The 67441-nt window shown below is 37.3% G+C and overlaps 2 protein-coding genes across 4 annotated transcripts; both read right to left on the reverse strand.

Moving 5' to 3' along the window:
* Positions 1 to 20414: 20414 nt before the first annotated feature.
* On the reverse strand, positions 20415 to 21728 carry LOC119784260. The gene is made up of 2 exons (XM_038286229.1): positions 21389 to 21728; positions 20415 to 20980 (listed from the first exon to the last, which is right to left on the reverse strand). The coding sequence occupies exons 1-2, from the start codon at positions 21598 to 21600 to the stop codon at positions 20578 to 20580; spliced, it is 615 nt and encodes a 204-aa protein (XP_038142157.1). The 5' UTR covers positions 21601 to 21728; the 3' UTR covers positions 20415 to 20577.
* A 388-nt stretch (positions 21729 to 22116) lies between these two features.
* ppm1aa (protein phosphatase, Mg2+/Mn2+ dependent, 1Aa) lies at positions 22117 to 56550 on the reverse strand. Of its 3 annotated transcripts, none has more exons than XM_038286225.1 (6): positions 56177 to 56550; positions 53384 to 54237; positions 53178 to 53295; positions 51536 to 51647; positions 51398 to 51455; positions 22117 to 22844 (listed from the first exon to the last, which is right to left on the reverse strand). In XM_038286225.1, the coding sequence occupies exons 2-6, from the start codon at positions 54218 to 54220 to the stop codon at positions 22809 to 22811; spliced, it is 1161 nt and encodes a 386-aa protein (XP_038142153.1). In that variant the 5' UTR covers positions 54221 to 54237; positions 56177 to 56550; the 3' UTR covers positions 22117 to 22808. The 3 variants fall into 3 exon arrangements, with proteins under 3 accessions (XP_038142153.1, XP_038142154.1, XP_038142156.1); XM_038286226.1 differs by lacking the exon at positions 56177 to 56550 and adding an exon at positions 55814 to 56015; XM_038286228.1 differs by lacking the exon at positions 22117 to 22844 and adding an exon at positions 33671 to 34204 and having other exon boundaries at positions 56177 to 56548.
* Between the last annotated feature and the right edge of the window lie 10891 nt (positions 56551 to 67441).

Below are 67441 nucleotides of genomic sequence, written 5' to 3' on the forward strand. Positions count from 1 at the left end.
CCACAAGACTTTCAGTACATTTTCTGTGGACTGATGAGACAAAAGTGGAACTTTTTAGACCGTGTGAATCCCTTGATATCCGGTTTAAAATGTACACAATATTTCAGAAGAAAATTATAATGACAGGTTTGATAGAAGTCTGATGGTGTGGGGCATATTTGCTGCTTCTGAACTTGAAAGACTCTTTGTAAGTCAAGAGGGAAAATATCCAACCATCATGTTTAGGTTATGGTAGATAGACACCTGTGAACGGCGTAATGTTTGGAACCAAATCTCGGTCTTCCATTAAGCTTGAAGTTTCTGGATCATTCATTCATCATTCATCTGGATCATTGTCATCAAGATCATAATTGTCTTTTTAATGTTGCTTTGATTATGCAGCAAAAGTTAAAGGATATGAATAAAAAAATTCATTTTACATAAATCTGAGTGCAGTCATTTCCTGGTGCCTTACTTTAGGATTTACAGTCTTGATACAAAATAAATAATTGTATTTACAGTATACACTAGCTCAGCTAAATAGTAAAATCTCAGCAGCTTTTGCATGCACTCTATTTTCTCTTTTTGTACGTTATTGGGTTGCAGACAGTTTACAGCGTCCCCCTATGCAGTGTTTCAAAAGCTTTCAGAAACACTGACTGTCATGACCTTGTGCTAAATAATACAGCTTTACAGAGAGCAAGGGAATTTTCCTCAGAGCACAGGTGTGCTCCAATAGTCTCATAAGCCCACGGGCAGCACAAAGAAAGAAAGATGCTTCCTTGGTGAAAAGGAATGGGGAGGCACAAAAGTGCAGACGGGGATCAACAATAGCTCCTTCGTTTGGGAGGATTTGGCTTTGACCTTCAGGAGCAGCTTCAACTACCGAGGAGGAAATCAAAAATCCTGATGACCCTGAATCCCTCGGCACCTCTGCAGGCTTTGAATGAATATGTGATGTTTGAAAAATATGGAATACATTTTTAGACAAGAAGATAGACAAAAAGTGTACCGGTGAGGCCTTTCTAGCATTGCCAGTAGCAGCAGCTACACTCACTTCCCTTTATGCATTCAAATCTGTGATTACAAAAGAGCTGTAAACATATGAAATAAAAATAACAAATGGCATGACATGACGGAGACTCTGTATTAAATTGCAGGGAAAGACTATGCGTTCAATGGCTTTGTATGAATCCTGCCCTGGTCAAACACCTCTGTCTGCACCTCCATCTCCTTACAGTTTCAAACACACACCTCCAATGAACTCGCACAAAAGCAACGCGTCCGGCTTCAAACCATTTGCAAAAGAGAAAGGCGAATATAGTTTTAGATTTCTCAGATCTAGTGGTTGGTTGTTCATACCCCCTTTTGACCCAATGCCGACCTTGGCATCTGCCCATATGAAAAAAAGCAAAACACCAGCTGTGTTAAAGAATCTTATAAAATGTAAACCAGGAGGTCCAGGAGAATCTGTGCAACTAATCTCTGGGCTTTACTCCCTTCACCTTCTTAATCCGGTTCATTGCAGGGGTCATTCCGGCTGCTTGGTGGGGATGCAAGGTAAGTGTTTAACCAGACTGCTTATTTAGTCAGTCAGTTAGTCGATCAGGAGCACCTACTGACAGAGGAGAAGAGCTGCAGAAAGTGATTGCTTAGGACTATTAAATGAATCCAAAAAGAAAAAAAAATGCGCTCAGATGTACTATATTGGTATTTTACATCGGGATAACAGATTATAGCTTATATATATCGAAGCCCAAATAATACAGTCTCAAAGGGCAAGTCTCCCATGCAGCAATGCCGTATGGAGAGCTGCAGGCCATCAAAAATCCTGCCTGTCCTTGTGTGTCACTTACCAGCCACAGGAAAAGATTTTTTCCCATAATTTTGCTGATAGCACAAAGTGTCTCCATGAGGCTAATGCTTTGTGTCAGATTCTATACAAACTTGCACATTAGAACAAGTGAATCCACCTTTACTTTTTCCCCATAAAAGGGATTTTTTTTCTTCCTGCCATAACACTTAACAGCAGTGAGATTTTTAAAGCATCAATGCAGCGGAAAATCTGATAACTGAGTTCTTAGCGGGTGCTGGAGGTGTAGCTCAGAAATCCTTCAGGATTCTTCCCGTTTTTGTCTATTTTCTCCTCGTTTTATTATCAACACTTCAGCAATGAAGAGTGCAGGGGAGGTGAATTGATGAGAAGAGCGACAGAGGGAGGGTTACAAGGAAGAAAAACAACAATAACAGACAAGGAGTGCCAGGCTCAGAAAACTGGCATGCTGCAGTTGTATGTCAGTCACCTAGCAACAAGTTCCCCCCCCCCCCCCCTCGTCCCTCCACCAAATCACTTACCCCCTGCTTTCCCCATCTCCTGCTGAGCTCTCTAATTCAACAAATCTGCTCCAAATGTATGGCTGCGCCTCCAACAAAACACATTCTGCACCGGGGGCTGAGGATGTGGGCCTCTGCTGAACACGGCACTCAGCTGCCCATTGACCAGCGGGGCCTTTCTCTGCACACACTAAAGAGCGGGGGACAAAGACCCTGAAAGCAGGGGCAGCTCCACAGAGAAAACATTTGCTTGTAATTGTGTTTGACTGCATAATGAAAATGATGTTCTTTTTTAATTTGGGCTTGTTAAGGCCACACTATTTTCCTCTGGTCACCTGACTATTGTAAAGAAGCAGCCCCTCACTTGGCCTGCAGGCCATGGAGGGGGGGAAATATTGAAAATGCTCCAAAGACCTCCCCACTCTTTACTTTAACCCCTCTTGTGTTTCAAGTGTTCTCTGGTAAAAAACATAAATATGTGGACTCTGTTCATTACAGGATGGGAGAGTATGCTGGATACAACGCCCCCCCCACCTTTTTTTTTTTTTTTTACCAGAAAAAGATAATGACAGCACACACACACTCAACACACACACTGATATGCACAAATGGGAGCTCAGCCACGCTCACCCGGAGCTGTGAAGCATTGAGAAGGTTAGCATTCCTGCTCCTTCTTCAGTGAAACAGGCCATTAGTGAAAGCATTGGGCTCCCACCCAAAACACAGCTTCAATAGGCACATTCACATCCAGTTATTATTTTTGCACTTTTTAGCCCCCAATTTCCTGTTTTATCAGCGCGTGTTTATCCACACATTTCACTTGGCAAAGGTCGCATCCTGCTGGTGAATCTTTAATCCTGAAAGGCTGCACTGTGACATATTTAAGGCTTCTACAGAAAGAAACTAGGTTATCTTTGCTTTTTCTCATGTCGCTCTCCTGTAATATTCTAAATCCTGTTACATCTGATTCATGTCAGAAACTGATGCACCTATGATCCCCCCCCCCCCCCCCCCCCCCCCCCCCCCCCCGGTTTCCATTAATCTCTCTTATGGACATCTATTCAGTGATTTAATTGGTTTAAGTTGGACTCCCGTTTTAAAAGTCATCCCCTGAAAATCCTTCAACAAAGCGCAAGTCGTCTGAGAGGTCACAGGTAAGAAGTAAAAGCTCTGACCTCTGTGTGCTGATATTTAAGTTTGTGTGTCTGTGTCCAGGAGGCCTGAAAGCAAAGGTTAACTCCTGCAACCCTGATGGTGAACTGCAGCCTTTATATCCAACCACGACACCTTTTCTCTTCTTTTCTTTTTCTCTTTCTTTCAGGTGAAAAGACATCAGAGTCATTGGTTGTAACAGCTCAAGGTAAATCTTACAGCAGTCGCAGAACTGAGAGAAATATTTCGATTGAGGGAAATCAGGTATTACCTACCAATTGTTCACCTGCCTTTTACTGCTGCCCTGATCGTCATCCTGAACAAACTCAATCATGCTGCACATTTCATTAAAACATTTCCACCTCTCTAGTTTAAAAAGACAGTAACTCCATTACGTTGACTTTTCTTCTTTTTTTTTCTTTTTTACTGTTGTATGTTTGAAATACACTCCAAGGTAATCAAGTCTATGATGATGGATTAAACATATTTAGTGCAGCAAAATCATAACATACACAGGATGATTTATCAAAAGAGTAAAATGAAATAGTTTTCAGTTGTGCAGAACTGAATGAATGGACTTTAGCATTAAGTGTCCATAAATGTTTCAAGTTATAAACGGTATTTTGTTTTAATGATACATTCTGCAGTAATTTAGATCTATTTCAGAGCTCGTGTAAACCATTAAGTCCATTTGAATATTCTGTATTTTTACACAGGCATGAAACAATCTTTTATTGGGCCTGATCTGTACCTTTACTTTAACAGATTTTTAATCAATCAGAATATTACTGAGGTTAAGTCATTTCAAAAAGTCGGCACCCTAAATTAAATTTATCCTACAGATTAATTACAAAGAGACTTGTGTGTTAAAGCCTTTATGTCGGTTTTTAGTGAATATTGAAAACACATTTAGATTTTTATGTAATTTATGTATGCTTATTAAAATAATGATATTTGTGATATTTGCAGAGGATACCTTTAATTTAATGTCTTGAGGTGTGAAAAAGTCTCACAAAAAGTCACATTCTGTTACTGCAGCAGTAGAGTTATCAGTAAATCCTCCTCTATGTGGATGGGTTGATTCTCCTTGAGCTTTTTAAGAAAGGAATCCGGCTGGTTTTAACAGTTTAATTATTACTCTGATTTTAGATTTAGATGGCTTTATTCAACTGGCTATTATTTTGTTGTGTACTGACTAATAAAGATTGACATGCAGCTACTTTATTTGAATGTTGTGATGTCTTTCCCATTTTCAAGAGTGGCCAAAATAAACCAGCCTGCATCTTCTTGTGCCACACTTCACTTATACTTATTGTTAAATGTCTTCCAGCAGGGAAATATGTTGATTTGAAATGAAGGTAAACTAAATTTTTGGGTTTTTATGAATCTTTAACAGTGGGTAAGACAAGTGAAGAGCACGTTCTGTGTTAACTTACAAACTAATGGCAATAAATATATTAAAAAACTAAAATGTTTTGAGACAGCTGTCAAATTTAGTACTTTAAAAAACATTAACCATGGTTTTGGTTTTATTAATTAAATGTTTGTTTTTTTTCAGATAAGAATAAAATCTATGAAGCACTTTTTGCTGCAGAAGTTTTTGTTGTATGGACTGTGTCTTGTGAAAACAGAAGTGAATGTTCGATCCAATCCAGTTCATTTAGTGCCAAACCGTAAATGTCCCCTCCAAGCACTTTACAAAACAAATAAAAAACATATACAAACAATTTAAATACAGAAATATAAAGTCAGCTCACTTTAACCACAGATTGATAAAAATAGATTAAAATTATATAACATTTGAGTCAAGTTTAGTTTATTATGTAAATTGTTAAAAAATGCTTTCCATTGTAAATAAAATTCTGTGATTGCATTATTTCGCAGATTTTTCAGATATCCAACCTACTAAGCATTAAGCTATGTTTTTCATTGGAGTTATATTTTAATATTTTACACAATATAGAATACAAAAACAAAACAATGTTAAAAGCAAAAAGTTCGAAAAAAAAAACTTATGTAAGATGGTATGAAAACTGCCACTGTTTTTATTTGCTATTGTTTATAAAAACAATAGCAAATAAATAGGAAGTAGAGACACATAGTATACTAACAATAAATAAAGATTAAATAAAAATGTATTATATACAATTAATCATTTAAGTAAAAAATAAAAGGAACAACATTACTTTTTTTTTTATTTGATATTAAAGCATTTTAAAGTAATTTTTTCAAACATGGACAAAGAGACAGAAGATAAAAGGTTAAACTGGTTCCAAAGAAAAACTACGATACCTGAGGGAAAACTGAAAGTAAGATGTTCTAAACAATAGTAGATGGGGATGTTTTTGTCTGTTCAGTTAGGAAATGATGAACTAAAGAATAGTTTACAAAAATATTAAATTATTATCAAATCCTAAGGCAAATCTATTTTTAAGTGTAAGTTATTTATTCAGTCTTTTAAGTTTAGAAAAGTAAAAACTCCTCTAAATGTCAGAATGGATCAATGTTTTTTTCAGAATCAAAATCAGCTTTTTTGGCCAAGTCTCTACACACAAGTAAGGTAACTAACTTCGTTTTTTGCTTGTTTTTTTAACACTTTCCTCTTAAAGTAAATAAAAAAAAATATATATATTATATATATATAAATATATATATATATATATATATATTTTTTTTTTTTTTTTCATTTTAAAGTATTGCTAATCTTTATCGAGTAAAACTTCTGGCTAGTCTAATAACAGCAATTTATTTTGCTAAATAAAGAGCAAATATTTTTAAACTAAATGTCTATGGGGAAAACTATTTTAAACAAAAACTGCAAGACAAAAGCTTAAAGTTTATTATTAAGGGTGACTTCTTGTTTGTACAAAAGCTTATGTTATTTCATATCTGCTGATCTAGTTGGAGGTCAACTGTAAACTGAAATACAGTTAATAGTGTTTATTGTTAATGGAAGTACTTGACCCTGTCCTAATATTTACACTTGTCCAACTGTGAGCACTGGATTTTTGAAGTTTTATGCTGAAAAACTTCATTAGGAGAATTGTCTCTTGTTCCATAATGTTTAATTGTGGAATTGTATTGTTCATGAGTATTTTTATTAGTATTATTATTTAAGTCTTTAAAATGTAAGAAATTGCATAAAGCTTTATATTTATATCTGTCTGAAAACATGACTTTTACATTTCAAACCAGATGTGGAGGATTTTTGCGAATTTTTGAAAAGACCCGCCCTTTCCGCTTAAAAAAAATGCACATGCATGACTCTGTACCCGCTCCCGAGAGGGAACGCCTATTCAACTGGTGCGACAGCGTGCACAAGACCATTTTTCCTCGTGCACGCTCTCTCTATAAGTTGCTGTTTGCATCACTCATACAACCAAGCAACACGCTTGGTTAAATCTGCATATGGTTGGCAGAGAAGTGGTGATTCTGTTAAAAACATTCAATTCTTAAAACAGAAATCAAATCTTCAAACAGAAATCAAAAGTGACATAAATAAAATAAAATAAACCACCATTTTGGTAGTTTTTGGTCAAAAACTAACCAAAATAGGTCTAATTTGTCGGATAGAGTTGCCTCACATCAATTGACCCACACTCAGCTACAACAGAGTGCTGAATAACCAAGAAATTAATATATATCCAAATGTTTATGAACAGTTTATTAGTAGTTTGTCAGATAAATAGATTTGCTTTGAAAACAGGATATAATAATTAAAATAATTACAACAGGACAATATATAATTCAGGATTTTATAATAATATTAAGCATTACTGTGTTTTTAGTAGCATCTACTCCACCAGATAAAAATCTTAGGTACTATTTTTTAGCTGAAGTTGCCAGTAGCTGTATAATGTCCTGCAGCATGTAAAAGGATAACTAATTATTATCATAATAATTTATAGCTTTGTATGTTTAGGCTTGTTACTTTATTCTCTTAATCATTTCCAGACCAAAGTTAAACACACATTAAAATACATTTTGACTCATGTATCCTGTAGCTTAACGAAGTGGACTAATGCATTTACTCTCAAATGATGTACGAATACATAGGTGAAACAAAACTTAGAAAAATATATCAGTAAAATTCTCAATCATAAGAAATGTGCTGCTCATTTAGTTAAAATTAAGATCAGATAACAGTATCCCCCTGTAAATGTATTATATTTAGTTTAAAACTTAAGTTATAGAGCATCTTTACACCTGTGGCGATTTGTTTTATTGAAGGTGTTACAGTTGCAAACAGCAGTAAAGCTACATGTTAGAAATTATGAATTTTTATATCTATTCCTATTATCTTTGTGATTTAAAAAACAACAGGAAGTGTTGTGGTTTATTTGGCAGTGGATCTGGTTAATAAGACATCTGTCTTCTTGAATGACACGTTCTCTCATCTTTTTGATTTTAAACTGTAGACAACAGAAACCAGCCTTGGGCTAACCAGAAGTCAAAGATGACAAACTTTTTAAACTTAAATAAAAAAAAAAAATGAAAATAAACGTCTGTATTTGTTATTGTATAACAAATGTGCACATTTGGACACTTACCAGCTGTCAGTATGAAATTATGCTACTGAAAGAATGGGGACATTTATCTATTTAAGTCATACATAAGGGTCTGGGGGGGTAATGTTTGTATTTCTTTTGCAAACTTTACCATTAAATATGCAAAAAGCTGTATTTTAAGTAAAAACGCAGATGTTCTGTATGTGATTTTACTATTATTGACAGCTGATTGGATAAATCAGAAAAACTGTCTTTGCAGTAGATGATTTTGTTGCAAAAGCTAAAATATTTTTCACCTTGCAAAAAAACAAATGAATGAGTCAACGTGTCATATCACACCTGATGTAACAGAAGGTAATGGATTACTAATTCAATGGTTTGTTGTTTTTATGTGTTTTATAGGATTTGTCAGGGGCACACAAGTGATTTTGATAAAATCACTAAATAAATGTATTAAAAAATAGGCTAGAGTCTTAAACACTTTTAGAAAAACAGTAGATTGCTGCAGGGACAGATATATTTCATGCATCTGCATGAATTTTGATTTATTATATTTACAGAACAGAAGCGTAAAAAGTGCTCAGACCAGGGATTTACTTTTTTCTTACTTTGAGCATTCTGATATCTTTCTTGAATGTTGTGCACACTTGTTTTTATTTGTGATGCTTTAATAAAAACATGTGCAGTTTTTCTCCTTTTGTATCACCATGGCTAAATAACCTTGGCTATTGTTGGTCAGAACAAAAGCAGGCAGCCTGAAGACGGACTGATCAGTGCATGCTGCATTTTCCAGCCCTAACCATGAAGGGAATGATTTCATGTCTCATGATGAGATACATTTCCTACTGAAAAACAAACCTCAGCTGTCATCCCAGGTTGTTCTGAAATGTTGTAAAGGACTGAAAGTGTGATGTGGGGAGTTACGGATTGAAGTAACGCCGGATGGTGTCAGACTGGAGAGGCTGGAGGGTCTGCGGTGACACTCTTCCCTCTAAAGATTAACAACTTTCAGCACCACATCAATAAGGCTGTTCCACATGTTTTGAAGTGTCAACAAGTGGGGATGATTGCTTGTGTGGCCACTTTTTAAAAACTTTTTTCGATACTTTGGGGAATGGGGGAAGCTTTCATCGTAAGAACCTCTTAACTTTGACACCAATAAAGCAGATTAAGTCTTTGAGAAGAGAAGAAAAACAACTTCCTGCTGTGACCACTTTTGTTAAGGTCACAGCAAGGTGTGACCCTGATAACTTTCCAAAACTCTGAGACAGAAACGTGATCCAAGCTTAGATGTACACACTTAATTCAGTTTTACAAGAAATTAAACTCTCTAAAATCCAAAGATAGTTAAATCAGCAGAAGATTAATGCCTATCACTCTTTTACAGCCACCACACCTGTAAATATGCTTTGAATAGGAGGATTTAGAGCTTCAGAATCAAATAAGCCCAATGCCCATAAAATGATTTCAAAGGTGGAGTTATATCTGAAACAGCTTCTGTGATATTTTATATTTTTTTTATATAATTCTACATAAATGTCTCTTAAAAAAGAGGCCATGTAACCAATACATGTTTCTAACAAACAACGATAATGGGAATTAAAGTGTAAGTGGTAATAAAAAAAGTGGCCTTCTGAAGAAAAATAGATTAGCACACAATCACTAAGAAATAAAAATAATATCTGAAAAATAAAAAAATTTTATGATAAAAAAAAAAAAAATGGGCAGAACTTTTTGAATCTATTTCCAGTTTTTAAATTTGATAAAAAAGGGAAAATTCTGGATCTATCTTAAGTTTGTTGTTTATCAGCTAACCAACCTAAAGGCTAAGAGGTTAAAAGGTCACAGCAGCTAATCTAAGAGCCCATAAAGTGCGTTCAATTCTGAAGTCTTACCTTCATGTGACGTTCAGGTTCATCCAACTTCTTCAACCTTCTCCTCCCCCTCTGTGTTTCCCCTCTTTCCTTCTCCTTGTTGTGTGTTTTCATGATAATTAGCAGCAGTTGAACTGTGAGCCATAAATCAAGAAGTGCATAGTGTATTAATGAGTAGGACCACCCAGGGGAACTATTTTCCCTGCACTTTCCTCGCACACAATGCGTGGCTACTTGAGTGCGCCGCAGTCTGAAAACCGTGAATGAACATTCACAAGAGCAGCGCTCCCCTGCTGCCGCGTTTCCACCCGGCTAATGGCCCCAATAAGGACCGATTAAGCATTTATTCTGGAAAATGTTGAAGCAGCATGGACAAAAACAGATCATTGTGTTCAAACATGTTTGGGTCTCAACAATGAAGCTGTTGTAGAAAAAGTTAAAGGTTCATCCGGAGGAGAAGACGTTTGCATACCCTGATGTTAATCCTCACGCCAGATGTTTGCAAACCCTCCCAATAAAACGGAGAACCTTCTTTCATCACTGCTTAGCGCTAAATTAGACTAAAGCTTCTAGTTTTGGGTGATATTGGTTAACAAAAAATATTTCTTTTTTAAATAATGTCAGGATACTCATTTTGTAGGGGCTATATCTTATTTCTCTCTCTAAACGTTTTACATTTTAATTCTCTACCTATAATATAAAGGGAAAAAACTGATACACTATACTGTCAAAAGTAATCGGTCACAAAAGCAATTCAGTTAATTCCTAAATTAGTCCTGACTTCTACCCTTTAGAACACTTTTTAATATGAATGAGAGAGCAGTTGAAATTCAAGTTTTCTAATGTTACTATCAACCCACCCCTAGGTTCGGGGACAATGTTTACAGAATAGTTAAAGATTATATTGCTGATGGATTTATCAGCATATTGGACTCTATAGATAAAGAAAAGGATGTTGTTAAAGTTTAGCTACATGTAAAAGTAGACAGAGAAAAGCTTTTGGGAGAATCAAGCATTTAAACATGCTCCTTACTTGTGCAGCATCATGGGGGAAAAAAAACAATCAAGATATCAGGAGGAGATTTATAGACAATTAAAAGTCAGGTTCATCTTTGGTCGATATGGCAGAAGATGCTTTCATCTGATGAAACAATTATTATTAAAGAGAAAGACCAGACATCATGCTGTTCTGAAGAGAGTAAGATTCCCAGAGATAAATATTCATTTGGTGCAAATCCAGAACAGAAGCAAAAGATCTTAGAAGGATGCTAATTTAAGATGGTGAACAAGTCAGGTACAGACACTGGCTGAAAAGCCACTCAGAAAGGAAGAAGCAATTCTTCCAAAATCAATATAAAAGCCAGATCGCAGATTACCCTTAGTGGTAAACATTTGACCATCATCTTTAAAGACATGTGCTGTGGTTTGATAGAACTAAGATCAAAGTGTTTGTCCTTAAAAGCATTTTAACATTTGGCGGAGGGAGAAGGATGGAAGCTTGCAACCCTGAGAACAAATCAGGCTATGGGACTGTTTAGCTGCAAGAGGAATGTATCATGATAAAAGAACACCATGCAGAAATGTTTCAGCAACACCTCAAGATATCAGCTAGGAATTTAAAGCTTGGACAGATATTGATCTTCCAAAGGGAAAATGATCGGCAGCAAACCAACAGCTTAATTACAAAATGGCTTAAGGATGAATCAGTTGGGGTTTTGGAGCAGCCATCATTAAGTCCTGATCTCAGTAGAAATAAAGAACATTTGACAGAGCTACTTCTGTTAGGAGAAGTTGGAGAAATTTCAGCAAATTTCAGAAAAAGTTTGAAACAGTTTTTTTTTTTTATTAATACTCTCCTAACTCACCAAATATATAAAACAAAGTAAGTTAAATTCAATATCAGACACTTGGCGAAGAAAACAAATTATGCATCTATTACACAGTGCATTTGCATTGCTGGTGTTAGTTTTTGTACACCTTTTAGTTAGCAACATTTAACCCTGGAGGTAATTTGGAATATAACAGGAAAATAACAGTCCGCCTTTCAAAGGAAGCTAAACTTGCAGGTGAATTTTGCTAACTTAAATAGCACAGCTCTCGATTAAAAAAGTAAAAATCAAAATCTCTCCTAAAATCCTTTTATACATTCCATCCCAAAATGTCTTGCTATAAATAAATGTTTTCTCTCCATTAAAGCAGACCCTCTGCAGTGAAAGTAGGGCTATAATTGTCTTCCATTATGAAACCTCACAAAGCTAGACCATTGGCTACTAAAATACCAAGGTTAATCTTGATTAAATGTCTTCCCAGGGCACAAAAAGCATGTTTTACATAAAACATCCTTCAGGGGGGATTGAAGCGTGATGTTAAAGAGATATATAAAATATTGCTGATGGCAAGGCCAAGCATCCCAACTCTCAAATGAAAGGTATCAAAGAGATTCAAGAAAAAACCATTACAAATCAACACGCTGCTAATAAGCCCGCCTGCTCTATTATCTCCTCTCAATTCCAGTCACACCAGGAAGACAAAGCTGCAAGTTTAATTTTTCCTTAAAGTACATTTTAAGATTCCACGTGAATACTTACCGGTGCATATGCAGCACTTTTGCATTTTCCCCTTTGTGAGGCATGCTCATTGTAAAAGGCAAGTTGAGCTTTCTTTAAGAAGCATCTTACAATAGGCAGAGTGCTGTTTAGAAAAGTCAAAATGGACCTGCTGTCTGCAAAAAGGTGAATGTCAAACAGAAATGAATTCACACTGGTCTTATTCTCAAAGCTGACTTTAAGCTTTGCTAATAATTCCTAGGTGGTTAAATAGGCTTTTTGAAGGGCAGAGATGTCCAATTAATTGAGCTGTAGAAATGCTTGCGCACAACCAGCTGTGTCTCTATCCTCTTTCCTCTGCAGGCCAAAGGAAATCCTCCTGCAGGTTGAATACCCGCTGCCTCCAACTTTTGTTCTCTTACATTTACCCCACACTCCAAATGCAGCATCCTTCTGCTGAGAGGGAAAAAAAATATATTTCCTCCAACACCTGTTGATGAATTGTGTTTGTGTACAAGCTACAGACTGGGCAATAACGCCAGTCTTTATTCAGCTGCACAAGCGAAAAGAAACAGTGGTTTCCTTCACATTGGCCACACTGAATGGGGAGCCTCTTTTCACAAGAACAGCAAAGAGGCTTGAGGCAGAATTAGCGTAATCGTCACTTCCAAACAAAATAATTCCCATTTTAAGGAAGAAAAGTCACAGGATGTTTTAATGACTGCTGCTCCAAAAGGAAAAGAAAAGGGATGGATTGGGCTTCCTGGGAAGTGCCTGGGTGTTGGTGAAAAAAAAAGATTAACCCCACTGAGTGTACAAACTGCCTATAAATGATAGGTTTTAGAATGGAGTAAAAATGCAACCATGACAAACAATCTAAATTTTTTTTTTTTTTTTCACTAAAAAACAAACAAACCTGTCAGAAGCTATCTTGCTAAATAAAGTGTAATAAAAGTGTACACTCATAGAAAATAATAGCCCTCTTCAGTACTTACTCTTCTTAAGTTTACACCCATGATTAAGTTGTGATCTCAAATTTTTTTCCTTTGAGATAAAAGAAACATTTGTGTGATATTTACTTGTTCACATCCAACTGCTAAAATCAGAATTTTTAAACAGATAATCAAAGGGATCAAAGTGCAAACACACATCAGTGATAATTTAGGAAAAAAAAAAATGGTCCAAATAACAAACAATAAAAAACTTGAACCAGTAAAGTGTCTGACAGTAACCCTGAGGAAGCTGAGAATTCTATCAAGTACTGATTGTTTTCAACATTTAAAAATAAAGGGTCTGAGCAAATGCTGGTGCATATTTCTTTAAAACAGTGTTTTTCTTTAACTCGAAGTGGTAGGAATAAGAACAGTTCAACAGTTCATGTTCTCAACTGCTGAAAAGTTATCATAGTTCCCTCCTGTATCTGCATATCATAATTGTCAAACACAAACATGAAAGGAGAATATATGTGCATTAATGAATACCCCCCACACTCACACCCCTTCTTGTTTTGTGACTAATGACATTTCACTGACTTGCATTCATTTTATATGGCCTAACCCAGACTCTTACCCTAACCCCATCTCAAAAAACAGAACTTTATTATATAGGAACCAGGATTTTGGTCCCCATAAGGACATAGGTCCCCATGACATGACTTTGTAAAAATATTAACACAAACACACACAAAAAAAAAACTATGTATCGAGATCAAGCTGGAAGTAGTTCAACACCATGAGAACAAGAACAGGAGGACATTAATCTGTTCATACAGAGCTGGGTTATAGAACAGTTTCTGGTCTTGCAGAATGTATGCAAAGGAGCAATGTGAAAAAATGTACAACAAAATGAATCAAATTTAGACTTAGACAAACTTTATTGTCATTTTTTACACAAAGAGTTTATACAAAACAAATTTTCGTTTTGTGCAGCTCTCATGACATTTCCATTTTTTAAAGTGAAGCAGTGATCAAATGTAAACATTGGGACAAAAAAAACAAAAACACGGTGCAAAAAAATTCACTGATACTTTTTCACTCAGGGTAAACAAGCGGTCCTCTACATCCACAATGTCTTGATCAGGTTCCTCCTCCTTTTTAACATAAAGGTACAGTCAGGTGCAGTGTGTAACCACTGTTTACTTCCTGGTTACTGAGTCAATCATATGAGAGTTCACAGGTTTGACAAACAGAAAGCAGTTTTTATTATTCCATATTGGCACAAGGGCAGCAGCTGGTAATGATGGAAGTCAGCAAAGAGAATCAGAACAAAAAGTCTCTAAAATCTGTTACTTACTTGAAAGATGGAGTAGGCTGAGGAACCAAACTGAAAATTATTAATCTGAACTCCAGCATGTATGTTTGGCAAAGAAACTTCTCTGTACATCACTTTAAAAGATAAGCCCACAGCAAAACACGGCAGTGGCAGCATCATGCATGGGATCACCTGTCTTTCAATAGCATTGTTTTTCATTGAAATTGCTCAACTAGTTTATTCCATTTCAACATTAAGGTTTGGTGTAGTCTTGGATCCAGGACTACTTTAAGCAGAATATCTCCGAGGTCACATGAAGAGGAATGTGGAGAAACTGTAACAGTCAGAGATTTTGAGATGATAGATATAATTCATATGTTTATATCTAAAATGAACATCTTTACTTTGCTCATGTTGAAACAATGAAAAACTCAATAATTTTTTTAAATATAACATAAAATAAAATAATTACACTGTGAGAAACTGAAGTACACTTTTTGTTGCTGTTTCTATTTAACAGCTTCCTCTCTGCTGAGGCTGATGATGATGAATGCTTTTTCCTGTAAACGAAACAATTAAATGGACAACAACAAGTAACACCTTAACAAATCTTTGGCAGGAGTTGTAAAAGGACAATGTCTTAAAGTGCATTGTAGGATTTGTTACGCAGATGACTTACTTATCTCTGTCTCTTTTTCTGCAGCGTGTTCAGGCTAAAGGATTCCCTGTCGGATTGAGAACACTTTAAAAGAGTCCATTAATTGATTGGAGGGTAGTGGAGGAGCAAACTTTATACATTAGAGTTAAATACTGTTGACTTAGATTTCAAAATTAAACGTTATTTTATGCCAGATAGCATTATTAGCTAAAGTCATTAATGTTTTAGTGATTTTGTAGCTGCTTCCTAGTGCATATGTAATTTCTAGCCCTGTTTCATGGTAGGTTTTTTTAATTTAAGGGTTTAGTTGGTTACAAAAGGCTACCAGATTAATTCAGCTGCTGATACTGGGTTCTTTTCCTGTTTTGCACCTCTTCAAAGTTGTTAAATAAACTCCAGGTTATTTTGCACGTTACTCTGCCTGAGTAACGTGCAAAATAACCTCTACTTAATTTAGCTGCCTTAAAGCCCTTCTAACAATCACTACTAAGATTGTTTTTCAGTTTAATTAAACATGGTGAAAAATAACATTAAAGGTACAGTGGAGGATTTTAATTTTCAAAGACTTGCCCTCTCCACTTAAAAAAAAAAAAAATCACATGCACAACCCTGTACCTACTCCCGAGAGAGAACGCCTATCAAACGGGTGCAAGAGCGTGCACAAGCCCATTTCTCCTCATGCACGCTCTGTTTAAAAGGTGCTGTTCTCATAGCTAATACAAGCTTACTGTGCCTGAACATCCGCCCTAACCAGGGGACTATATAGTGGACCTTATAGCAAACTCAGTTAACTTACCGTTCAGACAGATGATCACTGGTCTTTGGTCCCCATTGGTCATGTAACTCTGCCTCCACCACCGGTGCCTGCGCCATGTTTGTTATTAGTCGCCTCTGTCGGGAAGCGACAGCCTATGGCAAAAGCGGGCCACTGTGATGGCAAATCCCATAATGCTTTGTGATGAGAGTCTCCGAGAAAAGCATTCAGGGATATATCTGCCTCTTCTGAGGCCTCTCTTTTCTTCTCATACACTTTGTAGACACATTTTCTTTTACAAACAATTTTCAAAGAACTGCAATGAGAAAGGTGAGCTTCAATGACTGTCTGAAACCGTAGCTCACCACAGATATACGCCTGAAAGTGCGTTTGCCCAGTTAAAGATAGCTAATGGGACGAGCACCTAGGACGGCCATATGTAAACATATAGAATGATTGATAGTTAGGAGGACCACTTATTTTGATCATCCACCTGGAAAAAAACATCCTCCACTATACCTTTAAAGGCAGTAAATAATACACTTGCACATTTTTTCCTTACTCTCATACCTTTATTTCAAAACAGTCTTGTGTTTTAATGTGGGTACCGACACCAGTAAGATGAACCACTGTTAAAATAATTACTTTAAAACCACACTTAGTATTTGTTCACGCTGTGAATGTCTCATTGTTTATCCCTCTGACAAGATCAACTTTCCTCCCAAGCAAAAGTAATTTTACTCTGAGAAACTTTATTTTTATGTGAAAGGAAAACACATTTATAACAGCTCTCCAAAGAAAATAGATTTGTTTGATTTTTTTTTCACTCCATAAATATCAGCTTTACACTCTGTCTCTGTCAGTTCCAATAATAGATCATTGTCCCACATGGTTGAAAAGAAATCCAAAATGTTGAAAAGAAATCCATGTGCAAGGTGAGACTACAACTCTGATGTAACTTCACTATTCACACACACTTCATACCTGTGTGTGCAGTAATCTGACAAAACCAACCATGCAGTTCTGTTATGTTTAGAAGTTTTATTCTCATGGTGTGGGCTGCAGTTTAACCCTGTTATCAGCCCACAATTCTAGTTAGTTCAGCAAATGAAAAGAATTTTTCAATTTCTTTCCATCAAATATTTCAATTTACAGTATGGCCTTACATTATGATCATGTTTTTCATGCAGCAAAGTGCTGTTTTTCAATTTAGGTCCTAAGGTTGACTCACAAACAGGCTTAACTTGGACTTGGAGTCACAAATTCTTCTGATACGTGTGTGATTTTATTAGAGAACTGTGTTTATACTGCAAGCTTAAGATACTAACATCAAAAAATGCAGAAGTACAATGCAGAATAACTTTTTTTTGTTTACAAAGTGTGGCAAACTAATATTCTTAAACTATTGTTAATCGTGACAGTAAATGACAAAGCATTAAATGATAATGATTGTTGCGTGAAGTCAGGAAACGGACACAGCAGCAGATAATTACACAGGTTTTAACCACTTATTACCACATGTGGTTAAATGCTTGAAGCTTTTATTGTTGGAAACAAATATCACACAAAAAAAGGTCAGTTGTTTCGGCACAAGAGTTGATCCCATTAGTCCCTTTGGGGACAGGGGTGTGGTCTTGAGATGCACAGTACAGTACAGAGTTAAATCATGAGCTGTTGATCTGGTTAGACACAAAGTTGTTGAAAAGACCAGAAAAAACAAGCCCCTTTGGTCTTCATGGATGAGAAAAACTCTCACAGGTCTGAAAGGCACCAAAGAATCATAGGATGGACCAAGACAAACTTCAACTCGACCTTTCTTGTTTTAAACCTCCCAGCAGTAGACACATTTTAAGACTGACCTGAGGTCTTCTTATGTTTATAACGTCTAATGATTTAATGTAACAGAGGGAACAATTATGCTCTAAAAGCTGGAGATGGCTGGAAAAAATAAAAGTGCTGCTTTGCAGAATGTTACTACTGTTACTACAGATCTTAGCCTTTTAAAATATACAAAGCTTTCAGCCTGTAGGGTTCTAGTTAAACCCAGGAGGAATATCCCTACAATTGAAACCAGATATTTTTTTTAAGATTCATTGCTTTTATGTTTTTTTCTCTGTTTTAAGTTGGCCACCATCACCAAAATATTTTTCTATTTAAAAAATGACAGAATAATCACAGGGCTGCGTAGTCGTTCAGACAAATTTCCTTTGTGTATTAAGCAAACTGTTAAGTTTACTTAATTTTGGAGTTGGATTATGGAAGTTGGATCAAATAGTTTGTGTAAGCTCTCACGAGTTTCCCACACAAGTCTCCACTTTTTGCCATTTTTTCCAGAGAGAACCAGTTGAACCAAGTCAAATAGGTAGGCCTTGCTCAAAAACAAATTTAGCTCCTCCCATAAATTTATGTGGCAATAACATTTTTAAATCATTGCCATTACTCGGTGGCACAGTGGGTAGCAAGGCTGCCTGCTGTAAGAAGGTTCCAGGTTCCATTCCTGGCCCGGGGTCTTTCTACATGGAGTTTGCATGTTCTCCCTGTGCATGTGTGGGTTCTCTCTGGGTACTCTGGCTTCCTCCCACATTAAAAACATGACTCTTTGGTCAGTTGGCTTCTCTAAATTCTCCTTAGGTGTGAGTGTGTGTCTGAAAATGTGTTTGTTCGGTTCCTTTCTCTGTTGCCCTGCTATAGACTGACGACCTGTCCAGGGTGGATGGATTTTAAAAGATTGTGATTCCATGATGATTACTTATGAGTCCTTCCAGAACAGTTTGATTTCTGGACATTCCCATGCTGTTCATACTACCATCTAACAGTTTGAACACATGGAAATGGAAGCTTTAGACATCTGGAAATGATACAAAAGGGTGACCTAGATTTGTGGAGGTCCACATTTCTCTTCCTAATACCTCAGCCAATTTCTTTAGTGTGTTTAGTGTTTTACATGATTTCAAAAAACTGTTTAATATCAACTCTGACCCTAGAGTTAGCTTACAAATCTAAATAAAGTCATATAAAGTAATATATTCTGTCATTTAGCAAATAGAAACCTTTGATCTGATTAGTGTCAGCCAGTTTAAGAAAAGTTGTGTTTTACACTGCTAATATAAATATTTGGTTTCATTAAGCTAACAAGAAACAACACTGACAACAGAAACATCAAAAATAAAGACAGAGCTTCAACATAGGCGATATCTTTAAAAACCACCAGGTTCCTCTATATTAAATACTTCAAATACATTTTTGATTATTGCGATTTAAATTTGGGTTAAGATAAAGGAAGATAATTTATTGCACATATTTAACTTTCTTTCTCTGTAAATATCATAGGTAAACAGATCACCTGCTGCTGTCTGAGCCTGCAGGCCCCTTTGTAATCTGTGAAAAACTTTTAAACTCTGCTTTGCAGAAAGGGCTCCTGTTTGTTGACCAGAGCTGGTCAGAACGGGGATTTTTAACCAAGCGTCCTCATATATCTCTGCGTGTGTTTCCTCAGTAATTTAGGCCTTTTTCAGGCTTTAATGATGTAAAACGGCTGTGCCAATTTACACTGGGAGCTCCTCTTTTCTTAAACTCCTCTTTCAGAATTCTTTTGAACTCATTTTTTTAGCTTAAAATATTTAAACTCTGAAGCTGTTTCTCCAGAAAAGCAAAAACAGTACATCAACAATACATAAAGGGAAAATTTTAGCAGCTATTTTACCCCATCAGATGTATAGGGTGATAAAAGCAACATACAGCAGATGGGGCAAAATCATTGTTAGAGCCTGGTGTTTACACACTCTCCTCATGAGCATTATCATCATTTATTTTTTTATTAAAATCCTTAAGAAACAGAATGAAAATTATGTGTTTTTTGTGCACAAGTTTGAATTTAAAGAGAATTTTCTCTAATCCACAAAGAGTCAAAACTGGTCAACTGGTTGTTCCAGAGTTAGAAATGGATGAGTTTGGTTCTCTGTGCTTTTTGTCTCTGTGTTGGTTGGTTGGTTGGTTGGTTGGTTGGTTGGTTGGTTGGTTAGATGGATGGATGGATGGATGGTGGATGGATGGATGGATGGATGGATGGATGGATGGGTAGGTGTATAGCTAAAGGGTTACCTTTCCATCATTGCAATCCATCAGTTCCAACAGGTCTACCAGGTCTTTAACCCTTTTAGGCCTGTCACTCAAAAGTCCGCCTGGCATTTTTTTACTTGTTTAAAGTAAAAAGTAGGAAGAAAAAGTCCTGTGGCCAAGTGCTTCAGCACATTTTTCCAGAATCATTTAGAGCTTTCAATAAATGCATTATTTTACATTATTCTTGATACTAAACCACTATTAAAACTGTTTGATATCAAGAAAAAACAAAAATCGAAATTAGATTTTGGAGATTTTATGCAAATAAAACACTGCATTTGAACATGAAGTACAGATTTTGCATCACAAATTGACAATTTCAACACTATAGAACATATTTACAATATTTTTTTCATTCTCAATTATTTTTACAAATAAGAAACAGACTAACAATTAAAACTATTTACAGGCGATTTTCCCCTCTCTGCATTTCAGTCCAGGAGAACTTCCTCCCTTTCTCCAGGTTCCTGGCTGCCCCCTTGTTTGTAAAATCACAAACTAATGTGAGGACTTCATTGTCAAAAAAGTACTCAAAAATTTCGCCTGGTTGTGGATTTCCTACATTTAGAGGGGGTTGAACACCAGGGATTCTTTTGGGGAAGAACCTTAGGGGTTGAAAGCCTTTCTCATCAGGCTCTTCATGGGTCTTCCACCTTGGATGATGTGGGGAACGGCTGCGGTGCCTCATACTCCCAGCATGGACCCCAGCAGACCCTCCAGAAGGACCTCCAGCAGACCCTCCAGAAGGAATTCTGTCTCTTCTACTTCGCCCCCTTGGAGCCAGCTGCTCTTCATCAGAAAATGTTCTAAAAACAGTAAATATACAAGTTTGTCACAGCAATGACAGCTTTTATTTATAGTAGTAAATAAATAAAGTTGGTCTCAAATCCACACTAAGCAATAAAAAAAGTCATAGTAAGCTACACATGAATACATGAAGAGTGTGGTGCTGTACTTAGGAGTGTCATATATAGTGAGCAAAAGTGCACTTTTACACAAAGTACATATTGATGAATATTATAATAACTTATACTCTTTTTTTTATTATTTATTTTTTATACTCTCTAAACTATTCCAAAAACAAAATAAAATAGAAAATAAAACTATAAATACATCCAATTATTTGTACCAAGTAAAAGCTATTATCCATGAAGTAACAAGCCCCATTCATTCAGAAATAAAATTCAAAAAGTTATTCAATGATGAAACATTACCTTTCTTCAGAAGAAAAAACTGGATCTCCTTTTTCAAACACAAAACCATCCAGGAATCTCCTCGGTCTCTTTTTATCTCTTGAAGGACGTTTGTTACTCCTATTATCATACGCTTCACTCTGGCTCTCCGCTCTGTCGCTCATCTTTTCCTCCTCACTCTGCACTCTTCGTCCGTGAAGCAGAGGGAGACACAGACTAGCATTCGCGGGCATCCTGGAGCGGCGGGAAGTCAATTACCGTAATAACACTATGCAGGTCTGAAAGTGCAATTTATTTTCTTTCAAAGACAGTTTGAATTTTTCTGATAGCGCAAACCGTTGCAGAGTTACGGTAAGTTGAAGTTGGCTTGTGAAATGCGTCGCGGGCGACACGTTAGGTTTCAAAGGGTTAAAAATCAAAGACGTCTCAGATCATTACATTACTGCCACCATGTGTAACAGTGTGCTAATCTTTTTACTAAACTAGTGTCAATTAAACTCCAGATCCAATCATCTTGGGGGCTAAATTGGGGCCATAAAGTTTATTAAGAAAAAAAATGAACCTGAAAAATGATGGACCCCCCCCCCTCCCAAAAAGAAATCTAAAATAAAAAAAAGGTTTTGAAACTGAAAGAGAGTTTTGCAATAAAAAAATAAAACAATTTGAAGCTAACAAAAACAGAGCTGCGAAAATGAAAAAAATTTATGAAAACTTAAATCTCAAAAATACTTTCAATCTCTTTTTTACAGTTTTTTTTTTTTTTTTTTTTTTTGCAGTTGCAGATTGCAATTTTTCAGATTCAAACTTCTGACCCTGTTTTGGCATGGTGGGGGGGCGAACTGCAGATCATGACTGACAGCACAACAACATGGCCAAACAGCATGATACCCAGCTGTTGCTTTCAGGCATCATTGGAACTGAAATCATCTCTAACACATCACTGATACTCTATACTGTATGTATGTGATTGCTTACGAAAGATAACATGATTCATCTTACTTTTTTTTTTTAGGTAAAATCACTTCTACAAAAGAATGGTCTGAGCAGTTGAATTAACAAAGGAGCCAAATATATTTTTTTTAGCACTAAGCAGGGCTTAATGCCTATTTTATGTTAATAAAAATTGTCATTTCAAAACATTTTTTGAGGTTTTTTTAGGGTTGTTTTTGTCTCACATTAAATTGCGTTTGATCATAAACATCTGGTATTAGAGATTCATTAATAAGGCAATGACGATTTTAACCTTGTGTGGATTGAAATTCAACAGTAATTCAAACTTGCATCTAACTCTTAAATGTAAAGTCATAATCAATCAAAGAAGACCAAAAGAAATTAAACATTCCTGCCCAATGAGGAGTGTGTGGAAAGTTCTGACCAGGGATATATGTAGTTTTCGTAAAGCAACAAATGCTCGTTTGATATTTTGTCATTAGCTTCTGGTTTAGCTGAAACCACGGAAGAAGAGGATGCCAGGGTCCTGGGGGGGAAAGAGCAGGATGAAGATGAGGTGAAGTGCATAGAGAAAGATGCAGTGAAGGTGAAGTCATGCAGGAGGTCTGACTCTATCACAGAAGGGCTGCATGCAGTGGGGCTCAGATTGCATGCAGAAGAAATGAGCAGGATCAGTATGGACTAAAGAATAAAACCATGAGAAGGTTTAAGGGAAAGCAGTAGTGGATTTAGGAGCAACAGAGTCCATATCACAGCAGACTCATGGGACGCATACATGTTAGAAAAGGTTGTGAAGGAAAAATCATAAGAATGTATAATAACCTTAAAACAGAAATATCTAAAAACAATTATGGATTGACAGAGGACAGCAGTGAAAGTTAAGAGAAAGGCTCACAGGTTCATTCAAAAGTATCTGAATACATAAAATGAACACTTGAAAGAGTTTTACAGGTATTTATTACGGTTAATAAGCAATGTAATTACGAAACAAACCATTAATGTGATAAAACATTCAGGATTTGTTTACAGTAAATATACAGGAATGCTCTGATGGTTTTATGGAATTATTATGATGAAAACTATATCGGTTTTACACTGCCTCTCAGTGTTCCTTAGCATGAATCCCAGACTTGTTTTTTTTCTGGATGGAGTTTGTATGTTCTCAATGTGCATTTATAAATTCTCTCTAAAGTCTGCAAATTTTAATATAGGCCACAAAAATACCAAAAAGGTGAATGAGAGTTCCTCTCTTGTGCATGGTTTGTGTTTCTGTGATGGACAGGTAACCCATCCACTGTGACCTCCTCTCTGTGTGTTTCTGGAGAATCCTTCACTTTATGAAGCTCTGCAGAAAGCTTGGACAAATACTGACAACTCAAATTCAATCTTTTATTTAAGTTTTTACAAAGGAATAGAGAAAATGTACTGAAAGGCACAAAACCCATAAAGATTGAACAAAAAGTTTGAATAGGGCATTTTGTTTGTGTACATAAAGCTGTTATGTAACTGGATTATGGTGGCTTCCCCTGAACAATGTCAGAAACACATCAGAAATAATTTCTTGTTAGCTACTGTATAAACATAGCTGTAAATGAGATATATTATAATTTTGCATTAAAAGGGAACCGTAATATATAAGAAACCTTCAAAAATTTAATTTGTTTCAGTTATTCAATTCAAAAGAATGAGACCCAGATAATACCATAGATTCATTACACAGAGATTAATTCTAGTTCAAAACTAATAGAATCGGATCATTTACATCAAAGGGCACTGAATGACACGCATTTAAAAACAGATTAATGATCCAAACATCTCAGGGTCATAAGCAGTGCCTGCTTTTATAACAGCAGGAATATCAACAGCATAATAAAGGTTATTTCAGCTCAATACAGAGTCATAGTGAAGGCCTTTTCTATAGCTTTGATGAAAGTAGTGAAATGTGGACAATCGTCACACAGAGATAGTCAGACGTCCTCCACAAGGAGAGTAAGCAACAAAAGGTCATCGCTAAAGAAGCGGGCTCTTCATAAAGGGATGTTGCAGAGCATATTAATGGGAAGTTGACTGAAAAGGAAAAAAAACATCGGTAGAAGTTACACATTCATCGGGGATAACCGCCGTTTTACGAGGATCCATTCAACTTGAGGGGGAGATTTGAGGCCTTTGAAAGAGCTTTTTAAAAATCGACAGGACTTTCCTGGAAAATAAAGGTTAAATAAAAATATGAACCAAAAACAAACATCTTACTGGGCTAAGAAAAAAAAACGAGCTAACCCTCATTTCAAAATTCCTTTTATTCACACAAATTGTATTGTATAACTATTTAATACCCATGTAATAACCTGTTTCTTTATATTTGACACCCAGTGCAATATATATCCATCCATATAAATACCCATTTAAACACCCTGTGCAATAAACCTGTATAACAATCCTGCTATAAAAAAAAAAAAAAGTATATATGTCATGTATGTCACTGTATATACTGTATATATCCCATGTACCTTTTCCATCCTTGGCCCCTTTCTTATTCCCTTTTTGACTATTTGAGCTGATGTAACGAGTACATTTCTCTACTGTGAGATCTATAAAGTCAATAAACCAATCAAATCCGGGTGTTAATGTTCAGGAAAGAGTGGAGCAGAAACAATTCAGAGATATTTGGGATCCATCTCTGTGACCAGCCATGATTTGGGAAGCTGGTGCTGGTCCAAAGTCAGTACAGCCATTTTAGAGGAAAGTTTTGAGTATTGAAGTTAACCCTATTCTGACAAGCTCGGAGATGCTAATTTTATTTCATAGCTATTGATGCAACCTGGGAACCCTTAAAACCTCAGCAGACCCGACTGCCTCCACGCCACGCTGATAGAATTCATGCAACTGAATAAGGACTGCAGATGCAGAAACATATCACAGTATGTTAAATACCATTTAAATTATATATTTTAATTGAGTTACTGAGGGTCATTTATTTTTTAAAGGCATTCTGTTAATGGAAAGGATAAAAAAATCTAACCTGAGCAGTGTAACGTGAGCATTTAAAGGTTTTTCTTTATAATTTTCCTTCTCCAAAGTGCAAACAACTAGAGTTATTCTGAGCCTTTCTTCTCTCCTTCCACACAATGAAATATGAAGGGAGAGAAAAAGAGGTGGGTATAGTGGGCAGCTGTCAACAACTTCCACAGCTTCCCGCCACAGCTGATCAATCAGCCCCTTATCTGAACCTCAGCAGGGCTGACCCGCTGGCTACAACTGACATTAATCCTAAATCTTTGAGTCAGTGCAGACGAATGACGGGATGCAGGGTGGTTGGTGTGACTGAATGCCGATGCAGGCTCTAACAAGCGAAGGTGCTGATGCTAATGAGCAAATCTGTGGCCCTTTAACGAGCTTGCATCATTTAATGTCCTAATTTACAATGAGCTGTGTCTCATGGGTGCAGGATAATGAGCTGGACAGGGATTCCCAGGGCAGCAGCTTGTGTAACCCATCTCATGCCAGGGAGGGGCACAGATGCAGCCAGTGTTAGAGGCAGCAGCACAGAGGGCAGGAGGGACTTGTTTCATATCTGTGGGAAGGGAGGAAGGGGTTGGCGAGGTGGGTGCATGTCAACCCTGCTTGATATGATTGTTTGTACACAGCAATCACTGAATCGCTGTGTTCAAGTGAGAAAAGCTTGTGTTCTCTGTGACAAACTGACCTCAGGCAACAAGAGCACTCAGACAAAGAGGAAATGGAGAAGGGGAGCATGGTGAGCGAGTCAGGGGATGAGAATCATTACAATCTGACCTGGATTTGAGGATTTTTTAAAAAGCACAGCTTAAAGAAAAAACTGCTTGACTTTTCTAAACTTGATTCCGAATTAAATATTCTATCTATAGACTATCATACTGTTAAGCCCTGAAGAACAGGATCGCTCTCCTGATGCACTCTGAGGCAAATTAACGAAAGGGAAGCTCAGTGACCTCAGTGTTGAGACCATGCACCCTGAGTGCACCAACGTGCCCTGCCACCCCCACCTCTTACTGCTGCGTCTGCACGGCTGCATTAGTCAGGCTCAGATGGGTTGTTTTTTTTGTTTTTTTTTCCTGGCATGAGCAGCCGAGCATGATATGCGCTCAACAAAGGCAGGCAGATGATGAGCCGGCTCCATTCAGCGATGGCCTCTGCCGGAGCGGCCTCTTGTCTGATGTGCAGGAACATGAGGGCAGCAGCAGGAGTCATTACGAGTGCACAGGTGGCCGTGGACCTAATGAGTCAGATTCAGCTGAAGTTCTGACGTGCAGAGGCTTCAAAGGGTGATACAAAAGCTTTAAAAAGGTTTATTTCAGGTGCAAGTTAATACAATTATTCTGTTACATTCAAAACTCTACAAAGAAATTATGAAAGAGGAGTGCAGAGGAGGGTAACAGACACCAGATCAGGTTCAACCTGGACTCCTTTATCATCTGTGCTGAAGCAAAGTTTTATTTCTCCCACTCAGCATCAAATATTTTCATAATCTGTGTGTTTTACTTCTTAAATTATTTATATAAATCAACACCGCTGATACACATGTACTACGTCTTTCACTGAAGCTATGCCACCAAATCTTACTGACAGAAGAAAACAAATGTATTCACCGCACAAACTCAGGGTCTAAAAATAACCAACGCCAATCAATTTATCACAGGAAGCACAACAATTTAAATTACACATGATCTATTAAGTGCCTGCTACTGAGCACCGTTTGAGCATTTGACCTTCTGGCACGGCTCATGACATTATGTTGACATTTAGATTCCTCCCCCCCTTCCTAGTGGCCGCAGACTACCCTGACCATTCCTGGGCTCGCGCCACTTCCCTGCTCTCACCACAGCTCACCAGCAGGGAGGTCACGGAGCCATGCAGTGCTGTGAAAGCTTTGACCCTCTCACACATTTCTTCACATTTTTTCACAAAAAATAAAAATAAAAAAATCGTATCAAACAATAAGAATACATTTTTAAAGTCTTTTAAAATGATGATTTAATTTTTTAAAGGTGGGGGGGCAACCTATACCGTTACTAAAATGTGTAAGTAAATTGAAATAAGTCTTTTGTCGTGGAATCTTGGCCCATTTACCCCTGCAGAATTGCTTAATTTAACATTGCCAAAGAACTTCGCACTTATTTTCCTGAAATGCTGTACTTTACTAAAATCTCGGGGATAGTTTAAATGTTTTTTGTTTGGCAAAATGGTATGACTCGTATTTGGTGAACATTGGCTCTGGCCACCATTTTTATTGAATCATGAACTCTGACCTTTGAGGAAAGTCGGCTCTGCAGATGCTTTAAATGTTCAGGATTCTTTTGAGACGTCTTCATGGTAGCTCAACAATTCCTGGGAAGGTTCTACACCGTTTTCTCCATTTGTTTGCTAGAATTTCAAATCATTTTTTTTTTTCTTTTTTTGTTGGATCAAGGTATTATATGCTGATTTCGGGAGACCTTTAAACCTTCATATTGTCAGACGAGAGATTAATTCTACAGGTGTGGTAATAATTAAACTCAACCCAGCAGTTCATCAGATATGCAGGACTTAACGTTTTTACTCAGAACCCAGCATGCTTTGAGCTTTTCAAACAAGTAAAAAAATAATAAACAGCTTTTTGTTTTTACTCTGGCTATCATTGTATGATATAAAAGTTTTTGATTATCTAAAGAATTATAACAGTTATAAAAATAAAAGACAGAAAGCAGCTAAGTCCAAAGAACAAAGCCAAAGAGGACTATTTTCATTCATAAACCAATAGCTACTAAAATAATATTCAAAATGAATTCTTAATTATGCACTTAATTTACTTAAAAATTGGATAAATTATCCAGTAGCAGTTCAAGTAAGAAGTTACTGCAATGGAAGAACTGCTGGAATCCTTTAACGTCTGAGTGATAAAATAATGTATTTGGTTCTCTTAATACTAAAACTTATCTTCTTCCACATAAGAACAATAAACAAAAAGTTCACACTCATACAACTGTAAAAAAACAAACTAATTCTGATGCCAATGTCCTGCTTCTAATCCCCTATTCATACATTCACAGCTGCAGTAATATAATGCAGCTTTGTCTGTAAAACTCATTCACCTACCACAATCTAAGAAAGTCTTGCTTTAACAAAAGCGAGATAAAAAGTCATGAAAAATGAGAGGTACAAGATGACAACCCATTTATTTAGTAATACATTCTGCAAACTAGAAATTTTATTCAAACTTTAATGGCTGAAAAAAATGAAAGAAAGGAAGGAAAAGAAGAAGAAAACTTAAGGAGCAGGGAGAAAAATGCATCTATTCACAAGCAAGGAATGCAATTTGTTCAATCGACAACACAAATAATACAATTTAGTTCAGGGAACAAAGCTTTTTTAAACATTTTTCTGTCATTCCTTTGGAGCTAGAACATAATACAAAATATACAGTTATTGAACTTTGTAAAATCACTCACAGAGGCCTCTGAGAAGCATTTGAATCAACACTGACAATATTTAACTACAGCACTCTAAAGCTATTCTTCTATGTGATCATAAATAGAGCAGGTACATTAATGGATGTATGTATGCACACCTTGAATGCTTACGAGGTTACCATGTTCAAACACTTGCATTCAGTAAATGTATGACATCATTTGCATTGGAAATAAAACAAGCTTCTGACCAGGATCAGATGTGGTGACACGGCTAAAACGTTGTACCTTGTGACAGCCAGGACAGATTCAGTACCTCATAAGAAGAAAGTTCCCAATCTGTAAGCAGCAGTATTCATCCTCATAGTGTTTTCTTTTTTTTTGTTGATTTTTTTTTAAATCTATTTTTTGGTGGGGAGAGGACAACAACTTTAGGGGGTGAAGGGGGTGGGGGCAACATGAAATTGGGTAAGGCAAATCGGTGAGCTTATTCATGGGCTGAAAAAGATCAGCGAAGTGAGGCTCGGGTCACCCAGCAAGAGGACGAAAAAAACCACCACTGCTAAGGGTCACACAGTAAACGCCACAAAACAGGTACATCAATATGTACATGAGGGCGCGAGCATTTAAAATCTCTCTAGAGTTTGCTAGGTAGTCCTCCATACAATAATATACAGGATGCATTCCAGGCAACCGAAGGTAACTCTGTAAATAGCTTTATAATCCTTTTTATACAATACCAAAATAAGATAATTAGACAGATGATCAGTGCATATGACTACTGTTAGTCACACACCAATCAGCAACAATGATGAACATCTATCAAAGCCGGGATCTCTGGGTCAAACTCCGGGTCCGGACATTTCGGTGGATGTTGCTTTGGCACACTGCAGCAGACGGTTATCCCAGCTGCAGAAAGACGGCCCGGTAGGGGTGCTTAGAAGAGTTTGACACCAAAAGAAACCCCCAAGCGTGGAAAGCATCTCAGATTCTCATAATAATTACAGGACCCAAAAGGATCCTCTTGAGGCGCAAGGGTCCGCTCCGGCAGAACGAGGGGCCCACATCGTTGTGGCTGATCGGTGTGTTTTTCCCCTCAATCGCCCCTTAACTTAAAACTCCCCACACAATTATATACTTGACTTAAAGAAAGCATCACACAGGTAAGCAGGTATTAAACTCAGGTGAGTATTGGAAAGGCTTCTCAGAGGGGCAGCTTTTAGGATTAAAACAAAAAGGTTGAAGGAGCTTCCTATTTTTCTATTAGAACAAGAATAACCAAACCCTGATCATGGCAATAACCTGACTGAAAGGAAAATAAATCTACAAAAAGCTCTCTTTAAAAACCCAAGACTACCAGAAAGGTTATGAGGTATTTCAGTTCATTGGAAACTATGAACTGTAATGCTTGCTATCATTTTCTGTTCATTTTAAAAGAATGGGCAGCAAAAGAATGAATTGGGATTTTAACAATCTTCACAGCTACTTTAACTGTCAAATTTAATTCAAAGAAAATGCTGGATATAACCCTAGGTTTGATTTTTGTAAATCACACATGCAAACACATTTGTTCCTTATTAGAAAATAACTGAATGATAAAGAAATCATTGATACCTACCAGGTCTGAAACAAGCAGCCAGCAGAGATTAGACAGGAGACATCTACTGCACTTAAATACTAGCCATGGAAAGCTAATTTAAGGGCTGCTTAAACAAAAACAACAAAAAAAGAGCTTTTATATACAATAAAATTCTCTTTGCTCAAACACAGTGAAGAAATCAAACTATTTTACAGAATGTAGGTACATTTCTTTACAATTGTGAGGGTATGAATTTAAAGACACAGCAGTTCAACTGTTTGTACTGGAGAATTTACTGCTTTGACTCGGTTACAAATTCTCTGAATTTCACTTGTAGTTTATTAGCCAATAGAAGGTACTCTGTGGTGCTTTCACTGGGTTAACATTCAAAATTTCTGAGTAATGCGTTTCACTTAAGAGACCATCAGATTCTACATAGACTTCTTAAAATGTTGTTTTTTCACTCTTTTCTCAGGTTATATGGTACGGAAGAGGATTAGGGCCACTGGTAAAAAATGTAATAAAAATGTTAACTGATATTTACGGTATTTTCACCACCGTAAATTTTATTTCAGTTTAATATGGAAAGTCAGAATTCTGAGATTACAGTCAGAATTCTGAGTTTAAAGTCACAAGTCTGAGAAAATAGTCACAAGTCTGAGATTAAAGTCAGAATTCCGAGATTAAAGTCAAATTTCTGAGATTAAAGACAGAATTCTGAGAAAAAATAATTCTGAGATTAAAGTCAGAATTCTGCGATTAAAGTCTGAATTCTGAGAAAAAAAGTCAGAATTCTGAGATTAAAAGTCGGAATTCTGAGATTAAAGTCAGAATTCTAAAAAAAAAAAAGTCAGAATTCTGAGAAAAAATAATTCTAAAATTAAAGTCAGAATTCTGAGATTAAAGACGGAATTCTGAGAAAAAAGTAGGAATTCTGAGATTAAAGTCGGAATTCTGAGATTAAAGTCAGAATTCTAAAAAAAAGTCAGAATTCTGAGAAAAAATAATTCTGAGATTAAAGTCAGAATTCTGAGATTAAAGACGGAATTCTGAGAAAAAAGTCAGAATTCTGAGATTAAAGACGGAATTCTGAGAAAAAAGTCAGAATTCTGAGATTAAAGACGGAATTCTGAGAAAAAAGTCAGAATTCTGAGAAAAAAGTCAGAATTCTGAGATTAAAGACGGAATTCTGAGAAAAAAGTCAGAATTCTGAGAAAAAAGTCAGAATTCTGAGATTAAAGTCGGAATTCTGAGATTAAAGTCGGAATTCTGAGAAAAAAATCCGAATTCTGAGATTAAAGTCAGAATTCTGACTTTTTTCCCCATTTTAAACTGAAATACAATCTAAAAATCAGTTAACTTTTTTATTTTTTCAGTGGCCCTAATCCTCTTCCGTAATATGGTGCTGCAGTCACACAGAACTGATTCTTATCCAAAGCAGCGCCCCCTGCAGTCACCTTAAGTAATACCAACCAATTCATCCGCCGCACAACTAACTTTTTAACACCATAAACAACCAAAAACACCAGAGTACCTTATAAGGCCAACCAACAAAAAACTTACATTTACAATCTTAAAATGGGGTTTATTATATACTGCAGGGATCAGCTATTGTGTCTCTCACATTTTTGCCAAATCAAAAGTTTCTTTGGCATTTTTGTTTTTGCCACAAAAGCACATCAGAAAGCAGCTTTCAAAAAAGGAAAAAAAAAAAAATCACACTACACGTATCTTTTGAGATTTACCAACCCACCACAAATAGAAATGCGGCAAAGTAGTTAAGATTGTCTTTTTTTTGTTGATAAATTAAGAACTATAAATTTAGTAAATTATTACTCTGTTTTACATCATTGAAAATTTTTACATAATGATCAGATGGAAAGTGGTTTGCTTATACATATTGGCTGAATAGCACAACAACAAAAAAAAAAAAGGAAAATTGAACGAAATGATTTATTCCTCAAAAAAAAATTTTTAAAATTAAGCCAGAAATGTTATATACATACAAAATTTCCAGAACAATGCAAGACTAACAAAACTAGCAGAAAACAAATCTAAAATGAAAGCATTTCTCCTCAGGAAATACATCTAATGTGTTTGTTAAATACATGTTTAGTCAGTGATTTATTTATTCTCTGGGTGTGTATGTGTGTATGCATATATATATATATATTTATATATAGATACACACACAAATATATAAACACGCACACACACAAACATAAGCCCACATATATAACAGACAACAGCAGCAAACCCTCTGCTGTGCGTGATGGTGGAGCAGAGGACAGGTTTAAGTGACGCAAACAACTTTTGCAACAAGCGTATTTGTTCTTGGTTCACATGTCAACATAAAGACCAGAAGAAATAGTCTGCGTGTTAGAGAAATGGTTATTTTTCTTTTTTTTTTTACAGCATCAATCCTAGGAAATCAGTGCTTAAAACAGGTTAGTTCAAATTATCTGATAAGGAAACTAAAATGCCTTTTTCAACCACATACAAAAAAAAAGAACATTCCTATGGAAAAAATAAATTGGCATAGGCTGTAATAAAGATGAACATTTTGATTTAATAAAATCATATGGCACCTACAGGGGTCCACTTGAATGTTTAGAAATTAGCTTTTCTAGATATGACAATATATAGATTCTAAATAAGTCGACGCCTGAACAGCCCCAATCGCTGTACACACAAATTGAACAAGTCAACGAGTCAATTCAGGTTAATTTAGTTCATTAGGTTCTGACAGATTAATAGCATCTACGTAGCTTTTTTCTTATTCAAAGCTGCTTTGAGTTAGAGGTGAACCCTTAAAGTTGGGGTGTGGGGTCAGCATGATGGGGGGGGGGGGAAGAGAGAAAAAAAGTCCCTTAGTCAGATAAGTTTCCTGAACTACCTGAACCCAGAAAGATCCACCTTTCTACTGACTCACATACACACGCCTGCAGGCATCTTTTCACAAAGGCAAACATCTCAACATGGGACCATTCAGTAAATGCATTTTAAGAACCGACGAAAAAAAGATTTTTCCCACTTCATTCTGTCAAACTGCCATTATTATTATTATTATTAGAGTGTGTACACTTATGAACAAAAAAAAGCAGACTGCAATAAAAACTGATGAGGATTTAAACTGATATAGAGAGCTTACTGTGCTGTCAATTATACGATTTACCCGTTTCTTAAGAGCATAGACTAACTGAAAAGGAAAAAAACAAAACAAAAGAATGTTGCAAAGAAAAAGATAAAGCAGGGACATTGTGCCTGGCGGACGCTGCGCTAATATTCACTGAATAAACATTTGTCTTAGTTTCAGAAGAGCAGAAAAAGGCAGATAGTGCATAAAAGTTCTCTTTTCTTCCCCATTTCTTTCATTTTTTTTTTTTTTTAACTTAAAATCAAGCTGCATTAAATACAGGCCGTTTGTACAGGACAATTGCACTTCACAAAAACAGAAATATACAAACACACAAGGAAATGTGAATCAAATTAATTACAGCAAAAGAAATAAAATCTTACTCTTCAGGCGGATTATTTAACAAAAAAAAAACTTGTGGACTCACTTGCTGTGGATTAGTTTAGAGAAGAATAATAAGGAGAGTGAACATAAAAGGGAGACAAGACGGTGGGGATCCTGAACTCCAGAGTGGACTGGTGCTGCACTATTCCAGGTTTGTGTGCATGCAACTCCTTCCTCCCGCTCCTCCTCCTCCTCCTCCTCCTCCTCCTCCCATGTATTCCCTTCTTAGAAACCAAAAGCTCAGAGTGACGGAGAGACAGACTGCTGAGCTGCTGTGGGTCTTGAGAGGATGGTGGTTTGTAAACTCTATGTTGTGTTAGTGGTAGGAGGGTGTGTTACCACATGTCGTCTGTAGATGCCGAGTCCTTGACAAGAGAGGAGAGGAAGGAAAAACCCTTCAGACTTTGGCTGTACATCCACTGGATCTCCATCAGGAGCTGTACATGTTTCAGTAGCTAAAAAGGATTCTGATGTGTAGCAAAACCCTTGTAAAAGTCGCACTAACATGTTTCCCTAACGTTTCAATCTTTTTCCAGAATAATGCATATAATCTAGCTAAGAGGGAGATTAAAATAAAACAATAGAACGTTCCAGGTTGTGTTTTTGTAAAACATCTCAGTTGATAACAGGTTTTATCTTGACATATTTCTATGAAAGGCTCATTTGATGGTTTTTTTTACAACATTTGTAGGGTTTTTTCTACCATGTAGTACAGGGACGTGGCTAGACCTATTTTAGGGTGGCTGAAGTCATCCCTTCGTTGGTATTAGCCACCCCATAATTATTTTGCGATTTTTATTGTTATTTTTTTATTTATTGATTTTTTTTCCATATAACCCCAAACAATTGCAGTAAAGCACTGAAAACGAGCCACCAAGAAGGCAAGTTAATCTGAAGATAAGTTCCTGTTAGTTTATTTACAAACACAATTATTTATACAATTATTAATATCGTTAGGATATTCATTTCCTTCATTGGCTCCGCGTCCAGCGTCACGTCACGTGGTACACGGCCATCAACTGGACCATAGCAGCTGTGCAGTGCAGCAACAGCGCGCCCTTTGAATCTCCACACAGTCATCGAGCTTGATTAGGAAAGTTATGGTTGCGTGCAGATACATACGGTGAGTTTGCCATTTGATGTCAGCGGTTTACATTTTCTTCACTTTACCTGGAGTGAGGAAAGAGACAATATAGGCCTAATAGCTTGTCTGATTCAGTAGGAATTACGTTACCATGGTGAACAAAGTCAGTGGTGTGGGAAAACACGATGTTGTTGTAGCCTACTAGCATCATTATAATAGTTTTGTCACAGGAGCAGTGATGGGCAGTAGCGCCGCTACATGTAGCGAAGCTATTAGTTTAACTACATTTTCAAGTAGCTTGACCGTAGCGTCGCTGCTTTATTTATCAAGTAACTTTCCTGTAGCGACGTTATTGTTTTGATCAAGTAGCGACGTAGCGTCCACAAACGCTACAAAATCCAGGGCAAAACTAAGAAATGAAACCAGGTTTTCTATTTCTAAACAACAATCAGCCACAAAACTACTGTAAATAGCAGTTTCAGCTGACGCTTTATAAGTGGCGTAGTAGCACAGGCACACTCCGTAGGGTTAAACAAGCGCACCTTTTCCGAGGCTGTCGTTCTATTGGCTGGAAAGGTTGCTAGGCAACGATCCAACTGCAGTCTGAGAGAGAGCAAAACAAATCCGCAAGCAGAGCGTAACTGAGACCCGTGCAGAGCGGAGATGGAGGCAAGCGAGAGGAAAAAATATCTGTGATAATATAGAAAATATCTGTTTAAATCTGAGAGAAGAAACAAAGATTTTTGAGAGAAGAGAAAATATTTGAGAGAGAGCGCATGTTTTGAGTGTGAGCATTATAAGTTTTGAGTGCAAGAAGATGAAATTATTTTCTCTAATTGAAGTTATGTGCTCTTGCATTATGGCAGGATAATTCTCCCATATCTACAGGTGCTGGTCATAAAATTAGAATATCATGAAAAAGTAGATTGATTTCAGTAATTCCATTTAAAAAGTGAAACTTGTATATTATATTCATACATTACATACAAACTCATATATTTCAGATGTTTATTTTGTTTAATTTTGATGATTACAAATGACAACAAATGAAAATCTCAAATTCATCATATCAGAAAATTAGAATATTACTGAAGACCAATAAAAACAAAGGATTTATAGAAATGTTGGCCAACTGAAAAGTATGAACATGAAAAGTATGAGCATGTACAGCACTCAGTATTTAGTTGGGCCTCCTTTGGCCTGTATTACTGCAGCAATGCGGCGTGGCATGGAGTCGATCAGTCTGTGGCACTGCTCAGGTGTTATGATAGCCCAGGTTGCTCTAATAGTGGCTTTTAGCTCTTCTGAATTGTTGGGTCTGGTGTATTGCATCTTCTTCTTCACAATACCCCATAGATTTTCTATGGGGTTAAGGTCAGGAGAGTTTGCTGGCCAATTAAGAACAGGGATACCATGGTCCTTCAACCAGGTACTGGTAGCTTTGGCACTGTGTGCAGGTGCCAAGTCCTGTTGGAAAATGAAATCTGCATCTCCAAAAAGTTGGTCAGCTGCAGGAAGCATGAAGTGCTCTAAAACTTCCTGGTATGTGGCTGCGTTGACCCTGGACCTCAGAAAACACAATGGACCAACACCAGCAGATGACATGGCACCCCAAACCATCACTGACTGTGGAAACTTTACACTGGACTTCAAGCAACGTGGATGAAGTGCCTCTCTTCTTTTCCTCCAGACTCTGGGACCTTGATTTCCAAAGGAATGCAAAATTTACTTTCATCAGAGAACATGACTTTGGACCACTCACCAGCAGTCCAGTCCTATTTCTCTTTAGCCCAGGCAAGACGATTCTGACGCTGTCTGTGGTTCAAGAGTGGCTTGACACAAGGAATGCGACAGCAGAAACCCATGTCTTTCATACGTCTGTGTGTGGTGGTTCTTGAAGCACTCACTCCAGCTGCAGTCCACTCTTTGTGAATCTCCCCCACATTTTTGAATGGGTTTTGTTTCACAATCCTCTCCAGGGTGCGGTTATCTCTCTTGCTTGTACACTTTTTTCGACCACATCTTTTCCTTCCCTTCGCCTCTCTATTAATGTGCTTGGACACTGAGCTCTGTGAACAGCCAGCCTCTTTAGCGATGACCTTTTGTGTCTTGCCCTCCTTGTGCAAGGTGTCGATGGTCGTCTTTTGGACAACTGTCAAGTCAGCAGTCTTCCCCATGATTGTGTAGCCTATAGAACTAGACTGAAAGACCATTTAAAGGCTTTTGCAGGTGGTTTGAGTTAATTAGCTGATTAGAGTGTGGCACCAGGGGCCATCAATTTTGAACCTTTTCACAATATTCTAATTTTCTGATATGATGAATTTGAGATTTTCATTTGTTATCATTTGTAATCATCAAAATTAAACAAAATAAACATCTGAAATATATGAGTTTGTATGTAATGTATGAATATAATATACAAGTTTCACTTTTTAAATGGAATTACTGAAATCAATCTACTTTTTCATGATATTCTAATTTTATGACCAGCACCTGTATGTGCCACCAGTCTGATAGGGCGACACTGTGTGATATGGTAGTGCTTCCTTGGGTTGACTATAGTTCTAAGTTGTACGTTTCATATACTGTTGATTTTGTGTTTTCATTAATACATTGTACTTAAAAATACTTCCTTTATTTGCATTAAAACTTTGTCAGACTGATGTGAAAAAGTCTCAAGGATATCCTTCTTTGCAATGATGCTATTGCCTATTTCCTACTGTCCATTTATGCAACTTGTATTTTGTGGTTAAACTTTAGATTAAGCAGAAATCTATCAAAGATAATGCTGCATTTATTGTTAAGTTCCTCACATATATGTGTTTCTCTCTGTGCCAGGTGTAGAGAAAGACATGCCAAAGTCCAGGTCACACACACACACCAAGCACACACACAGAAACAGGGTTATTGCAAAGCAGACAGGGGTTCCTGACAGGTTGTGGGTGCAGGGGAGATGGGGAAAGATGAATGGCCAGGTTAAGGGTTTATGAAGATGTTGGGAGTCTGTTGGTTAGACAACTGTCTTCTGTAGAAGGTTTCCATTATGATGAGTGGCGAACCACTTGCCTTCTTCCATTTATGCAGTAATGCATGGCACCTACCATTTACTCTTTGTAATTTAGCACATTTTAACTGGTGTAGTTTAGTTGGTGAAGTAGCATTAGTGAGGGAAGTGTTTCCCAGGTATGTTGCTCTTAAAATAATGAATTTATAGACAGCGCCTTAGAAAGTGCACTGAAAAAATTTCGGCGCGCGCTAAGCGCGCGCAATATCTTACCTAGGGGCTAAGCCACCCATGTCTCTCAAACCTAGTGACGGCCCTGATGTAGTAAATTGCAGCTGAGTTGATCCTATGCAGGGTGTTTTTTTTTTTTCAAACAAGTTTTATATACTTCAATAATTCACTTCCCTCCTTAGAGAAGACGCGCTTCAAAATGGTAAAACTCTATGCAAGTATAAAAGTCTGTCTAAATTACAACAGCAGACAGTGGACTGGGCTCTCAACTCAATACTAATCACGTCAGACATAATCTTTATCATCGATCATATAACACTACTGCTTCTGAACTCATCTATATTCTGACTCATTTTTATGTGTAGCAGAAAAGATTTCTGAAATAGCTGAGAATTTCAAGCGAAGACAAAACAGAATGGAGAGAAATCATGGATGTTTAAACAATTAGAACAAACTATGGGTTTAACTAGGAAAGCAAGGTGGTGGGGTAAGTTAAACAACAAAGAGCAGGGTTGCTAAGAAAGAGTTCCCCGCAAGGAACACAGAAAGAAGGTTACCTATTTAAACAAAGGAACCAGACAAGATTAGCAGGTTAGACAGATGGAACAGGATTCAGACAAAAGAGTAACCCAGAAGATAGGAACTAAAAAAGAAAAAAGATCTCACGAAAAATCTGATAACAAAACAAGTGCAAAAACAATACTGTTGCTTTCCAGTAGGATTGATAAGAGTACTCTGATTTCATTTACTTTAGGAACCAAGAGAAATCCAAGAAAATATCAGAGAAATTACTTATTAGTAGAAGATGAGAGAATGGATCAAAATCTAGCCAATAATAGATCAGGTTTAAATTATTTTCCTCAAATTCTTAACTCAATTTTACGATTTAACTCACTTTCACCGAGAGTTGCACCAATCACTTATCCTGAGTTTATGTCTAGCCAATTTTCCCCTCCTCAGCTGTTACTTGTGATCAGCTATTTAATCACAGCAAATCTCAGAGCACCACAAGGTGTTGACACAACTTTAACTACTTTCTATCATACATGTACAGGTAAGGACTCCAGCAGAAAATTGCTGCATCAATAAGAACAGAAAAGTTTTGGGTTTGTTTTGCATTTGGATCAAGGCACAATTTAAAAATATATTATGTTTAGAGATGAATACCTCAACCAAACTTGTGTCCAATTCCAAGTAGTTATTAGAAAATGAATTTGTTAACAAAGCAAATTATTGGTTATAAAAGCATAAGATCCCACCATGTTTGGACAGGAAATTAAAAATGTTTTATCTTGGCTTTAATCCAACCATGCAGTAAATAATCCCCCCTAAATTGGTCATTTTTTCCACCTATGTGCAACAGAGTTGATTTTCTTCCACTGCATGAAAAGTGGGATTTTCATCAATATGCGGCACTGTAGATTGTCGTGGAACTTCAGGTTAGCGGCAGTTTACGACAATTTGCAGGCTTCGCCGAAAACTCCCGTAAATTGTCAGAAATTGACGTGGACTCTCTTAGGCAGTGTTCCCCCCATGCCTCCCCCCCATGGAATTCTAGGGGAGGCTTTAACATGTAAATGAACATGCTGTGAGCTATACAAATGCAAACCAGGGTTGCAGGGGGGGTTTTACCCCAAGTGACATCTTTCTGAGTAAGAAATTCTCTGATACAAAGAGATCAGGCTTAGTATAGCCTCTTCCATTTTAGCTTGAATTGATTTATTTAATTAAAGTATAGAGACCAAAACAGATCTTTAGCTGACAGAGCAATACATTTAGAGCAGTAATTATAAAAAAAAAATTTGCATTTAAGATAAAAAATAAAATGTTGTCTGTCAATATGCTCAATTCACAATTACTTAAGTGGAAAAGTTTCAAGAAATTAGTCTGAGATGATTTACTTTATAACATGGCGCATTATCCTGTTGGAAGTAGCCATGAGAAGATTGGTACACTGTGGTCATAAGGTCCGGCCAGGTCAAGATCCGCAATTGCAATCGCACCAAACAGGAAAAAGAACATCGACAAATTCCGGTTCGTCAAATTAAAATATAGCAGCAACAGATCGGTGACTAGAAATTATAGCACAATTCTTATATATATATATATATATATATATATATTAGGGCTGCAACAACGAATCGATAAAATCGATAAAAATCGAATTTTAAAAGCGTTGGCAACGAATTTCATCATCGATTAGTTGTGTCGCGCGATTATTGCGTCATCCGCCGCGCCGTCATCACTGCCTCTTGACTGAAAGAGGAAGAAAAAAAAATACGGCAGAGCGAGTCAGCGCCGCAGGTGCAGTGTTGCCAACTCCGCGACTTTTCAGACCCCTCCAGCGACTATTTTTCAAAAAAGCGACTAGCGACAAATCTGGCGACTTTTTTCGGTGTCACTGGCGGCTTTTGGAGACTCTTACGTGAAAGCATGCATGTTCCTACTCTGCCGTGGGGCGCCTCCCCCACCCCAACCGCGTTTTCCCGCAGGAGTCCCTCTCAGTCAGAGCCTCAGCGTCCAGACTGCAAATGAAGCGCGCATGCACCGGGATTGACGGCGCAAATTGATCACAATAATTAAAATAGCCTGCGCTTTGTAAAGCGAAAAAAGTGATAACATGCAACTTTTTTCAAAAGAAATTAACATGGCACGGAACCACCATGTTTGTTTGGTTTTAAAGTGGGGAAACGTAACGTTAGTTTCTCAGGTAGCTCATCTGATGCTTTCCTTACCGTGTTAGTAGGTTACAGACAGTGATAAGGTTGGCTACTTATTTTACTTTTAATTTCATTTGAATTAGCTTAAGCAGCGTTTATATTTACTTTATAAATAAATTAACTTGCAAATTATGAGGGCAAGACTTTTAAAGTTTAAATCTTCTGGCAAAGATAAAGTAAAGATGATCCTGCAATTTATAGAAGTAAAGCAGAATAAAATCCAGCAAGATCAGTAATATGTCAATTAATTATATGCCACATTCCCATGTAAATATCTGTCTTTGGAGGATGTGTTTTTTAGCACCCCTAGTTCTCTCATTTTTATTCCAAATACAATTTATAATTTGAATCACAGGGCTATTTTTATCTCTATGGTTCAGTATTTTCTCAAGTAGCAACTTTAACTGCTGTACTTTCCTGTCTTAAAAGGCAGAACTCTTCTAGTCTAAAAAAAACTCATTTGTTGAAATGGGGGGGGCCTATTGTTTGAACCCCTTAGAGGCTTTTAAAAACAAAAATGTCTTTTTTTGCGCTTTATGAAACAAAGTACCCTATATTTTGTGGATGTACAGCTACATTTCTCATGTAAGTTTGCGTAGTTTTAACACAAACATTTATTTTTCATATTGCACCAGTACAGTTAATGAGCAACCTGTACTTGTGTGCTTGTTTGTTCTGTCTAAAATGTTTATTTTGGAATAAAGAGGTTAATATAAAAAATATTTTTTGTCCGATTCATCGATTAATCGAAAAAATAATCGTCCGATTCATCGATTTTTAAAATAATCGTTAGTTGCAGCCCTAATATATATATATATATATATATAAAAAAACTAACACCGTTTATTTAAATGATTGGATCCAAACTATTGGTTATTCACCAACGAGGAAGCAGATTTCTCATCTCCATCAAAATATTTATTTTATACCGAGGGACTTAAACTTTAATCAAATCCATTCAAAAGAAACTTCTTATTACAGGAATGAAAAGAGATGCTGAGTTTGGAAGTAGTGAACAAGTTCATTAAAAAAAAAGCAGTTTTGAATTATCCTTATCCCCGTTACAAAAATCTACATATATATTTGGGCAGAAACTGAACATATGCTGGATGATGGTGGGATTTTTTTAATATGTCATATTAAATTAAGCACTCACAGGGTTCATACAGGAATGAGTGACTCTAATTTAATGCTATTTTAATGCTATTTGAAATGATTTTAATGCCATCATCAAGAACCATGTACACAAGTTATTAGTGTACATGAAATATGAAGGAGCTGCAAGCAGAGTTCCATGACTCCTGTATGTATGTAAACACACACACACACACACATATATACGTATATATATATCCTCTAGCTTTTTCTCCGCCTGGAGCGATATAATATATCTGACGAAATTGTTTTTATAAGCATTTTTTATTAAAGAATTATAAATACTTCGATAAACATATTTAAATAATTTTAGTGCCAATTAAGGCCTTGATAAAAAAAAAAAAAAAAGAATGATTTTTAAATTATTTTTATTGATCCGCGGACACCCTGGTTCATCTCGCGCATGCTCCCTACGATCTCCAAGAAACTCAGAACGGCGGTGTGCAGCCACAGTGGAGGATGTATGCTTTGCTTTGTGCAGCGGTCTGGAGCTTCTGGATTTCGGGGTAAAACTCCTCTTGGACGCGATGGCGACTCTGCATCGAACAAGACGAACTCAAAGAAGAGATGCTAGCGGTAAATATATGTTCGATTACTGCCTGCTAAGCTAAAAGCAGCCTAGCCTAAGCTACCGGCTAATAGCGGCTAATAGTAGCCTTGCTAGAACAAGCTTTATTAAAGTGTATTTTTTGTGATTTACAGGAAGCAGTACGCCGTCTTCACAACTCGGAGACTAATTGCAGGCGCTATGAACCGGAGCAAGGGTAAGATTTAAAGAATATGCTTTCATTCTGCGGTAAAAGGCAATGGATACGGATGGATATCGATCATAGCTTTTACATTTTGTTTTCACAGACCTCCCATCTCGGCAAGTCCAGATTTGCACGATGTTGACAAAGACGACATTGTGTGTAAGTGACTTGTTTTAATGTTTTCTCCTTCCTTGTTACTGTGACTTGCGTTTGATTTTTTATTTATACCACTCTCATTTAATTGTTTTCCAGCTGCCTGTAAGACGTATTTTCAGACGGTACGCAGGAGCTTCAGATATACGCAGCCAGCCACACGCTGCGTGCGGAGGCTATCTGCTCGGAGTCGGGCCAGAAGAAAGAGGGTAAGACTTTATTTGGTGACTATTTTTCAGGTGCATTAATAGATGTGTTGTGTCCATACGCAGTGCGCTGATTCATTGTTTTTTTTTTCAGCTGCTGAAAGCGAGGCAGAGTGTGCTAGCAGATGAGGAAGTGGAACTCTGGAAGTCCGCCTTCCTCGGCGGTGTCTCTGGATGGATTGTACGGTCGCCGCCATTTCGTAGGCCGGATCTCACTGAACTCTGTGTTAAGCTGCAGTCCCGGTTAGAAGCGATGCCGAAGTACAGGGCCACGCACACTAGGCGTCTGCACATCGGACCTGCCTCGGAGGGAATGCTGCCAGTTACCTCCAACCCCGAGGAAGCAAACGGACCGTTCACGGAGTTTTAATTTTTAGAAACGCATGTGTTTGGATACGCGTTGTATATAGTTGTGTTTCAATAAAGCTCTTTCTTTGCATAAACAGCTTCCTGGCAAATCTTCATTTCCTGTATAAATTCATTCATGTCCTTGATGGTAGCATAATAATTGTGTAGTAGTGTAGGATAACATAAATACACACCATATGAATGAATAAATATATGAATGAATAAATATATGAATGAATAAATATATATATATATGAATAAATATATATATATGTAAATTTATATGTAAATATATATATATATGCCAACCAATCACGAGCGACTTTACTTGTTTAAAAAGAAGTGGTTCCGTCCAATACTCAGTAAGAAAATTAAAGCCTGGCGTGGCCACGTGTGGTTTTGCTGCCAATCAGGAGCGATTTTACTTGTTTGAGAATAGTGGTTTCAGCCAATACTGAGAAGGTTATTCAAGCCAAACTTGGCCAGCCGCGCGGGTTTGCTGTATTCATATGCTAATTAGGGCCATTAGTACAGCTGATCGCTCTCCACATACGTCACGGTACGTTTCCGACAATTTGTGGCACGACAAACGCGGACAAGCACGGGTTGCAAATTGTCGGAAACTGACGAAAATCAGGCAGATCTGCGGGAGTTTACGGGGACGAAAATCTCACTTTTCATGCAGTGTTCATTGTTCAGTTCTGATTTTCAAAGGCCAACTGATTATAAAGTTGTTTTTTTTCATTGTTATTTTTAACACAGCAAAGCATTACCCACTTTTTTGGTCCATAAGCATCAATCAGCAGCCGGTAACTTGACTGACTTTTTCGAGCTTAATAAACATTAGAGAAAGGTTCTAGATATTTGGTTTCATTTATCAATGAAAAACATGTTTAAATTCCTTAATTTTTTTTGGTGGATTCAAAGCTACAATATATATTGAACATTTTTATACTCCAGTGTCCTGAGAGAAAAAGCTAGATCCCTTAGCCGTGCAAAAAGATATAACCCAAAAATAAATATAAATAACCTGACCCAATCAATTTCTTTTTATCTACGCATGTCACCTAAGCAGCAAATCTTTCACATGCTATAAAATATCATCAAATAGGCCTGGATGGTAAACTGAATATATACCGTTACTGTCATTCACTACGATAACGGCGACAATTTTCCCATGTCAGTAAAAGAAATAAGCGTAATTTGGCTGTTTTGCCTGTGGCTGGTATTTCCTTCCCCTTTAAGACACTGAATCAGGTTTGTAATCACATCACTCAACTGATCCAGTCAGAGGCGAGAATGGTGGATGAGCCCAGTGAAGAAGCGTCTAACACAGCTGTAAACAAAATTTCATCAGTTAATCTTGTGGATCCAAGCTAGAGAAGAGATTAAGCTGAGCGCGCAGAGAAGAAGGAGCTCGTTGTGAGAGTTGAACACGCAGCAGCCCGGTTTTGAGTGAGGTGTGCGAGTTTAAATGATGCACATTGTTCTCGCTGCTACCAAAATTATGCCACAGATGTTTAGCAAAAGAACACGAAATGCAAAGTTTCTCTGAAAACTGTCGGGACTGCCCAAAGTAACACATCCAACGTCTTCCACCGCCTACAGCACAACCACCCTGTCCAGGGTTTTCCCCGCCTCTAACACATAGACTGCCGGAGACAGGCACTGGTCCAACCGCGACCCTGACAAGGACCACGAGGGAGAAGATGGATGGATGGAATGCGATTTATTAAATAAATTTATTATAAATAGATCAGTTGCATTTCTTGCGTATGCCTTTACTTTTGATAGAGGAGCAAGAGCATTCTTTCGTTATTGAGGTAAAAGTGTCCAATTTAATGTTATACTGATTTGAGGTCATATCGCCCCGCCCTAGATTCAAGTACCACACAGTCTGTGCTAGGACCCCAACTTTTTACTTTTTATAAACTCCAATGAGGTAGTAGCTTAAACACCACATTATAGCTGTCCATACCTTGAAAGAACAAATGTCTCATCATCGGGATTTGCTCCGTGATCAGAGGAAATGTTACTTGGCGCAGAACAGTGGTGAAAATTGGAAGTTCAGTTTAATATAATACAACTCTGTGAATAGTTCAATCTGAGATGAATGAAAATAGTTGTTTTAATGGTTATTGAGTCAGATATGTGGCGGTAATGTTTGGTTTATCTAAAGGTTTTAATCTGTTACTGTGTAAATGAGTTTGGCTGTAATTTAAGGACAGATTCTAATAGATCTGCAGAGTGGGAACTATAAATCTGATAGGAGTTTAATTTTTTTATTGTTGTTTTGCACAATATGCTTAACTAAGTGTTTTTTGTTGTTGAATATTAGAGATTTTGCAGATATATTTTGTAGATACATTGTTTAGATTTACTTATATATTTCTAACCCTTTTATAGAATAGAAAATCCCTTCATTGTCCCACAATGGGCAAATTTACAGCAGCAGAAAGATTATTGAAAATGGTCAAACAAATGTGGACCTTAGAAAAATGTATAAGAATAACATAATAGGGAAGAGTTCAAATATAAAAAATAAAATTCTGTAAAGTGTTTTAACAATATAAAACTGGAGAATTAATAACCAATATGCAGCCAAGGACATTTTTACAGTAATGGATATTTGAAAAAAGCAGCAACATCAGAGATGTGCAAAATGACAGCAGCAGGTTAATCCGTGTATCATTCGTTCTTTCTATTTTCAATTGTCAATCAAATAACAAAAAATAAAAAATTGACTGGTTATTTTGTTATTTGTTTTTTATGGTTAAACCAAAAACGAAAAAAGGATTTGTTTTTCATATATCAATTCTAAGCTCAGATCAAGAATACGAAATGGAAAAACGGACAGCAACGCAGAATTTGTTTTTAATATTTAATCGGTACAGTTTACGTGACCCGGAAATAGCTCTTTGCGCAGCAGTTGGGGTAATGAAGTGGCTACCATGGCGACGCTAGAACCACACACTATGTTGATCGAGAAGCTGTTTGTTGTTGCTAGTTAAAAGTACAGTGCACAGAAAAGTTTCAAGAAAAAAGTTATACCTGGAAAATCCTGCAAATTTTCTCCGTTGTCATGTCCTCCTCAAGAGTCACACGCTTGGATCCTCGAAATAAAACGTAACTGTCCATGGCTGATAGGTCCGACTGCCTTATCTGGTGCAGTTTGATCGAACGTGGTGGGAGTAAGCCAATTGTTTTTTTAGCTAACGCTCCACCAAACTTCCGGGTCATGTAAACTGTACCGATTAAATATTAAAATCAAATTCTGCGTTGCTGTCCGTTTTTCCATTTCGTATTCTTGATCTGAGCTTAGAATTGAAATATGAAAAACCAATCCTTTTTTCGTTTTTGGTTTAACGATAAAAAACAAAAAACAAAATAACCAGTCAATTTTTTATTTTTTGTTTTTTGATTGGCAATTGAAAATAGAAAGAACGAATGATACACGGATTCAGGTTATTTAACTGACTAAGGTTTCTATCATTACATTTGATTTTATTTGTTCCTGCTACCAGTGGTTGGAATCTTTATTCCACTCTGGATTCTTGTGAGTGTAGTCTTTGTTCACTTTAACTTTTTAAAAATAAATAAATAAATAGTTTTGAAAACCTTGGTATTCATTCTTTTCCTGCTTTGTGTGTCAACATTCACGGTTGCTAAGCAACAGAGCATACGGCGGTAAAACCCGCCGAAGGGTGGACCTGTTCGGATTTATAGCCAAAACTCTTCCGGCCTCCTTATTTTCAAGGACTTCGAAGGATCCAGTCTAGGTAGACCGCGTCCTTGGTTTTCGAACAGAGCCTCTGATTAAGAACAGGGCTGCCTGCACTGACGCGGCTCAGGGATTACGTCACACGAAGCGTCGTGCGCAGTGAAATCAGGACATTTCCTCACTTTCTAAAAAAAACCCGGGACGCCCGGGACAGGACGTGAAATACGGATATGTTCCGGGACATACGGACGTTCGGTCACCCTAACCAATACGGCGGAATAGACATTTACAGTTTTTGTGATTTAAAACAATTTATTTGTAGCTCCTTAAAGGTATAGTGGATGATTTTGGCAACCTTTTGAAAAGAACATTCTCCAAAAAAACAAAACAAAAAACATATGCATAACCCTGTACCCGCTCCCGAGAGGGAATGCCTATTAAACGCGTGTTTTATTTCCTACGTCAGACTCGCCACCTGTAAGTGAAAATGGGGATGAGCACATAGGATGGCCTTAGGTAAACATATCACCGGAATAATTGACAATTAGGAGGACCACTTATTTTGATGATCCACCCGGAAAAACAACATCTTCTATTATTACGTAAAAGTTTTTACCACCACTTCACTATCTAAAACCTTTTTAAGCTGCATAAAACAATTTCTCTCGCAAGATATATGAACATATTTCCTAATTTCATAGTACTAAAATAATTAGCCGATCTTTATTGCAGTAATAAATGCCAGTGATTCTTTACAGTATGAATTTTGATTATAGAGATATTGTCATAATACATAGTCCCACTGCTCATTTTACTCTTACGACCTCACCCAATAATTTACTGGCTCTGGATTATGTGTGAATAAAGCCAGAATATATTTACTTGGTAAAACTGACCCGTTAAATTGAACAGGTCATGACCCAGTGTCATACCCACTACTTTACCAGAGCCGTTATAGTGTAAACCAAGCCACTACATTACTGGGCACTGGTTTTTGTGTTAATGCGAAAAGTTTGTAGTGATGCATTAGCTAACAACAGTCCTCTTGTTGCACGTTAACCTCCCCAACAATAGGACCATTGATAAACAGGCTTGCTTTACTAAGAAAGCAGGCAGGTTTTTAATGATGGCTGGAAACAAGTCGGACCTGGAACAAAAAAAACTTTCCACGCAGAGAGTCAAGTACGACTCACTGCAGGGTCATGCTCTAGTGTTCGTTTAGATCTTCCTGTACTACAACATTTAATTTTTTTTTGGCAGTCACTTCTCTGACTAAAATGCTCAGAAATCACTTTCTTCATTAGTTATCATAATGCTACAAACAAGTGTTAAGAACCATCAGTCCAAAACCATTGTTTGCTTTAACTAATCAGCTGTTTAGCAGATGTTAATTTCCAGCAAAAAAATTCTTCTTTAGAGGTTTGCTTGATCAGTTAAAGCTATATTCCTTGCATTACTGCCACCTGCAGGTGATATTAGGTTAATCTATTCCACTAGCCTAGTAAACTAGCCCCCCACCAGAGGCCAAAATCATTTTTGCCTGGGAGTGGTCTAGCCTCGATCAATGCCCCAGGCCCTAGAACTGGTGGGCCAATCACAACGCAGAGATGTGTTTTGAATTTTTAGATACGTTTTACCGACAGGCTGTTTGTTTACACTCCCTCACCAGCTTTCTGTCGCGCTTACACAGTCAGTCGCACTCATTGGTCAGAGCGTTGGCCAAAAGGCACAGGCATGGTTTGAAAAACAACGGGTTCTTCTCATTAACAATCTTCTGATGTCTCATTTATGGGGCCTTACTAAATTACACATTTAATCTCACATTTAGTCAGGTATATCAGACTACTAATCCACTGTTGCTGGGTTAAGCGATAAAAGCGCTCACCTGTTAATGGGACCAATTTGTATGTATAAATGGTTCAGTTGGTGCTCAACCTGGGAATGTGGTCTCAGGAAATTATTGGGACTTATGTGGGGGCACTAATGTTAGATTAGAAGAGCTTGAAAATATAGCAACATAAATAAACTAAATATTTATTTCTATATAATTCAGGAAGTACCAAAATTCAATAGATAAGCTCTCAAACTAACAACATTATGTCTATGGTTGCAGTTACTGTGGCTACCAGAAATAACATAAGGAACTTAACAACCCAAACATAATGAAAGAAAAAAAAGTAAATGATCTAGTAACTGTTAAGGCCTCTGGTTAAAATTTCACTTGACCACTAAAGGACTAACAATACAGAGTGGAAAAAAGAAAATCTCAATGAATACATGGAGCTTATATGAATAGATCACCACCTTTAAACATGACTGAGGGTTCTGCTATTTTAAATAAACCAAACTGAAGCACAGCTGCATTACCAAGGACATGTCAAAAGACTAAATATCAGACTCGGGGTACTTTTGGTGTGTTACATCCTGGAAGAATTGGCTTAAGACAGATGACAAAAACCAAGCACATTAACAGCATTCAGAGCTGCTGCCTTAGAGAAATGAAACATGGACACAACACATCTTTCTACCTCTCAGATGCGACTTCCTGCTCTCCTGTTTAATCTCAACCTGAATATATTTATCTGACTTTGATCGCCTAGGAAGGGGAAGGCCAGTATAATCATCAACATTAATCATAAGGTCGGCCTAGAAGAATAACACTCTTCTGTAATAGTGTAACGGATCTGAAAATAGGAAAGGTCAAACCATTTTTAAACCTTTCTTTACAAATCGTTTTATTTCGGGGATCAAAAACTACTAAATCAAAGGTTTAAACAGTGAACTGAAGAGAATGTTAGATTTTTATGAGACATTTGATAGGAATCCACTAAACATTCAGGGGCACAAAAAATTAAATATGGGTCTTAACTAATACCTTTAAAAATATTAGACAAATATTTATAGAAAGCTTATGTTATGCTATAAACTCAATGGAAATATGCAACCCATAACATCTGGTTTGACAAATATTTAACAAACATGACTTTCATTGATTAACCCATCTAAAAACATAACAATGCCACTCACTCCAGTGGTGTGAAGCTACAGATCTAGATACAGAGGTAAGATGGGTTCCTTCACTAGACTGAGTTGGACAAAAACAAAAAGAGAGTTTTTTTATTTCTACATTTCTGGCCGAGAAACACCATGTTCCACAGTGTCTCATTAAAGCTCCATCATGATGGAGATTTACGGTGCCATAGAAAAGTATTAAACCCTGGACATTCCTGGCATTTTATGTAACAGATCAACAAAAAGTAGCTTTCGAATTGAAGGATGGGGATATGGTTTCCAAGGGTTTCTAAAAACTAATTTGAATGCAACTACAGCTGAAGTTATTTTGTAGTAGGTCTATCATCCCAGTATTAATCTAGAGCCCGAAATGTTTATGCCTCTTTCCAGAGGAACTCCAGATCATTTAGACTGAGCGGAGAGCATCAGTGTACAGTATTTCCTTTTGTTGGAACCACCTAACAAACAAATTTAGTTCTGGAGAATTTGACAGTGTCATTTTAACACATTGATGCTTTGATCTAATTTCCTTCCATCACTGGCTGCATGTTTAAGCTTAATGTCCTGCTGGAAGGAGAACCTCCATCACAGTCTAAGGTATATTGCAGTCTCTAATAAGGTTTGCTGAACTACATTGAGCTCCATCCATGTTCTAAACATAAAAGTCTACCTCATCCCCATGTTTAACCATAGAGATTATGTATTCAGTGAATTATTTCTTCCTCCTGGATTTTTAAGTTCAACTTAGGTCCCTCTGAGACCAGAAAAAAAAAATAGGACTAATACTGAGAACAAAATGGGAAAGCTCTAAAATATCTTAATTTAGTCATCCAAGTAAAAGGGGCTGAAAACATATTTTCCTCCTTCGCATCCATGCACTATAACTGTGCTGATCTATTACATAAAATCTCAGTAAAACACATAAAAGTTTGTGGTTGTAACATGAAAAAGCTGAATGGCTATGAATACTTTTTTAGGGCACTGCAGATCATCTTGTTGATGCAGCGTCAATCCATAATCACCAAGCTAATGACTCGCTGTGTAAAATAAAAACAACAAAAACTGCATCTTTGTAGATATGAGGGCAAACAGCTAATAAGCTGATCACACAACAACAACCATGCAATAATTTAATAAAGCAGAAAGACTAGCATAAACTGCTGGATACTTACGGTGTCATCGCTTCGGTACGGGTTAAGTTTGTTGTACACTGCTTCAATAACACTTCGTCTGAAGGGATAAGATTGAAAGAAATAGTTTAACAACAGTAACTAATTTTCAGCTAATAACTAACAGTAGCTATCACTTACTTGCTGGCCAACTCTCCACCAGGAGGGAGGTTTGGAATGCTCTCAGATGCTAACGTCCGCATAACATGGACCAACTCTGGGACGCCTTCATCTCCCTGCTTTTTGATTATCTCTGTTAGCAGAGCAAATTTAAATTTGGTTTTAAAACACAATGAAAGAAAATTAAAACACTGAAAATGTCTTATGTCTATCTCAAAAAAAAAAGAAAGAAAAAGATCTGAAATAACAATTGTCCGACTATGACGGCAGTTTTTTACGCTCAAAACCAATTCATCCAAAGAAGTATTTGGTGTACAGTAAACCTTGAAGCGAAGTGAGTTTTTGCCCATTGCTTATCAATAGATCACAGATCATAAAGGTGCAATGGTGCATCCAAGACATTTGCCCTTTCCGTTTTCCCCAATGCCCCTAGATTCCATTCCTTGAGAGCAGGTGTCCTGTAACCGTCACATACATCTTGGCTTCAACACACCCGACTGAATTCATCAGCAGAGCTCCATAGAGCTCATCCTCATGCTATTAAAGCACCTTAGACATTCAATTGTGTGAGGCAATGAAAACATTTAAGTTACATGATACTGAACCATGAGGGATTTGACTTTGAGACCACTTTTACTCTGCAGCATTACATTATTCATTTATGAGACATGTTTTCTTTGTCTTTTTTTGTGTACTGTGAACATACTGTAAATATTTATTAGACTACCCAGCGCAAGGAGAATCCAAGGAAGTTTGTGTGCAACCATCCATTTGTGCAGCAGCATTCAAACATGTGGCTTAACATTAATTAAACACACTATCTTTCAGCTACCTTGGACTCTTGCAATGGGATTATACCATGCCATTACACCATGCAGCCAAAATAAACCCACCAGACTCGGGATGAGAGCCTCGTCTCTATCACCGAATTAGGGATGAAACAATAATTTGGATTAATCATGATTAATTGATTATTGAAACTGTCGCTAAATAATTTGGAAATCTATAAATCGTTAATGGGAGTATAAAGACTCTAAAACATACTTTTAGTTGACAAAGTAAACCCATTTAGAGCAATTGTTATACCATTTTACATTTAGGAGAAATAATATCCAATAATAGCCCATTATGCTCTATCCAGAATTTCTTAATTTAAAAAGTTTTAGTTTAACCTTGTTTAAAGTCTGCAGGAAAATCTTTGGTGTTTAATAATTGATTAATTGAAAACAAATAATTGACAGATTGATCAATTAGCAAGATGATTATTAGTCGCAGCCTTGCACCAAATTAGAAGAGCAGAGATTTCAGTCAAACTGCTCCAACTATATATAAAAAAACTTTTTATACAGCAAAGATGACTGTGGAGGTCAATTAATTTGTTTCTGGTATTCTCCAAACTAATTTCTATTCCAAAAAAGCAAGTTTTGTTTGTATGAATATAACAGACACTTTCCCAAACATGTAGTCAAGTCTAGACTTAAATGTTCTCTTTGCGTGTAAATGGAGCTGTATCCTCCCAAACACACAGTCTTGGTGTCCACATCTGTCAGATCTTCCTCCACATTAGGGTCAAATCTCTTGAGAGCTTCCTAAAACTCTCTTGTCATAGTCAGACTGGTAGGTCTGACGAAAATGCTTTCAAGTTTTCAAAAATGTTTTGTACCTTCTACTCTGGCTTCCAGATATTTGTCCAGCTCAGCCTCACGTTTCACAGCTTCTGGAGATACCTTTGGGGCCCCAGGAAAGCAGATTAAAACAACACTCATATTGTCCCGGCTTCCCTGTGGAAAGATAAAAAAGCAGTGTAAATCAAGTATAAACCAAGCAGTATATTAACATGTCGGTGCAAGTTTGGTGAACACGTCATACCTTGTACAAGCAAGTGTCAACAATTTCATTGCTGACTCTTTCGAGATCATCTGTAACCTCCAGCCTTGACCTCACAAAGTCACAGAGTTCCTCATTGGCCATGACATCCCAGATGCCATCACAGGCAAGTATAATAAATTCATCTTGACCCTCGTTTCTTTCTATTGCATACACCTCAGGCTCTGGCGAAACCAGCTGCTCCGTTGGGCCTTTTCCATGGACACACTTGTAATCAAAGTCACCCAGGGCTCTGGACACAGCAAGAGAGCCATTAACTCGCTGGATCATGACTGAGCCACCGGCATTCTGGATCCTTTCCTTCTCCAAGGGGTTGCTGGGTTTGTGATCCTGTGTAAAGAAGTGAACAGCTCCTCCCCTGCTGAGGAGACCCCGCGAGTCTCCACAGTTGATGAAGTAGATATGGCTTGGAGAGATCATTACCCCTACTGCAGTGGATCCGCTGCGGTCTACACCATGCTTCTTCTCCGAGATGGTTCGCATGTGTTCATCGATCTCCAAGAATCCTGTGCGGATCCCATTCTTCACACCGTCCACATTGTTGGACTCCATAATAGCATTCTTGAAGTCTGGGTTGCTAGTGATGTGTTCCAAGAGGTGCTCGCAGCAGTACTTAGCCACCTGAGAGCCAGCATGCCCATCATAAACGGCAAAGAACGACCAGGGGTCGAGACCATGAGGCAGACCAATGACTGCTGTGTGTGCATCTTCCATCTCAACCCGCCAACCCTGCATGCTGCTCAGCCCATACCTCAGGTTGTTACCCTCACCATGGGAATTGTATTTTTCCATCTTTGGTTTGTCCAGAAATGCCCCCATTGTGTCCCTCTAATAACCTGAAAAACAAATTAAGTATAAAATTATGTGAATTTTTAGTGGTTGTATAATAAAACTGTTGAAAAGCATCAACTACAACATCGTCCCAAACTTTCTCAGACATGTGGTTTATGTGTCCACACACTTGACAACATGGGCACTATAGCAACACAACCATAAAATACATGTCTGCATAAGAACATCTAGACTGGTTGTTCAAATGTCTTACAATACCTTTTAATCATTTGGCTAATCCAAAATCAAACAAAGAAAATATCCAAGGAGCCATAAAATAAAAAAAAAACATAGTTTATCCTAAAGCCCGGCTTTAACTAGGCAACCTGGTATCCTTACAATGGCCCATATGTTTTTGTTGCTCAACCATCACGCTACAGTTAAAGCAATGCTAACCCTTACTGCAGCCAGGATATGGCCTGGATAATGTAAGATACAACTGCTTGCTAGCAGAAAATGTTTTAGCCTATGATTTTGAATTGAAAATAAATAGCAAACAAGCAAATGCTTTTTAGATTGATTTCTGACCTAAAAAAAATCTGTTAAAAACATTGCTATATTTTATTACCTTGTAACTTTGGGTGGTCAAGCTAGAAGATTCACATCACCATTAAAAGAAATACAGAAAATATCAGTAAGCATGTTGCTATCAGTAAATTTGGGATTGCAATCTATATATTAGTGATAGTACCATTTATTGTGTAAAAAAGGGCTTTTATTTGGATTTAAGTTCTGAGAATTTCCAGACAGAATAATAGACATACCCATGGCCTAAACTCTTGGTACAATTTTCTAAATCTATATCAATACATTACTAGATTAAGTGCATTATATATCCTATTAAATCTAAGTGTTTTCCCAAAAAAACATATCCAATTTATTTTGAAAAAATATATAAATAATTACCCAATCATGCAGAGGATATCAGATTCATTCAGTTACATTAATTCTAATTCGATCATAGTCTTAAAGTCCAGTCATAATCAGTTTGTAATGCAAACTAGTGAAAAGTTATCTAGGGAAACCAGGTTGATTGCATTGACTTGAGGTAACCTCCACTCCTGTGCAAGCATGTTATGACAGCAGACAGTCAATTGTCTAAACATAAAACTCTAGAAACCTTTGTTGACATGCTTATTATTAGTTATCATTCTTGGAAAGACAATCCCTTGTTCAAACTTTAAAAACAATATAAAAAAAAACTTTACATGTAAAAACATTATAGTGTCACTATCAGGAAAAATGATAATTAGGGTAATAGATAATTTGATTTAAAGCAAATAACACGTCAACAATCCGCTCTGTGGCAGCAGATTAGCATCTTAAGTGTTGAATTCAGGGCCCTGCTCAGTCTAAATATAGTAGAGATGTGAACACAGTTTGTCTACTTATTAGGATGGCTGCAGTTGTCGATTATCTTAAAAATCACAAAGAAAAAGTATTCACGCTAAAAGATCAATTTAAAAGCAGGAAATAACCCGTCCATTAAGCACTCCATCAAGTATTTATCCAGCGTTCATCTACTTCATTTAAAACATACATGGTTTCAACCCTAAGGCTAAAGTTAGCTACTTGACTGACCAGTTTGTTGGTAACCACTGTAACGAATAACCTGTTCAAATCCCACAGTTCCGCTCGCGCTGGTATGAATTTGCTTCCCATATACTAGTCCAGTTTAATCAGGTTCTGTTAGGCCGATGGATGAAGGGTTAGCCAAGGATCAGATAAACAGACAGCTCCGTCAGTTCGCGGCCCTTGACCCTTGTCCCTCTCAACTAACTCCGTCAGGCCTTTCCAACCATGTTGTGCTAACGTAACGTTGAAGCAAACAGAGCCGCCGAAGCTGGCCTCGCTAATCTAACGTCGAGACGCTAATTTAGCACGAAATGCTAACTGTCGGGATATCCTGCACTACGTGACGATCACAGAGAAGATCTCACTTACCAAACAACCAAAATATCAGATGACAGGAACACAATGTGCAATAGGGACCAAGTGCCCGCAGTTACCACAAGAAGGTGTTCAACGACGAAATGTGAGGGTTAGCGCTGGCTAAGCTAACTAGCCTACAGCTAGCACTTAACTGTCGTCACTCAACACTTAGTGCATAAACTCTGGAACTGTACTCCCTCTTTACGCGCTCCCGTTTTACATTACATTATCTCAGTTGGTGAGCAAAAGAATAAGCTCGGCTCTTGTGTTTCTGAGGGGGAGGATCTGTGTACGGGCCAAGCCAGGGAGGGAAGCTGAACCGTCTGCCCCAGCCTCTCCACTTGACAGCTTGACAGTTTCCTAGCTAGCGTTAGCTTGTGATACGCCACAGGGAAAAGACCCGGATGTTCCAGACTGCGTCTATTCGAAAACATGACATCATCATTACTGCTCTGCTGCAACACATGTGCATTATAGAGCGTTACACAACATCAAATCAAGATTAAGATGTCACAGTAATATGTGTCGGTGGTGTGATGATAATAATGGTGTGAAACTCAAAATAGAATAATGTTAATATTTAGACTGCATGTTGGTTTTACAAGCCTATTATAGCCCTAATAATGACAAGGAGTTCAATCTGTTTTTTTCAGTCATTTCAATCTAAAAAAGGCTACTTTATGAAATTTTCATAGAAATTACATAAAAAACGTTGGAAAATAATTATTATGTCATGCTCCAAATGAGGAAGACTGTAAAGAGGCGCAGCCAGAAAATCCTAATAGGGGTGATCAGTCAATAACCAATGTACACTGAGGGGTGGCCGAAAGGCACCAGAGCCTCAGGGTCAATCTACAACAAGCACAACAACCATATTTTCTAAATAAAGACAAACTATACTTTCCTGCAGCCTTTATATAGATGCATATATTTAAACATCTATGCTGTGTAAATAAAAGGTATAGTGAACAAAATTCTTTCAGGTTTGAGTTCTGGGGCGAACATACACTATATTGCCAAAAGTATTTGCTCACCTGCCTTGACTCACATATGAGCTTAAGTGACATCCCGTTCCTAATCCATAGGGTTCAATATGACGTCGGTCCACCCTTTGCAGCTAGAACAGCTTCAACTCTTCTGGGAAGGCTGTCCACAAGGTTTAGGAGTGTGTTTATGGGAATTTTTGACCATTCTTCCAGAAGCGCATTTGTGAGGTCGCACACTGATGTTGGACGAGAAGGCCTGGCTCTCAGTCTCCGCTCTAATTCATCCCAAAGGTGTTCTATCGGGTTGAGGTCAGGACTCTGTGCAGGCCAGTCAAGTTCATCCACACCAGACTCTGTCATCCATGTCTTTATGGACCTTGCTTTGTGCACTGGTGCACAGTCATGTTGGAAGAGGAAGGGGCCAGCTCCAAACTGTTCCCACAAAGTTGGGAGCATGGAATTGTCCAAAATGTCTTGGTATGCTGAAGCATTCAGAGTTCCTTTCACTGGAACTAAGGGGCCAAGCCCAGCTCCTGAAAAACAACCTCACACCATAATCCCCCCTCCACCAAACTTTACACTTGGCACAATGCAGTCAGACAAGTACCGTTCTCCTGGCAACCGCCAAACCCAGACCCGTCCATCAGATTGCCAGATGGAGAAGCGCGATTCGTCACTCCAGAGAACGCGTCTCCACTGCTCTAGAGTCCAGTGGCGGCGTGCTTTACACCACCGCATCCGACGCTTTGCATTGCACTTGGTGATGTATGGCTTGGATGCAGCTGCTCGCCCATGGAAACCCATTCCATGAAGCTCTCTGCGCACTGTTCTTGAGCTACATGAAGTTTGGAGGTCTGTAGTGATTGACTCTGCAGAAAGTTGGCGACCTCTTCGCACTATGCGCGTCAGCATCCGCTGACCCCGCTCCGTCAGTTTACGTGGCCTACCACTTCGTGGCTGAGTTGCTGTCGTTCCCAAACACTTCCATTTTCTTATAATACAGCTGACAGTTGACTGTGGAATATTTAGGAGCGAGGAAATTTCACGACTGGATTTGTTGCACAGGTGGCATCCTATCACAGTTCCACGCTGGAATTCACTGAGCTCCTGAGAGCGACCCATTCTTTCACAAATGTTTGTAAAAACAGTCTGCATGCCTAGGTGCTTGAATTTATACACCTGTGGCCATGGAAGTGATTGGAACACCTGATTCCAATAATTTGGATGGGTGAGCAAATACTTTTGGCAATATAGTGTATTTCACATTGTTATTACCTACCTTTATCAATAATCACTCTGCAAAAATAAAATAAAAAATGATATAAATTCACTAATATCAACATCTAATGAATTTTTATGTTATTATTAAAGTAGTTATCTATCTATGATTTCACTGAAGACTCCTAGATGACTTGCAGAGGCACATCATTTTATCTTTAGACTTTTAGACTTTAGATAGATTTTATTTGTCATTTTGTTTACACAAGGGTAAGACAAAAGGAAATTTCGTTTGGATATTTGGATATATATATATATATATATATATATATATATATATATATATATATATATATATATATATATATATATATATATATATATACACTCACCGGCCACTTTATTAGGTACACCGTCCAACTGCTCGTTAACACTTAATTTCTAAGCAGCCAATCACTTGGCGGCAACTCAGTGCATTTAGGCATGTAGACATGGTCAAGACAATCTCCTGCAGTTCAAACCGAGCATCAGTATGGGGAAGAAAGGTGATTTGAGTGACTTTGAACGTGGCATGATTGTTGGTGCCAGAAGGGCTGGTCTGAGTATTTCAGAAACTGCTGATCTACTGGGATATTCACGCACAACCATCTCTAGGGTTTACAGAGAATGGTCCGAAAAAGAAAAAACATCCAGTGAGCGGCAGTTCTGTGGGCGGAAATGCCTTGTTGATGCCAGAGGTCAGAGGAGAATGGCCAGACTGGTTCAAGCTGATAGAAGGGCAACAGTGACTCAAATAACCACCCGTTACAACCAAGGTGGGCAGAAGAGCATCTCTGAACGCACAGTACGTTGAACTTTGAGGCAGATGGGCTACAGCAGCAGAAGACCACACCGGGTGCCACTCCTTTCAGCTAAGAACAGGAAACTGAGGCTACAATTTGCACAAGCTCATCGAAATTGGACAATAGAAGATTGGAAAAACGTTGCCTGGTCTGATGAGTCTCGATTTCTGCTGCGACATTCGGATGGTAGGGTCAGAATTTGGCGTCTACAACATGAAAGCATGGATCCATCCTGCCTTGTATCAACGGTTCAGGCTGGTGGTGGTGGTGTCATGGTGTGGGGAATATTTTCTTGGCACTCTTTGGGCCCTTGGTACCAATTGAGCATCGTTGCAACGCCACAGCCTACCTGAGTATTGTTGCTGACCATGTCCATCCCTTTATGACCACAATGTACCCAACTTCTGATGGCTACTTTCAGCAGGATAATGCGCTATGTCATAAAGCTGGAATCATCTCAGACTGGTTTCTTGAACATGACAATGAGTTCACTGTACTCAAATGGCCTCCACAGTCACCAGATCTCAATCCAATAGAGCATTTTTGGGATGTGGTGGAACGGGAGATTCGCATCATGGATGTGCAGCCGACAAATCTGCGGCAACTGTGTGATGCCATCATGTCAATATGGACCAAACTCCCTGAGGAATGCTTCCAGCACCTTGTTGAATCTATGCCACCAAGAATTGAGGCAGTTCTGAAGGCAAAAGGGGGTCCAACCCGTTACTAGCATGGGGTACCTAATAAAGTGGCCGGTGAGTGTATATATATATATATATATATATATATATATATATATATATATATATATATATATATATATATATATATATATATATATATATATATATATATAGGGGTGGCCAATGATTGGCTTTTATTATTGTTATTTATTTATTTTATTGTAATTATTATTACATCCATCCTTTGGCTAAGCCAGTCCTCAACAATAATGCACATCACTCTTCAGTGGTAGAGTCCTCTTTTCGGTTGGTTCCAATTTTGCAATGAATTTGGAAATGTTGCCAGAGCTTGGGAGGAATCATTATGCACACAATGTAGAAAGTTGAGGCCTAGTGTAAAGTTTCACACAGTCCCTAAAGTCAGTAAGGACTCTGGAAGTTACAGTATGTGTCTTGATGGTGATGATGGTCCACTGTGTTTTATAAATCTACATGGACTGCTGAAGGTATTAATGCAACTTTGGAATCCTTGACAGCCCAGCAATGTCACAGATGATCAATCTATGCAGCATTTCTTAAAAAAATAAAATAAAATAAAAATCTAAACCAACTTGTGCCTACATTATGAGGTATATGGATTCACTTTGCAGTAGACCCATGTCATTTGTATGATCACTCCTTTTTTCTTTGACTTGGGATGCTCCTCCAACTCTCTTAGAAATATAGTTTTGTTGTCATTGGTCACAACACTTATTTCATCAAACATTAAAGAAAAAAAAACAATAATCACTTGAAATTAATGTATGGGTTTAGAGATTTCTTTTTATTAAATCACCTTTTTTAAATATACTTACTGCTAATTCTTTTCATGATAATCCTTTCTTTAAATATTAATATTATTTTTATAGTTTGCACAGTCCTTTTTTTCTAATTATTAGTATGAGCTAAAATAAACATTTTCAATGCCTCACAAAGTTTGATTTTTATTAGCTGACATAAAACCAAATTCATAGTTTGGTTCAAACTAATAAAGCGGATGTTGTCACAATACTTTCAGCTTTATTGAGGGCAAGCGGCTCATAACAAATGGGAAAAAAAGCAAGTAAAATAATGTTTTAATACTGCAATAAATAAATAACTGGTTGTAGGATTGTGGAACATTTATTTTGGCATGATCCTATATTCTTTCTTTCAAAGGAACTAAAAATTGAAGCTTAATATGGCCTCCACTTGTTAAGTATGGTTGCAGCTTCTGCTGAGTGTTGCATGATTAATGGCCTTGCCAGGGTTTGGTATGACAGGCTCAGTCTCAAATGCTCTTTCCAGGAAGTAGCTGCATTGCAAGATAAACAAGATCACAACCACGCACACAAACTCAGGAAACACTCATGCAGTTTCTTAAGCTTTATTCATATCCATTTTTGAATTTATAGTTACTTTTTGCAATTGTCTATTGCAAAAAATCATTTCATGATTTAAAAGCATTTATTTCATCATTGTAAAGTTAAATTGAATAAAAAAATAATGACTATCTAAACTTCTAAAAGATTTATTGAGCATGTGGGTGAGTGGTTGCCTAGTGGTTAGGGCATAGAGCTTGGAATCCTGAGGTTCTGAGTTCAATCCCCACTCCCACAGACTGCCACTCTGGCTGCTTTAGAAAAGGCCCTTAACCCCACACTGCTCCCCTTGGACACTGTTGTCCAAGGGGATGCGTTAAATGCAGTGAGTTCATTTAGTCACTGTACTTGTGACAGTGTAATGACAATTAAAAGAAAATTTGGAAAAAGTAATATATTTACAATCTGGTGTTTTAGACTAAACTCATTAAAAATTCATTGGGCAGCCTAACTCGTAGGACTTTGTAGGTATGAAGAAACCAAAAAATGAAACAAAACACAGCATTTTATGTAAATAGAGTATGAATTAAAAAAGAAAATCTTTAGACAGACAGATTTATATTGTCATTTTGTCTATACGAGTGTAAACAAGAAGAAATTTCGTTTAAAACAGCTCTAGAAAATTTCATTGTTTAAAGTGCAGCCTTGAAAACAGAAATACATGTATAAAAAATAGTAATATAAACATAACTCTAAATTTTTTTATATATATATATATAAATAAAATAACACATTTTACACAACATTCAGCAGTCTGGACCTGCATCGGATGCTTCGAAGTCTCTTCCCAGAGGGCAGCAGGGAGAAGTATATGGTGGGGGTGTGAGGGGCCATTTATGATGTTACGGGCTTGAGACACACAGCGCTGGGATGAAATGTCTTTTATAAAATCTTTTAAATATACAGATTAATATTGTAGTTTTTGCCAATTGTCCTTTTTTAAACCAAACAAAGGTTCATGCATCAAAATAGGGATAAACAAGGGCCAAATTATGCATAGCTGTGTTTGAATTATTTATGTAATTGAGTCTGAACATAAAATTAACGGAGTTGAAGCAAAATAATTTCAAAATTCAATTTTAATGCAGCGGGTGTATCAACATTTTTACAACAAAGCTAGGGTTTAGATAGAGCCTCTCTGTGGAAAAGTTAGTCCCCCCCCCCCCATGAGCTGAGAGAAAATAACTCAGCTTTGGTCCCTTATGTAAAGCCTTCTCTGTGGGTACAGAAGAGATTTACTTGGAGCTCCTATCAAACTAAATCCCTGAACCTATCTGAAGCACAATCTGACCCAAAACGAACACATACTTTCACATTGGTGACCGAGTTACATTAAACTCAGAGTGATTATGTAAACAATTTCTCCCTCTACATTTATATCCATTGTGATTATATAAATTTTAAAAAAGCTGAATGCTTATTAACAATGAGATTTTGATATGTCTTATTTTTGAGTTCGTATAAATTGAATTGAGATATTATTTCTAACATACTTGAACAAAAAGATGTTTAATATTTATTTTGAAAATGTAAAAGTCTCTATGAAAATCTCTATGAACTTTCTTTTTGATTTCTTTAACAATCAAAAAGAGACAGAAGTTTAACTTTTAAGGGGGTGTGCAAGAGGGAACCTTTGGTCTGTAATGAAATATGAAGGCTGGACTAAAGTTAAACAAGGGAAAAGACAAACAAGAACCAGGACTGAAGATGCTTACAATGCAGTATGGGCTGCTCCGGTCACTAATAATGAATCCACCATTAATCTACTGAATATTAGAGGGTGTTTGAGTAAAACCTGAAACAAAGAAAACAAAGAAAAAAGCTATAGAATAATGTAAGCTGCAAAATGTTAACGAGTGAGCAAAAAAAGACAAATTATTAAGTAGACTAAAAACTTTCAGGGTCTTTATCACAATTTGAAATGGATGGTGCATGAAGAAAAAACAAAAAGCAAAAAAAAAAAAAAAATAGAAAATAAAAAAATAGAACATCCAATTTCTGAAAGTGAGGAGTGTGGAAAACTTTCCACAGACCAATGTCAGAGACTGGTAGATGCATGAATCTCATGGAGTTGTTTTTAGCAAAAAGAACGGGGGGGGGGGGGGGGGGGGGGGGGGACTAAGAAATAGAGTGTACTCAGTTTGATGCTATTCGTTAAATGAATAAAACAATAAAAATAAAAAACCTTTAGTTTTTATAACCATGTAAGAATATATAAACAACTGATAACAAAATACATTAAGATGCAAAAACTTCTTGAACTTCTTGAGAAAAAATGTATATCAAATCAAATCTTTTTTTCCACAAGCGTACTATAAAACAATTCATGTAATTAACGTGAAATGGAAATAGCATATGATTGCATGTTTGAACTCTTGAATCAGGACAGGGTTGGTAAATACAGCTAGTAGAAAGTACATGCTGTACATTTCATGTCTCAGTATGGCCTAATAATACGTTGGTCTTATTCCTCTTTTTTCAAGAAAACAGAGCACAAGGAGGAGGATTCTGATTGATTTTCTAAACTAGACACTGCGTAGAAAATGTAAATAAGTGTAGTATTTTTATATGATTCTTTTAAATATATGAAAATATTTTGCATTTTGCAGTATATTTACTCTAACTGCTAGGACGCTATTTGAAATACTACCAGTAACATGACACTTCCCAGTACATACACTTCTAATGGCAGGGTAAGCTGCCCTGTTACACTTCATGTGTCTAAAATAAACTTATTTTTTCAAGAAACTCTCACTGCTCTGTATTCATAAAGGCACTCACATATAGGGTTGAAAAGGAAGTCATAATGACCCTAAACCATTCCTTGGATTTGTAGGAAGAACATAGAGGTATCAACCATAGTTAGATTCCACTTTTGCACATGTGCATGCATGCTGGCTGGCTCACTTACACTCCAAGTGTAAATTGGTATCCTGTTGGTATTGGTGGTATCCATGTGTGATCTCGCACATCTGACGAGTGGATATGTTGTAGCTGTAAAAAGTTCAATTGAGATAAGCAACACTCTGACTGACTCAGATTAGTGTAAACTCACCCCTTGGGTAGAGTGAAAATAAATTAAAGTAACAAAAATCTCTAATGACATGTGCTGTGTTTCCACAGATGTTTCTAGTAGAATAACCCTAAACATCCAGCCAGAGCTGTAATAGGATGGTTTATATCAAAGCATGTTCATGTGTAACAAATGTTTCTTTAACCTGTTCTTCGGGATCAACAGTCATTCGTTATTTAGAGATGTCCTCAGCTGTGCTGCTGCCATCAACACCTTTGTTTTTAGATCTTCAAGCTCAGCCTGTTTTTCAGTGTAGTCCTGTTTCTCTGACTGTGTTTGGCTGGATGTGCTCTGTTCATCCTCAGACATGGGAGCTGGCTCAGAGCTTGTCTGCCTGGCTGTGTCTGTGCCTGTGGAACTAGCTCTATGGCTCTGTTCGAAAACCTAGGACGTGTCCTCCAAGGACGCGGTCTACCTAGACTGGATCCTCCAAGGACGCGGTCTACCTAGACTGGATCCTTCGAAGTCCTTGAAAATAAGGAGACCGGAAGAGTTTTGGCTGTGAATTCGACCAGGTCTACCCTTCGACGGGTTTTACCGCAGTATGCTCTGTTGCTTAGCAACTGTGAAAGTTGACACACAAAGCAGGAAAAGAATGAATACAGAAGTTTTCAAAACTGTTTATTTATTTCTTTTTTTATTGTGAAGTGAACAAAGACTACACTAACAGGAATCCAGAGTGGAATAAATGTTCCAACCACCGGGAGCATTAACAAATCAACTCAAATGTAATGAGAGAAACCTTAGTCAGTTAAATAACCTGCTGCTGTCATTTTGAACATCTCTGATGTTGCTGCTATTTTCAAATATCCATTACTGTAAAAATGTCCATAGCTGCTTATTGGTTATTTATTCCCCAGTTTTCTATTGTTAAAACACTTTACAGTATTGTATTGTTTATATTTTAACTCTTCCCTATCATGTTATTTTTATACATTTTTCTAAGGTCCACATTTGTGTGACCATTTTCAATAATCTTTCTGCTGCTGTAAATCTGCCCATTGTGGGACAATAAAGGGATTTTCTGTTCTATTCTATAAAAGGGGTAGAAATATATAAGTAAATCTAAACAATGTATTTATAAAAAAATATATCTGCAAAATCTCTAATATTCAACAACAAAAAATACGTAGTTAAGCATATTGTGCAAAGCAGCAATAAAAAGATAAAAATCCTATCAGATTTATAGTCCCCACTCTGCAGATATATTAGAATCTGTCCTTAAATTACAGCCAAACCTATTTACACAGTAACAGATTAAAACCTTTAGATAAACCAAACATTACCGCCACATATCTGACTCAATAACCATTAAAACAACTATTTTCATTCATCTCAGATTGAACTATTCACTGACTTGTATTATATTAAACTGAACTTCCAATTTTCACCACTGTTCGGCGCCAAGTAACATTTACTCTGATCACAGCTTGCTTGGTCTCGCAATGAATCCTGGGATATCCAAGAATACAGAGGATACATCAGACCCGTCCTTCAAATCGGGCACAAAGAAGGACGCATTTTAAGGCCGCATAACGAGGACTCTTGGAATCCGACCAGACCTCGGCGCCGCGCTATGACGTAATCGACCTTCGAATCCGGTCTTCTAAGGATGCGTCCTAGGTTTTTGAACAGAGCATATATGTCTGCTTCTGTCTCCTTGAACTGAAGTCGGCCTCTACAGATGACTGCTCACACCGAGTCTGGTTCCGCTGGAGGTTTCTTCCTGTTAAAAGGGAGTTTTTCCTCTCTACTGTCGCTAAAAGCATGCTTGGAGTGAGGGATTACCTTCGAGTCCATGAGTCGATCCAATCAACTGATTTTCCTTTGATAGAAAACTTTGAATAAACTTGACTGTATGATCTGGTTGAATTTTAAAGTGCCTTGAGATGACATGTGTTGTGAATTGGCGCTATATAAATAAACTGAATCAAATTGAATTCATGCCTTTAATTTTTGCAGGAGCATGTTAATCACACAGGTATTTAAGTCAGGTGGACATTCTAGACCAGTGGTGGGCAATTCCATTTCCTGAGGGCTGGTATCCTGCTATTTTTACATCCATCCTTTGTCCAACACCTGAAGCAAATGGCTTTTACCATCTCAGTATAGACTCAGTTCCTCTGGAGTCCTCTCAATCATCTAATTACTTGACTCAGGTGTGTTGAACCAAAGGCAAACCTAAAAGTTGAAGGATACCAGCCCTCAGGAACTGGAATTGCCCACCCTTGTTCTAGACAGTTAGACCTAAGGAACAGGAATTAGAAACAGAGTTAAAGTCCTAAGTCCTGGAAACTAATCTTCACAGACGTCCACTGTTCACTATAAGGGCAGAAGCTAGTAGAAACACACCCCCTAAAAGGTTAATTTGGTTGAAAAAAATGAATTTCACTCTTTTTGTTTTTTATTTGCGAAAACATGTTTGTGCAACAAAACAAAACAACAAAACAAAATGTTCTTCTTTAAAAATGTTTTGGCGGTTGGCAAACAACAGATAGATGCATTTCCGCTAATTAATGGAATGAAGTGTGGACCGAAATGACTCTCAGGAGCTAAATTCTATTATACAAATGTGTTATTTTTAGATATCTAAACATTATTCTATAAATGTTACTGTCAAAATGACTTCTGAATATTTCAAATAAATCTTATTTAACTTTTACTTTACTTAAATTTTGAATGAATGGCTATCTCTCCTCCTCATATTTATTTACCATCCCTATGTTTGCCTAAGATAAACAGAGCACTGTTTAATCCAGTGTGAGCAAACGTCAATCGAGAAATAATTGTTTCTTCTCTTCTTGTTCTTCCTGTTCTTCTCTTTTCCCCAGTTTTCTTTTGAATTTTATAAAACCAACATACTTTTTTCCTTTTTCCCATTCCTTTTGCCATACGTCCTTCGTTTTCTGCTTAGTTAACATTTTAACTTCCGATTTACTAAAATTACCCTTAGCAAAAAGTAGTTTATTCAAGTATACTGAAAGTGCACTAATTTCATACTTAAAATGAGGCAGTGCACATACAGTTTACTTATTCTAAACTATATTTCATATACTTAACAATAGTATAGTCAAT

Source organism: Cyprinodon tularosa, unplaced genomic scaffold (genome assembly GCF_016077235.1).
Source record: "Cyprinodon tularosa strain WSP-4 unplaced genomic scaffold, ASM1607723v1 ctg222, whole genome shotgun sequence".
Classification (NCBI taxonomy): Eukaryota; Metazoa; Chordata; class Actinopteri; order Cyprinodontiformes; family Cyprinodontidae; genus Cyprinodon; species Cyprinodon tularosa.

Bases quoted from the DNA above. Each gene is read 5' to 3' on its own strand.
- LOC119784260 (XM_038286229.1), bottom strand. From the start codon at position 21,600: ATGCCCGCGAATGCTAGTCTGTGTCTCCCTCTGCTTCACGGACGAAGA. The intron at 20,981-21,388 runs GTAATGTTTCAT...TACTGTTTTTAG, and splicing joins GTTTTTTCTTCTGAAGAAAG to AACATTTTCTGATGAAGAGC.
- ppm1aa (XM_038286225.1), bottom strand. From the start codon at position 54,220: ATGGGGGCATTTCTGGACAAACCAAAGATGGAAAAATACAATTCCCAT. The intron at 53,296-53,383 runs GTATGACGTGTT...ATCTTTCCACAG, and splicing joins TTGACACTTGCTTGTACAAG to GGAAGCCGGGACAATATGAG. The intron at 51,648-53,177 runs GTACAAAACATT...CTCTGCTAACAG, and splicing joins TCTGGAAGCCAGAGTAGAAG to AGATAATCAAAAAGCAGGGA.